The sequence below is a fragment of the Centrocercus urophasianus genome, unplaced genomic scaffold (assembly GCF_019232065.1).
Source record: "Centrocercus urophasianus isolate 14NV4802_14NV808 unplaced genomic scaffold, USGS_Curo_1.0 seq_12, whole genome shotgun sequence".
In the NCBI taxonomy this organism is placed as follows: domain Eukaryota; kingdom Metazoa; phylum Chordata; class Aves; order Galliformes; family Phasianidae; genus Centrocercus; species Centrocercus urophasianus.
In genome coordinates, this window is record NW_024884364.1 from 39,157,034 (window position 1) to 39,229,122 (window position 72,089).

A 72,089-nucleotide genomic window follows, 5' to 3' on the forward strand; every position below is an offset into this window, starting at 1 on the left:
AATGGGATCCATCTAGCCTGTGTTAGCAGCCTCCTGTAAAACAACACTTATTTCACCCCAAAAGCACCTCTTTCCCTTTGCAAACAGAAAAACAAGCCACCTTCTAACAAGATGAAGAATTCTACCTTATGACCAAATTTATATTCCAGCTATTGTAGGCTGCTTCTTCAAAGACTGTAGCAGTGAAACATTGTGATCAATTGCACTCAATGCAGGGCTGTGAATGAGGTGCAGTGTGAGATGGAAATACTGGGAGCATTTGGTTAATTTCTGGTGCTGAGTTTGTGTTTGTAGTCACCTGAATATTAAATTCAGGCACTTCTTATGGATGTGGCTTAGTTTACATCTAATGATGTTTAGTTTACCCCTGAACGTGTCAGAGCAAAGAAATAACAGCATAATACCAAACTCGTTTACTTGCCATTGCTCTGCTGTATGAACAATCACCTCAAGCAAGATATTTCTTTCTGTTCTCAATTCAAACATAGATTTACTGTGAAAAATGAGAGAAATAAGTTTAGAAACTGCTATCTTTCTGTTTTGTTATCTCTCCTAGAAAAATGAAAAGTAGTTATCTGCCTGCCTCTTATTTTTAAGCAATATTGAAGAAAGAGCACTCTTCACTGCCTCTTCTCTGTCACTCCAGACCTGCTGTATGCGGGAGACACAAAAAGGACCTGTCAGAAATACATCCTGCTTTGTTCTCCTTCAGAGGCACTGCATTCTGCAAGCTAATTATTCTACATGGTTAACTCAGGCTTTGTAAATGTTAAAAAATAAATAAATAAAAGAGGAGGGGCACAAAGATGATCAGAGGGCTGGAGCACCTCCCCTACAAGGACAAGCTGAGGGAAATGGGACTCTGAAGAAGAGTCTCTGGAGGACCTTATAGCAGCCTTCCAGTACCTGAGGGGGGACTACAGGAAAGCTGGGGAGGGACTTTTTATAAGGGTGCATAGTGACAGGATGAGAGAAAGCTTTTAAACTGGAAGATGTAGATTTAGACTAGATATTAGGAAGAAATTCTTTACTGTGAGAATGGCGAGACACCGGAACAGGCTGCTCATTGAGGGTGTAGATGCCCATTCTCTGGAATCATTCAAGCCCAGGCTGGGGCTTTGAGCAACCTGGTCTAGAGGGAAGTGTCCCTTCTATAGCAAGTGGTTGGAACTAGATGATCTTAAAGGTGCCTTCCAACCCAAACCATTCTATGATTCTACAAAATGGCAGGCAAGCTGATCTCTGTCTTGATCTAGTAGACTGTAGACTATGATCTTTAGCTTTCCACTAGCTGAAAAAATCAGAAATGGAAAGTCCATGTCAGATGAAGACACACTGTATGCTGTCCGAAGAGATATAGGCCATAAATTTCACAGCATTGCTGGAAACCTCATGAACCTCATTTTGGTGACCAAACGTGCAACGCTTATCACTGCCAACAGGTGTGCAAATTGCATTAGCCCTGCATGACTCAGTTTTGCCTCTCAGCCCTGAGTGGGCTAAAGTGCTGATGAAAGCCCAGATAATCGTTTGATATGTACCTCATGTTACATTTGTTCTCACAAATTACAGTAGTACAGAATTTCTAACAGGTTCATCACAAGGCCCTCTTCAAGGATTTCAACCATGTCCTACAAAGCAGATATATTATCACGTGTGGGAATGATGGCCCTCACCTTCCAGGAGCAGGAGAACAAGGAGAAGAAGCTGAGAGCACAATTCCTGCGGATATGGGAGCAATTATAACCTAATGTACATTCATCTTTATCGCCACAACAGCTTGTGTAAGCAACAACAGTAGAAATTAATCTGTAGTGAGGATGGTGCAGGGCACTTCTTGCAGCACATAATGTTTTGGTATTGTTTTTTGCCTTCCAATTTTCATAATTATTGTGTTTTTGTTAAACTGCAGTTAATTTAGTGAATTCAAAAAGAAAAGCTACCTATAAGGAAAAATTCCTGGTACAACCCACAAGATGGATAATCATAGCTGTTCAGTTTTCATCTGACAGCACCGTACGGATAAGCAGGCTGTTTGGCATGGCAGAGGGCTGTGTGTGTATGCACAGACACAACAGATAACTAACTTATGGCAAGCTTGTAGCTCATCCCTGGGGAGCTGCACACTTACGTACTTAAATGTGTTAAAATAATAAGAAATGCATTACGGTGGTGAACCGACCAACAGCCGTAGTCACATATTGTATTACAACCCCAATTAGTCTTGCTTTGTATGCTTGACCAAACATACTACAGTGTATATTTTCATCTACTTTTGCATGGAACAAAATTAAGGATTATTTATACTCGCTTTTTTAATGTTATCTTTATGTCAAATCTTATAGCTATGTAATTTGCTGCATTGTGGTGAAGCTCTTAAAAACTGCCAACTGGCCCTAAGTAATTGAGAAACAGTTAGAAGAAAGATCCCAGAACAGTAGGAAGGCTTTGAACACAAAATTAGAAGCAATTCCTGTGTTTCCTCTGTAACAGTCTCTTCTGTTCAGTAAAAAAGTGTCTGGCCTTCTGGATCTGAAGATAACCTCCTTTGTTTCCACCCATGTTTGAATGCTAAGAGCACCAAGGCAGTGGGTGCTCAGCTCCAGCTTAATGACAACATCCCTCAGGGAATGAATGAAGTTATCACCAGTTTGCGCATTACCATCTGCTCTAACTTTTCCAAGTGCCCAGATACATGCTAAAACATCCAGAAAACCACACTGGTCCAGAATACCAGGAAAGCTTTCCTTTCCCTTTCCCACAGCTCAGCCTTCCAGCAGTCCTGAGGTAGGAGAACAATAACTTTTTTAATAAAACAAAAGAAAAGCTTTTGAGAAGCTATAGAGCTGGCCTCCACCAGAGTGGCACAGAAGCCATCAGCCCTCTCAGCCAGCTGAGCACAACTGCTCTTTCCACGTAAGGGGCGCAACCACAGAAGCCCCTTTTGAGCAGTTTTGGTGGAACACCAGCCTAGGCACCATGGAGGGAAACATCATCATTGTTTTCTTAATTGGTCCTACAAAGAAAAACCAAACTGACAGTAAAATACAATCTTCACTATTAGTACTAATAATTAAAAAACTGGTGAAGGATGTAATTGTAAACAAGTCATAGTATTAATATTAGTAAATTACTACATCAGTTCGGAAAAGCTATTATGCTGAGAGCCAGCACAATGAGAATCAGATACTTTGCACTGTACATGTTAACTTACTAAATGAAGTGTTCACTGTAGGTAACAAAAGCCTTGGAAACTTGATTGAAAGTATAAAAAAGCTTTTTGAATGTTGTACCAAGGCAAAAAAAAAAAAAAAAAATCCTCCGCGTGGTCAGATAGAATACACTGGCTGGTCTTTGCCAGTCTGAAAGAAATTTAGATAGGTAAATGGAAAGTCCTAAACACTGCTGAAGAGCCATGTAAAGGTTGTTTGCCATCAGTAAATTTGAGCTGAGTTCATTGCAGCTCTGTGGCTGCAGCTTCAGCACCAAGCCCACATTGACGTTTTTCATGCTGGAAAATAACCTCCTGCACAAAACTTTCTTTTGCTTTCAGTAAAAGTTCTGTGAATGAGTTACAAGGACAGCCTTTCAAAGCCCAAATACAATGAAAAAGAGCTACCTTCTTCCAAAATATCTGCTGGACATACCCTCAGTGCTGCTGCCCCAAATTAGAGTGTCTGGGGAAACAAACAGTGATCTCTTTTCATGTTTATGAAACTGGGAGGTATAGATTATAACTTCATAGCTAACACGTACCTCAGAAACCTCAAATGTTATTATATCCCCTGATTTCTCTACACCCACTGTAAATGTAAACCATGTCTGCAATGAAATCTACATTGAAGAGAGTACCAACTCCAGATGTGAAACTAAGAACTCTGCATGATGTCCCATTGGAGAAGGCAGCTCTAGAGCATGGGGTTGTACCCAGGCCATTCCTCACTGTGAAGAGGCAGGAAGTTGCTCTCATAGCCTTGATTCAGCCAAGCACCTGAGCATCCACCTGTGCAGGCACGAGCACCCCACAAGAAGGCCAAGTTTGGGTAGACACACATGAGCTCAATGGCAGAGCCCACGGCCAGCCAGCGCACCAGCAGCTGTGTGCCAGCAGTTACAGATAGGCACTGCCATAAGGAACGGACCTGGAGCTGTTTGATATGTTGGAGAAGCTGGAGACAAACACTGGAAGGTCTCTGGTGCTGGAGACAAGCTCTCACTGGTTTATCAAGTCATCCGATGATACCTGAATTTGTCACTTTATTGTAACTGTGCAAAACAGTGCAAATCAACTTAATGAATTTAGAATACTTATCAGCTACTATTGCTGACCTATGACAGTCCTTAATATACTTTACAGGAATACTTATGAGAACCCACTAACTGCAGCACTCAGAGGGGGCCCAACATGGCTTCTTAAACCTGCAAATTATAGTGTTTGAAGAGGTTTCAGTGTACAGGAGAAAAAGATATTTGATTGGAAAACATAGCTTTAAGTTGAGAAGTTAGTTTGATTTTACAGCAAAGTATGGAATAAATCAGCTCCAATACTAGAGCAATTTCTTATTTCCAATTCTAAGTTACTTTTGAATAATAGAAAATCAGTGAAGAGTGCTAAAGGAATCATCTCTTAGGAGTTCATGTACACCCTTCAGATGCCTTTCAGTGAGAAAAAGCATTTCCATGTCTGCATCTTCCAGAGATACACACTTTTAAATCTATTTGTGATTTCTGGTGACTGTAAGCTTTGAGAAAAGTATTATATACACAAATCCTGACACAACAGAGTACAAGCAGCAAATTCTTGTGCTGAAATACAGAGGTGACTTTATCTAGTAAACGTAATGACAAAGCATTTAGAACAAGATTGAACATCACAAAAGCAAATAGACAATACTTAGTGATCCACCTATTTTCTTCTTCTTCCCATCCAAAATAATAACTGTTTAAACAATCCTAACTGAAGGCCTAGTATTTCTAGGAAAGATAAACAGAAATGATCACATCTTTCAAAAATCATCAGAAATCAACCTGTAAAGATAAACATATCTCCATGTTTTTGGGGGGAGAACGGGGGAGGGGGAAGACAGTCATATGAGACACCAAATAGTTGCCTGATTAAAGGAGAAGTGTAATTATTTTCCCAAGAAAGAAAGTACAAAGATCTTCATGACAGGTCCTATGTAAAATAAAGAAAATAGACAACAGAAGAACATAAAAGATGCTCTGGTTGCCTTCCAAGTTTGCTGTAACCCTTCCTCTTCTGCTGCTGTCCATGGAATTACTAAAGCAGATGCTCAGCATGGCCTCTTTTTATATTTTCCTATCTTCAGAGAATGTTCAAGTGCAATTAATTTATTTTTCTTCAAATGAAGCCTCCAAGCCACATTCCATTTCCATTAACTAGGACACCAAAAACTGAAATAAAAACAACAGAATAAATCATAGATCCAATACTATTTTAAAAATTCTCATCTTTTACCTGGTAAAAAGAAGGAAATTTGAGCAAACCAGCAGTGGCAGTTTTATTTTTTGTCTTAATCTCCATGAATCTCCAAAATAACAGAAAACTAATTCAGCTGATTTGGGCTTGCTCTAGTCCCAGGATGCAGCTGGAGCCACTCAATGGCACCTTCCCAGGCACAGCTGGGACTGGTGGGGGTTGGCACTCTACTATCCTCTCCTAGCACATTCCGATTAACTATATTCATGCACCCAGAATTTCTAGTAAATGTAATATAGAACATAAAGGCTTACACTTTAAATTCCCTTAAGAATGCTTTTTTAATCTTTTTTTTTCCCAGCACAGGCATTTAACCCACACTGGGGAAAAAAAGAGTTATCTGGAGAAGGTAATCCTAATGTTGGTAGGCTGCTAAAACTGAAAGGAAATGAAGTTGTAAAGTAGCACTACACAGAAGGATTAGTTTGGGGATTTCTTTATTCTTTAAGTTCTACTGTATATTTAATATTTAGAGAAGATACCCTCTTCTGTATGAAGCAACAGACAATGTAAGCGAAAAAAAGAAAAAATGAAGAAAAACTGAAGAAACTGAAGAAAAAAGATACAGAAAGGGCAATGAAGAACTGGCACCAACATGAATTTGAGCTGCTGAAGGAGAGATGAAAAATAACCTGTGTATTCTAACAAAAACTTAAAGTGTAAGGCTGGCAGGCAATATGATATAAGTGAGAAGTCAAATGAATATTGTACTGTGGTGCAGTAAGTGCTTTGGCTTAGCCAATTGGATAGATGGAATAAAAACAACGTCCCAAATTCAGCCTTCTTCCTCAACATCACACAAAATGAAGATGCATCTGAATTGCCATTGCCAGCAGGAATAAAGTAGTTATTCAGACTCTTGTCCACCCGGAGGCTGGCCTAACCACCTACCAAGTTATTTCCTTACTAAACACTACACTACTGCTTGTGTTTATTTATACCAGACTCCTACATGTATATGCCACGGCTTTAACATCAGATGGTAAAAATGATGCTCACAAGTCAGCTGACAGTAGGATGTTAGTTAATAATCAGCTGAAAAGCTAAAATAAGCTAAGACAGAAGATAATGAAGTATTATTTTATGGTAGAAATAAAATTCTTTAGAAGAGTTGTGTATAAACACTCACAGGCAGTAATAGAAACTTCAGATTTTTTTTGCTAGGCACTTGAAACTGTTCTTTCTTATGAACAATGTGGAACTAATGGCTTTCCAAAAATAAACAGTTGCAGTGACCGTGAGTAACAAATACCTCGCTTCTGAGGATGGCAACCCTGAGGATCTTCAGGGTTGCTCCATCTAATTCAGTAATGACCTGCAAGTGCCTTTCAAAGGCAGCATAAAAATCAATACTGAGTCACAGAAACTTTCTGGTACCTTTCCCATTATTGATGAAACTCTTTTTAGAATTTAAGGCAATTTATTACTTTTTCAAACTTTCTTTTTCCTGAAAAGTGCTTACTCCTTTTTTTTTTTTGCACTCCTATATTTACAGTTGCTAATTGCACTTTATTTCAAGGCATTCCATATTTCAAAGAGTCTGTGGTGTATACATAGGAAGATCTTCCCTACTAAATATTTTATTGAGGCTTCTAAAAAGCCCATCACTTAAAAGATTACCACACCAGCTCTGCATATTCATCATTCTCAGTCATCAGGGAACACAGACCTTCTGCTCTATTGGCAAGGATTAAGCATGCAAATTGATTGGAATTGTTTTCTTAGTCTGGAAACACACCACTACATCTTTCTCACTGAAGTCTCATTGAGCATTAGAATACAGTTAAACACCTTTTCTAAATGGAAACATTTTCTGATCAGAGCTATTGCGTTCAGCACTTTGTTCTGGGTATTATTTTTTTTACACTTGCCTGCCCTGAAAAGATGAAGAAGAAATGGACATCGTCAGTGGAAACTAAAATCTCATCTTTCAAGCTAAGACTCAGAGGTGGGAGAAGGACAAGAGAAAATAAACCTAATGACCAGAGAGAGTGTTATCCTCACAGACCAAGAAGACAGCTTTCAATGTATGGATATTTTGGTCAGACGCTGGAACGCGCTGCCCAGGAAGGTGGTGTAGTCACCGCCCCAGTTCAAGAAGTGTTTGATGTTGTACTGAGGGACATGGTTTAGTGGGGAAATACTGGTGGCAGGTGGATGTTTGGACTGGATGATCTTGAAGGTCTTTTCAACCTTGGTGATTCTTTGATTTATTAAGATTAAATTACAAATAAAGCAGTGATAAACAGTTCCTTTCATTGCATTTCTATGAAGCTTTTATGCTCAAAACCAACAACATAGAGTGATAGTTTTGTGGAGTTGCAAAGTTGACGTGTCCTATATTCACAATTAATGAAGACTTAAGATACCTGCCCCAATTTTTATAGTTCACCTTTCAAAAATTTATACAATTTTCAGCTGAAATAGACAAAAGTGCCTTCAGAGCACAGATTATGTTTTGTTCTCCATGCATCAATTTGTGCTACCATTAAAACTAGTACTGAAGCTAGTTCAAGCTCAAATGAGTTTTCCCATTCTCCCCACACCCAGCACAGTGAGCTATATGCTCTGGGCAGCTTCATGCCAGCTGACCACACAAACGTGCAGCCATCAATGCTGGATGGAAGGAACTTGTAAACAGTGTGGAAAATGTTGATGTATCTGTCCAAATTAAAAGGCAAAATCTTTCTCAGTGGCGTGTAGTGTTAGGATAAGGAGTAGTGGCCAAAAACTTGAACACAGAAAGTTCTGTACCAGCATACAGAAGAATTTCTTTACGGTAAGGATGATGAAGCACTGGAACAGGTTGCCCAGAGAGGTTGTGGACATTCCTCCTATGGAGATATTCAAGACCCAGCTAGACGGCTACCTGTGCAACCTGTCGTAGGGTTCCTGTGACCACTCTCTCCAACCCCCAACCTGCTGTCCATATCCTATCTAAATCACAGGAAAAAAAAAAAACAAAACAAAAAACAAAAAACTGTAGAGCAGCAGCTCTGCCCCTCTAGCTTCCCCTGAGCTACAAGAGACCCAATGGTCAGGCAACTCTTTTCTTCCCCAAATTATACACTTAATGGTCTGTTTTTAATTATTGCCAGAAAATATAGATGTGCTTGGGCACTGTCAAACTCCTACTCCTACTGAAGAGACCAAGGAGAAAGCATCATATTTTTAAATTTTTCCCAACTTTCAGTTTCTGTAAAGGCAAGAGTAAACCATCTCTTCAGATGTAGTGGCAGTTCAGTCAATGTTTGAATAAGTGCTCAGGTCCCTAAATCTTCTCCACTTGTTCCTGAATATTTAGAGATGCCATCAACAGCCCACTACATAATATTTATATTGAAGGAGCTATGTAAACAGCACTTTGCTGATTTTAACTGATTAATCATGGCTTGGAATAGCAATATTCTCATTAAAAAAAAATGCTTCTTCCCAGCAATTAGGTACTGTGTTATTAACTGCTTCTGGGATACTGTACATAAGCACTGCTCATTAGCTTCATCAGGGATCAGAATGAAGGCTATTTTAAAACTAAAATGAATGAGCAACGAATCAAACTCTGGGGCTGAACGCTTCAGCTGGAGCTGATGGGTCATCACAGTCAATACGTAGTATATCTCTGAAGATACAATATAAATAACCCAAGTACTTAGCCACCTACTCATAATTTGATTTCAGAGCATTCTGTGCATGTCTTGCATACTAATAACAAACCTCTTTATCCACTGGTTCTGCCCATCTACATTAGGAAAAACCAACAGATGATAACTGAGACTTTTTTTTTGGTCATGTTAAAAGCTGAAATTACCATTTTATTAAAACCCCAAACCTCTTCATCAGTGATCTCTTCATTAAAACCTGGAGCTCTCTCTTTTTTTTTTTTTTTTCCCCAGGATTAAAATCCCCAGGATCTCCTCACTGGTGGCCTTGCTGCTGGCATTTCTATCTCTAGTGTTGGAGGAACCTTACGTTGCAATTGCAGTGTAAGCATTCTACACTGAAGGACACTCAGAGGAGCAGAGCAGAGCACTGGGCTCCATATTGAGGTGTATCCCAGCAGCATCTCAGTACCACACGGCCACATGCTCACTTCCTGCAAGTGGGATGAGGGAGAAAACTGGGATTGAATTATAACTTGTGGGCTGAGATAAAGGCTATTTACCAAGACAGAAGGGAAAAATGGAAACAGAAATGCAAGTATAACAGCATAGATACCTGCAATGCAATGCAATTACACAGCACCAGCTGACAAATGCACAGCAATAAATAACAACTGTTGCTGACTGATTCCCACCAGCAATGCAAGGACAGCCTCAGGGGCTTTGTCCATTGCAGGTGGGCTCAGCAGAGTGCTCCAGGTGTGGACTGAAGGAAGGATTGGCATGGCAGTCTTAAAAATGTGTTATTTCAGTACCTATTCGCTGTGAGTTCAATTTAACCAAGAGAATTGTGCCTCTGCTGGTTCCTGAGCAATGTGCTGCATGCCAATGGTCAGCAGTGGGGCTGCTCTGAGCCTTCCTCCCTGTCTGTAAAATAAAGGCCATAAGCAAGCATTACACTGCTGCAAGATGCTTTGCAGAGATATTGCAAAAGTTTTTCAGGCTCATAGACAAAGAAGTCTATGGATTCTGTGGGACCTGTGGCTCTTTTCATTACCTTGAGTAAATAAACTGGACCACCATAGAATTATCAGTACTAAATCCTTAATGCTTTTTCTGTGGATGTTGGGAACTCACCGTGTAATAACCAAACTAATATATAGAAATAGAGAACCAGAAGTGGAGCATACATTTCCTCAAATACACTAAAATGCATTTCCCTTCCTATAATTATGTTTCTATAAAAATAATATGTATTTGATTACATGTTTAACCAACCCTCTCATTCTGAACTGTCTAGATGTAGGATGCATCTCCCTTGAAACATTATTTTGTTGTAATTAGTTTTAGTTCAACTGTATGATGTAAGAGCTCAGGTTAGTGCAGAATTAAGAGAAATTGCTTAAATCAGTGCAGTGATAGCCTGCAGATTCTCATGCAACTGCACCAATGCTTCTTAGTGTTTTCAATGCGGCTGTCCTGGAATTTTTCATACCCACAGCTGGAAACACAGGTCTAGAGTGTGTGCCAATAGAATTTCAATTCTGACCCAGCGTTCAGGTAGAAAAGTGATAAATACTGGTATTTAGAGAAATTTGCCTTTTTTCTAATCCTATCATTACATATAGCAATTTCATTTATGCTTATTTTTAGAAGCATCTAATATCCAGTTCATAAAAAATACATGTGAAAAGCAGTTCCCTTGCCTCTGCTAATTTGAAAGTCAAACTGACGAACAGGATGAGTTTATGTGAGTTCATCTTCCTGTCATTCATTTATGGAGCACAAAACAGATTAATTCATTTCGTAGAAAAGAAAAAGTTAAAAAAGGCAGCGGAACACAGTTTTTAAGGAAATTGGTAGAAAATGAACTCAATTTTAATGCATCTCTTCAACGCAGTGTCCACTATCCTTCAGGAGTAAATTCTGCAGTAAGTTGCCATAATTTATGTATGGAAGCTAGAAACTACAAAGATTTTATGTACTTACCCACCTTCAGAATTTGATTTTAGACTAGTCTGTGAATGTCTTGTGTTCTAATAATAAACCCCCTTATTCACATATTTCTACTGTAGGAAGCACTATGGCATAGGTTCCTATTTCAACAATTCACAAAGGAAAGCAGTGAGAAAGTAATTCCCTTTCAGTGGAATAATCCTGATGCATTCACATCACTCTACAGAGAGAAGAGCAGAAGGCATACAGAAATGAAGATAAGCTGTAGGAGACCCAACAGACTTTCTGAGAGCTGTTTTCCACAGCCCAGTTAGACGAGACAAATATGCTGCCAAGCCCAGCAACTCAAATATTCTTGATTTGAAAAATGTAATTATTTTTGTCTACTTCCTGTCTTCTCTTTGAGAGAGAGAAAAAAATCTAGAGTTTAAAAATATATAACTATACTTGCAAGCAATAATTTTAATCCAGAACTCTAAGTACTATAAGCTTGTATTAAAATCATTAGAGATGACAACAGTGGCAATGCCATTAGAACCGTAGGATCTTAGAATGGTTTGGGTTGGAACAGACCTTAAGGATTATCTAGTCTCAACCTCCATCCCTGGAGGCACTCAAGGCCAGGTTGGATGGGGCCTGGGGCAGCCTGAGCTGGTGGGGGTCAGCTCTGCTCATGGCAGGTGTTGAGATGGTGTGGACTTTCAGGTTCCTTCCCCCCAAACCATTCTGTGATTCTATGATTCTGTGAATCTTTGTCACACAATGTCAAAGGATGCACATGTTGACTAAAATTCTGCAGAGTAGTCTACTGAGATGTAGACTGAATCAAAATCTTGTGGAAAAACAAGCATTCTGCAAAATTTCAGTGCACTTGTCCACCACAGTCTTCTCCTACCCTGCCCCCAAAATTCAGATTGTTTTCCAGATTATACACCTTTGACAACCCAGAATCAAGCCAACTCAAGCCCTTCACACTGCCATAGCCTCAAGCAGTATCAGTGAGTAGGGGGGAGCTCCAGAGCTGCACACCAAGGTCTGAAACCTCAGAGCCAGGTTTTGTGTGTGGAAAAAGAAGAGAAAGCTTCTAACTCCTAACACAGCTAACTCCTGATGTAGAAGCCACAGCTTCACAGGGAGCTTCCTGGGGCTTCTCTCGCTCTTGTTTCTGTTCAGGGGCCTCACGCAAAGGGAGGGGACATAGTCCAGTGGAAAAGAAGAGCTCCTGAATGTTACACATCTGTGTTTTGCTTGACAAAATATTAAGAGAAAAAATTGCTTAGAAAATAAAGTTCCTTTTTGCAAGAAAGCTGTAATTCAGAGAATGTTAAGGCAGAACAAGGAAAAAGAAGCAATGGCTTTGAGCAGGATACAGAAGGCACTGGGGAGGGAAGGGAACGTATTCCTGGAAAGCGGTGCAATGAGAGCACCACCTCCCCTTTCCAGACGTAAATGATGCCCAGCTGTTGCTCACCACTGAGAATATTACTTTCCTCCCTCTGAAAGCCATGGTAACACATTTTATAAATCAGGGAGCAGTATGAAGTGGCTAATATCTACTTCTACACAGACATTTCAGCACTGTATTTTTATTTCTCTCATTCCCCCTCCATCAGGAAAGCAGCAGAGAAGGCTATGTTGACTAGCCTTAGGTGATTAATGCAATTTAAGCCCTAGCATTTTCCATTTAAATCCTTTCTGCCAAGGTTTAATTATCAAATCTGGTTGACTTATTTTATATATCAAAATAAATTTTAATTAAAACTTCTGTAGTGTTTTAAATCAATGCACTTTACAGAAATTACTTGATAAACTTGACAAATACATACAATTACAGCAGTCCGGATTTTTAAATTGCTTTCATTTTGTCAGGACCCCGTAATGGGTTTTCAAATGTCACCTGGGTGGAGGTGACATGATGTGAAAAGGGCTGGGTGGGAGTCGTCTGGCTGTTGTGCTGACTGAAGGCTCATTCTTTGTCTAAACTGCTTGTATCTACAAAACAGTCTGTGAATGAAGGAAAGAAGATGGTTGGGTGGGATCCAGAATGCCCGGTTATCAGACAGTTCAGCTGCAGGCTGCTGGTAGAAGACCCGCATCCTTGGAGGTTGGTTGTCCTCTGACTGGTGGTAAGGTTGGGAACTCTTTCAGTATCCAGAAAACAGGTAGCTACCAAAGCACAGAGAGTTGTCTCGGTGGGCACCCTGAGACCAAAATAAGTGGTGAAGATTCAAGTGGCATCAAGAAATGGCTTCTGTGCATAGGGGAAATAAAGACTTTTCTGCTCCTGTATAACTTACTCTGTGAATATATTAAGGGCTTCTATTTGTCATACTGTCAAGTAAGCACTTGTAATTATATATGAATTGAGCTTTCCTGAGAAATTAATGCAGTCAGCCTGTCTTGTTTATAATTTTAAACAGGTGCTACATGCTTCATTTCCGCAGTGGCAAAATGTTATTAAGAAAGCCAAAACAATTCTCTGCTCCTTTGTTCAGAAAATGCAGTTTATGCTTTAAATTTCTCGTCAGTCAAAAGTTTCAAATTCCATTTGAATTCATAACCAGGCAAACATTTTTCATCCAGCCACTGTTCATAAACTGCCCAATAATTCAGTATGTTCTCTCGTCACTTGTGGCTTTAATTGCTGTTCACGTAGGCAGTGCTGGCAAATGACGGAAATGTCAAGAAAGCAAAACAAATTTATGTTTGTTGAAAATGAGCGTAATAAATACCGCATTTGTGTAAATGGATCCTGAGTACAAAACATACCTTAAATAGATAGTAAGAGTAACACGCATGGCCATAACTCAGCAATGAACAGAGACACCTACAGCTACACCAGGTTACTCAGAGCCCCCTCCAGCCTGGCCTTGAACGTCTCCAGGGACGGGGCATCCACTGCCTCTCTGGGCAATCTGTTACTGTGTCTCACTACCCCCACTGTAAAAAAAAACCCAACAGCTTATTTCTTATATCCAGTCACAATCTCTCCTCTTTTTGTTTGAAACATTTCCCCTTGTCCTATCACAACAGATCCTGCTAAAAGAGTCCACCCCCTTCTTTCCTGTAGCTCCCATTTAGATACTGAAAGGCCATTCTCAGGTCACCTCGCAGCCTTCTCTTCTCCAGGCTGAACAGCCCCAGTTCTCTCAGCCTGTCCTCATAGTGTCCCTTCCCTTGGATCATTTTTGTGGCCCTCCTCTGGATGCATCCAACAGGTCCATGTCTCTCCTGTACTGAGGACTCCACATCAGGACACAGTACTCCAGGTGAGGTCTCAGCAGTGCAGAGCAGAGGGACAGGATCTCTTCTTACAGGTGCATGCATCCAAATAAAGTGATACAACCATTTGAAGGCTTTTTATTTAACCCTTGCCATTAATTCCTTTCTGATAATCTTTAAATGTTTGTCTTCACTGAGGAGGTATTACTTTAAATACTTTTTATTTATTCTACAGTGTTTAAATTAGAAGTACTCTCTGATCTGGCCTGAGCAAGAAGCTATTGAAAGTGTTCTGCTAACAGTCTGGTTTCAAGCCCAAGATGCCAAGGCTGTGTCTGTAAATGCGGAATTTCATAATGTGCAGAAATAAGATAGCAGTAAAGCAATTTTGCTGTGGTAATAGAGAGATTTCAGATCAGTGCCCATCTAAAATATCCATGTTGCCAATAAAAGCACAGCATTGCCACTAGCTGGTGTGTGGGACTGCTAGGATACCATCCAAGCAAAGCATCCTTACCTCTGTGGGTAGCAGAGCTGTGCTGCCAAAGGGCCGCAGCGTGGGCCTGCCTTCAGCACTAGAGTTGGAACAGAGAAGGAATGTATACAAACTCAACTATGCTGTGTATCATACATAAATATTTTTTTTCTCCTCCTGATGCTCATTTCCTGGCCAGGGACCAGAAGCAGTATTCTATTACTGTCATGGTGTAAACCAGACCCATAGAAAACCCTACAAGATGCTATCCTGAATCCCAACAGACATCCAGTAACATGGACTTCAGTGCAACTCTTCATCATATCACCCCTCTGCACAGAGCATCTTTGGACTGTAGCAATGGGCTATGGCTGCCTGTCAAGATGTAAGACGAGGAACACCTCTGCAAAGGCAGATAAGGAGTATAGGCGCTGCAGAATGACCCAACAACATTAGTAGCCTTCCGGGTGGATGTAAAATGCCTTCATTTTTGCCAGGGCTAGAGAATAGAGAAGGTAATAACGAAAGGCTGTGAAAAAAAAAAAAAGGTGTTTGCCACTGTTCCAGTGGGAGGTGCATGAGGGAAATCAAACAGAACCTGCAGGATCCAGAGATAGATGAAATTCAAGGAAAAGCAGGCAGCAGGGAAATCTGAAAAGTGAATCAAGGGCTTCTCTTCTAGCTTTTTATTTTTCATAGTACTTAGTTTTAAGTTTCTGGCATGTTTCAGTGTTTAAAAAGCTGTTTTCAGAATAAAAGACAGGAGACACAGAGAAGAAAGGGGGAGAGGTATCTCTGAGACTCCTGTGAAGAAGTTGTTGCTCAATGTAATTGCCAATGAGCCTTCAGAAAAGTGTTGTATGGAGAGAGAAAAACTAAGGGGAAGCATCATCATAAGGAGAATTTGTGCTTCACATACTGCAAACCTTTAACTTCCCTAAAAAAGTTAAAAAAAAGAGGCATGAGTCTCAGTTACATTCATTTTCCTCCCTAGGGAACATCAGTTCACTCCAAGGTCAAGGTGATGTCCGAGATAAGGATACAAGACATGGTTTAGTAGCTTAGTGGTTAGTAATGGTGATAGGAGAACGGTTGGACTAGATGATCTTGTAGGTTTGTTCCAACCTTGTGATTCTATGATTCTATACGAAGATGTCACAAAGAAAAAGAAATGACCTAGTTCTAACAGCTCTGCTGTGCAGTTGGACTGTTAGGTCCATGTAGTGCTGGAACTTTGTGACCTTGGTGTGAAAAATGCATAATGTTAATAGTCTCAGGGTGACTCCTGCACAGAAGAATTGCCACTCCTTATGTTTTTTTGTTTCTTTATTATGAAAGAGTTCACCGTCTTTCTTCATATGTGTTTAGTGCTACATACTTGCTGCAAGCTAGTTTGGTGTTACGATATGCAGCTTGTAAATGAGTTGCTCTTATGCTGATCTTACTGCTGTTTCTATTGTAAGGTAATATGGCTGTGACTCATGCCTTTGCATAAATATTTAAATGATGGTTTCAACATTTTCATTTTGAGGACGCTGTGCCAAATATTGCAGCGATAGCTTCAAAACATGCCACTTTGAAAGGCAAGGAAGAATAACTGTGTTTTTTTTCTTTTACATGAAGCTGTAACAGAATCCTTCAAGATTTTCAGATTACAAGGGCATTCTGTAGGGCAGCATCACCCCACTGTTACGACCTTCAGCCATCCTATTGCTTGCTGAAGTGATCACTGTTGCGTTAGAATGGGATCTGGCCTGCTGAAATTCTTGTGTTTCTTCTGCCTTTCGTAACAGCTTGTCACACACACCAAATAATAAGGCCATACTGGGTATTCCAATACAAAGAGTGCCTCATCTACGCATCAGTTGAGATGTTTCACAAACTCATTAATAAACAGATAAGACATTTCGGGATTAACAAACGAGATCTTTCAGCGCTACCATAATATGTTTCATCTAATGAATTGATGTATTTAATATGGAGATTCTTTTAATTAATGTAATTGAATATTTAGTAGCATGACACTTCTCATGCTGTGTACTTCCGTTTGTTGGTCAGTGTCAGCAGGAAAACAAAAAGAACAGCAACCATTGAAAAATGATCACACGAGCTGAAATCCAAACCAAACATGGAGCAGAGAGCAATGGAATAGTCATCATGTTGCATGTGCAGTGGTTTGAACCTCCTTGAAGATACCAGAACACAAACAAGAGTACAAGCCTATTTCCTGCGGGGAGTGTCCTACGGAGGCTTAATAATATGTCTTTAGTTTGACAGAGATACAATGATAGTTATTTAGAGGACAATATTAGAGCTATCATCTCATATTTTCCTTCATGAGAAGGAACAGGTTCTTGCACATTCCAGACATGTCACTAATCATCTCTTTTCCCTTTCTTCATTAAAGTAAAACCAAAAATATTGTAGAGCAACTGATGCTTCCAGTATTTGTGGTGTGAAAGCATTACAAGCTTTTCTTCTTGCTAAAGTTTTTTTTTTCTTCAGAATTGACAAAGGAAGAATCAATGATTCCCCTGAAGAATCAATGCTCTTACAAACCTGGCCGCAGTTTGGTCATTGACCTTCTTGGAATCTTCCACAGAGCGTGCCCTGTTCTGATTTTTCTGAAAATGCAGTCTGCTACTGAAATAGAGGACAGGCAGATGAAGAGGAATGTTGTAGATCAGTTTGGGATGCTGCTACATTTTTGTGGAGCAGTGAGATAAGTGCTGGTTACTGCTGAACAGCGTTGGAAGTATGACACAAAGCTAGGAGTAGGGAGGCCACTTCCAAGAGCTGCCATAAAGGCGGACAAGCAGTGCTGGCATGTCCATTTATAGAAACAGTCGTCCACTGAAGAGTTATTTTAGATTCCAGTTATAAGCAGATAGAAATTGAAGCCATATTTTTATAGTTTTTCAAGTGACCCTCCTTTAAGTGGGGCAGTATACTCAGCTTTAGTATTTATGGAAGAAAGTGAGATTAATACTGAAACATCATGCAGATTATGTGTGTGTGCCTTAATATTTGTGTCACACATCTTCTCAGTTTTAAGTGGATCCTACTGTTGGACATGCATTAATATACAGAAGGCATTTCTGTATCATTCTTGTATTCTGCCAATGGCAGTCTACAAGTCTTGAGCCCTTCTGTATCAAACAGCACGCTTTATGTCAGATTTTCAATAACCTCTCCACCTACAAGGCAACATATGCAAGAAAGATGGATAGGTCTGATGTAGTCAGAACATTTAGGAAAAAAAAAAAGGAGCTGAAGCAAAATCCTCAAAAGATCCTGAAGTTGTTTGTGAAGTAGTATAGGAAATGTGGGTGCTGTTGAGCACACTGACTCATCCATCCTGTTGCCAAAACAAGTAGATGACAACTCCTTTAGAGCAGGGAGGGAAAAGCACTAGACAGAGACAACCAATCACCAAAGTCATCCTCTCTGCAAGCTCTTTTCTAGTTGCACAAGGACCAAGAAGTTTATCAGGCAATCATCATGCTGCTTGCTCTTCAGTTCTCAGAGCACTTCATCCCCGCAGAACCCCACAGTAATGATGCAGCACATGCTCCTAACCAAATTGATTGGGCTTTCATGGACAGTCAGATAGGAAACTCCCAGCTCAGCAGTCTACAGATTTCAACTAAAACACAAAAATAAATGGCATCCAAATTGATGTCTAGCCATAATAAAAGTGTAAGGAACACATATTTTTAGCTTTTGACAACCACAATTTTCCTATTGTGTCTTTAGAAGTGAGTTATCCCATACTTGCCCTTTGGACTGCTTTGAACCATCTGTTGGTACTACTCCACGTGGAAAACTTAGTAATAGGATAGAGTGATTTGGAATGTGAGAAATATTCCCTCTACTTAAACTTTCACTAGTAACTGCTTAGAAACTTAGCTCTCAAAATTAAAACACAGAATAATAAGCCCAAGAAATAGGGCAGATTCTTCCAAAGCAAAATATAGATAGGTGCAGAGTAATAGTTTGCTGGTTGAATAATGCAATAGTTGGTTGAATAACACTGAAGTGCAACTGAGGGTGAATACCAATTCACACAAAACGATCTAGTTATGTACAAAATAGCATTTCTACTACCCTGATCTTTAATGTCAGCTGGCTCGAGTCATCAGCATACAGTGGAGACAAAATTGTGACCTAATCACAGACTCAAAAAGCAGCTGAGACTGAAAGCATCTCTGGAGCTCATCAGGTCCAACCCCTGCTCAGGGCTATGTCCAGTCAGTATTTGAAGATCTCTGACAATGGAGATTCTACAGCTTCTCCAGGCAACCTGCTTCACTGTGTGTCCAGTCAAAGTGTATCCTTACATTTAAACAGGATTTCCAGTGTAAGACTCAGTTTTCCTGATAGGAGTCCTAATGGCTTTGTTGCCACTGAGCATCACTGGGAAAGTCTGGCTCGGTTGTCTTTTCTCCCTGCATCAAGCATTTATGTCTAAGCCCTCTCCAAACTGAGCAGCCCCAGACCTTTCAGTTTCTCCCTGTATGACAGATGCTTCAATCCTTTAGTCATCTTTGTGGCATCTCAGAAGACCAGCTCCACCATGTCTATGTGTCTCTCACACAAAGGATCCAAACATTGGATTCAGCACACCACATTTAACCCAGGGCTGGGGAAAGGATCACCTCCCTCTACTGATGTGACAGTCTGCTTGATGCAGCTCCAACTGCTGTTGGCCGTCTTTGTTGAATTTGCTGCCTGATGCTCAACTTGGGTCCAGTGCCCACTCTGCTGCCAACAACTTGGTGTCTGCCAGGGCCCTTCTGGCAAACCTGCTTCCCAACTGGCTGGTCCTCAACAGCCTGAGCTGTTGCTTGGGATTATTTCTTCCAAGGTGCAAGACTTCAACACTTTACCTTGTTGAACTTTCTGGTTTTCCTGTCAGACAATTATTTCTCCAGCCTGTCAGGGAAAACCATTTCAGCTATGTTCCTGTGTCATTTCTGAGCTCTGAAGGGTCACAACCTATTTGCCTGCCCTTATCTCTAGCACTGATACACATTACTTCCATAAATGGCAGTCAAGTAATAATAACTAGAAAAAAAAAAAAACCAACACACTGTATTAGTTTTTATTGAAAAGATGCACATTAAAAGTATCATCACTAACTACACTAATGATGTTCTCATATCTTAATACCAGTGAATGAATCACAAAATTTGATTATGCTCTTGCTGAGTGCAGCTGATAGCAAAACTGCAATTTTGCCATGTGAAAGAAAGACCAGAACCTCATGAGCAGATATGGTCTGATAATGAATAACACATTGCCCAAGGCTTCTGTGCTGATATGGTAGTTAAAGGATTCTTGTGTTTGTTTCTGACTCATACAACTGATGTTGACACATGGACACTATGTAAAGACTATGGATGAAGGGCATATCCTTGGCATAATTAAGTACCAGCAGATGTGTAGGATACAACTGGGAGCTACAGAGACAGAAACAAGAATCTGGCAGGCATGCTCCATAAATGCTCCCTTCACATACACGCATTCCTTCACACTTCTTTCTTAAGAGAAATGCTGCATGATTTGAGATAGCGTAGCCAGCAGTGGTTTCTAAATCATGAACACCCTTCCACTCTGGCTAATAGTGGATTTATTTGTAGCAGTCACCAGAGAAAACTATTAGATGATGGGCCATTTGGCCTAGTGGTCATTGATGTTGTTTGAGACCACTGGTGCCTACCTGTGTCAGGTCTGTGCTCCTTTTTGCTGTTCTCCTTGCATCCTCTTGCTTCTCCCTGAACTGCGAGTCAGTCCTAATCCAGTCCTTGACACTGAATAGACTTCTGAAAGCAGAATGCACTAAAAGATGTATCCTAACTGTATATTTGAGCAAACTAAGGCATGTGCCTGTGATACTTACAGAGGGGCTTTCTTTAATATGCCTCAGCATATAGTAGTGTCTTACGCAATAAACATTAGTGAAAATGTTTCTTAAAGATAATGTGCAAGAATAAACTGACAGTTCAGAACAATTTATTTACGGTATTTTAATACCAAGTAAATGCATTTCTCAAGTAAGAATTTATAAATCTGGCAATTTATAGAAAAAAATAAATCACAGCTTCACAAAAAGCTAACTTTCAACAGTTTGCTCCCCAAACCCCCAACACACAATTTACAATATAATTCAACTGTAGGTAGAAAGTTAACAGCGGTGTGAAATTCTTAAAAAATATTTGCAACAGCAATTGAAAATAAAATTATGATATTTACTCAGTGAAAAAGTAATAGGAATTATGTTTCCCGGTAAAGGATACATCAGAAAAGCAGCAAAAAATCCTCCTTCTACTTATTATGTGCCATCTTTCTCCCTGCCAGAGTCATCACTGGCAAAGGCAATACTTCAGTATAAATCACTGCCACGTTCAGTGTTTTTGGCAAGAAGTCATACTCAGAAGTCCAGTGTTTGAAACGTGTTCTGTCCTCACCCTGTGTGCTCCAAAGGTTGCTTTTATTCCTGTTCTTTGGTGCAAGACCGAATCAGTGACAGCTCAGAGAAAGTAAGTATAACAACTTTCCTATGGATTCATGTCCACTCTCCACTCTTTCTTCATCTCCCCAGCACAAACTGGAAAGCCCAGAAATTTCAGTTTCTACACCTCACATTTGAGTACTTACAAAAGATGAGGGATTTGAATGTTGGTGTTGTATTTTCACCTGTGCACAACAACCCAATGCAACCAGAGGAGGAAAAATGTTCCTACTCTAACTGAATTAAAAATCACATTTTCAAAGGTCATTGCACTTGATAACAAAAAGGCAATTAATATGCATTTGATATTAAATATATTGTACAGACCTAAAATTCTGTGCAATCCATTGCTTCAGACACACACATACTTAACATTTTTTTTAAAGCTAAGCTCCTAGTTGTCATTTACTGAAGAAAAACTTTTTGAAGAGTATTTTTTCAAAGACAAAAATTCCTCAGAACACATACACACACATTTATACACTCCCTTTAACTCCTAGTGCATTGAAACAGATCTCTGTTTTGAAATTCTCCACGTTGTTCCCACATTGAACTTTGCTCTCATTCTAAACCAATCCAGTTGACACTACACAAGAACGCTTTTCCTCTGGCCTATCCAATAAGGCTGGCATTTATCATGCTGTTGGTACAGACACGAAAGCTGAAGATTATTGCCTCACTCCTTTACCTGAGGAGGATTTAAAGTTTTCCAAGTGGACGCAACTCATTTTTCGCTCCTGCTGCCTGCAAACTCCAAAGGCCAGTTTCAGGTGCCAAGTGTTTTCTATCCCAAAGCCAGGGTTTTGGGTTGTCTCTGCAAATTTTGTGACAATTTGCTGTTAAAACCACAGACATGGAATATGAGAGGGAGATATTGGTCCCTGAGATATACTAAATGAGAACAACAACTAATCACTGATATTTAATTTGGAGTGGACCCTCTTTAAGGAAAACTACGTTAGCTTCAACTTTCAAAAGTTTAACAAATAATCACTAAAAATACCCTTAAATTGGACAACAGGATATATACAGTATTGGTCAAGAAAACCATATTGTACAGAGTAGTTTTAAGAGTTATCAGTTACTGAGAACTAAAGATCTGTCCTGTGTATAGTGTGCTGTATTTCAGATTTGTCTTTCAGGCAAATGTTTGTCTTTCAGATCAAATACAAAAGGGTGAGAACAAGAAGCATGGCCTTAACCAACACATCTACTTACTCCTACCTCTTTAAATGTACAGTTGCAGGACTTAGTGTCTTAAACACTTACAATAGGCAACTTGACTACAATTCCCAGAAGCCAAACCAAACTTTCAAACTTTCCGATTGATCAATTCAATAGTGCTCTGTTTGTCGTATCAGTAAGCTTTTCATTGCCAAACCAGTGGCAATGTTTCCTGTTGTCAATACATTTTGAGCTAGTGTTCGAAGAACTTCTAGCGTTGAGGGTGTTTCAGAACAGAGGCAACTAAAACAAAACATCTTTGGCAACCACAGATAGATGATAGATAATTCACAGCAGCTGGAAGAACAGTAAGACCTTTACAAAGTCCCATAGTGCACCATTCACTTTTTGCAGTTGGTTGTATAAAGTACCAAAACTCTGAAAATTTTAGCTAAACATTTGAAATATTACCTATGAAGTTGCAGGGTTTTTTATACCAACTTTCTCAAACAGTGCTAGGGCTTGAGAAATTTGAAAGGGTGGTGTGAGATAGTCCACACAAAGGCCTCCAGTGCAGTTGGAGTTGATTGGGAAGGGAGCAGAGAAGTGACGGGCTAAAGACTTAAGTTTCAATGTACCACTTAGAGGTTGCTCAAGGACTGACAACGGGTATATTCATGAATGAATTTAGTCACACAAGTAGTATCATCACACTGGTAGTGGAATCTCTTCAGACAAGGAAACAAAATGAAACAAACAAATAAACAATTCAGCTGCATCCAGAGAGTCCATTAAGCAGTCTCATTTATCTGTACCTTAAATAAGAAAGAATATCCATTAGTAACATAGAAATTAGTAATATTCCAATACTCTGAATTGTTTTTAACACACTATAACACAGCTGAGCTATAGGAAGAACTCAGTATAGCCATCTTTTGTTCTCAATTAAGTCAATTATAAATTGAATTCTGCAAATATAAGCTAGTTCTTTGTGTGTATGAGAGGAAAAAACACTAATAAAGACGGGTAAACTTTTAACAAGTAGAAGAATCAAAATATACTACGTTTATTTTCTTCTGAAAATGAGTTTAACTTTCAGAAATGTAGGAAATATTGCAACTAACTTGTATAACTTCATTGTGATGCCTGTATGTAAATTAGTACACAATGCAGCAGTAGCTATCACAACTCAAGAAAAATAATTCTTAAAAAAACAAATCAACAACAAAGGAATGTTTAAGCAGCAAAAATATGGTAGTACTATCAGCATTCTGTGAGAATAAGAACTTTATAATCCAGATGTAGCATAAGATGCCACTCACAGCCAATCTTTTGGTTTTAGACCTCACTTGAGATATGCCCACTTAAAAGCATACAAATGCTTTTCTTTAAATTTGAGTCTAACAAAAATTGTCACTTTCAGGTAACCTTCACCTCTTACAAAACAAATCAAATCAAAACAAAACAGAACAAATACAACAACAAAAAACCAGCTATAGCATATGCTGAAATCTCTCAGGTGTCCAGATCCAACACACTTAAGAGAATCTTAAGGACCCCAGGTGCTGCATACAACTTGCTTTAGTAGTTAAATGAAGCAATATATTGTCCCCTTCTGTACTGGGGGAAAAGAATGAAGGTTATAGAATAAAGCACAATAATTGACCCAATTTTGATGAAATTATGAAATGCAGTATTGATCTTCGTATTCAGCCATCAAGTGCTGCGTGAAAAAGCAGTTAGTTTAGGAGATCTCTAAACAGTTTTTTGCCACGTTAGTGTTCTCTATTCTGCCACAGCAGAGTTCTGCTTCACATTTCAGCAGCTGTGAAAGCATGGCTCTGACCTACAGAGGCATGTTCAACAACAGCACTATTGCCATGCAAGACTTACTGCTGTTTCAGCACATGAAGGATGAATTCAATCCTCAGTAGATTCAATCCTCAAACTTATTATACTGATGACTGTGTTGCAGTTCTATTGTTTTGTTAAGAGATAAAATGTAACAAGTTAATTAATGGAGTCACAGTACTGAAGTTAGAAGGAAATTCTGGTCAGCTAGTTCTGGCATTTAAAAGCAAAAAGGTATTTACCATAGAAAATGTCTCAGGGGGACGCAGCCTTGCTTCAGTCAGCAACACAAACGTAAGGTACCATGTTCTACCCTAACTACAACGCTGAGCAAAACTACTACCTGTAGGTATCATCACTAATGCTGTTCCTATTTAGATAGTGCCATTTTTTGGAAAAAAAACCACAAGAGCTGGAAATTTCTTGCAACTTCTCCTGTCTCAAGCTTACCATGTGAAAATAAAACAAAATACTCAGTAGATACTGTTTGAAAACAAGGGTAAAAAAGGTTATGAAGGCCACTGTTCGTTGTTTTCCACTTGTGGGTCTGAAAGGCACAGACAAGCTTAGGGAGAAAAAAAAAATCTGCTTCTTTGAGATCCCACAGTGTAAGTTTAGATACATATGCAGATTACTGATTAGTTGATTTTAAAAAGCAGTAAATCCAGAATTTCAGTTGCCTATTTGCCCATTTAATATTGATCTTCATATTAATTCAAGCATCCCCATGTCAATTCTAGGATCCTCACCTAGAATTAATGCTCAAGTTGCTTAGTTCAGCTTGTTAAAAATTTACCCACTTATCACAGTTGGTTTTATGTTATATTTCATAATCAAGACTGTTCTCATTCACAAGATACATTCCACATTAGTAAATCAATGTCAAACCATTTATTCAGTTTGAGTTTTACTTAGCATTTGTTTAGTTTTATTTTAGTTCTCCTATGAGCTCAGACAGTCTCTTCCATGCAAGGTAAATTACAACTGAGTGACTAATTCAGGCTGAGTTGAGTAGAAACGGAGACAAACACGTCATAACATCAGCATGCTAGAGTCCTCAACAGCCTGTTTAATAAATATCCCATCTCCCCAGAAAACAAAATAAAGAAAACTAAATAACCACCCCCTAAACAACCACCTGGAAGCAGTGGTTGCCCTGTAAAATATTTTCCTTGAAAAGACATTCTGAAACAGAACAACAAAGAACAAATGACATCACCATATAAACTTCTTTCTCTTACCAAATGAGTATCTTAATGCAGTGTTTCATTTCTGGCATAAGTACCATCATCCATATTAAGAACTTTCTTTTAAGTAAGTATATTAATAGGTTGAAGATGCATCTTCATTGCATATGCACACACAGTCCCTCTACACAGTTTTTGTAGGTTTCAACCCCACTTTACTGGGGTTTCTTCACTTCATACCTAATCAATTCATTTATCCACCAGAGTAAAGCACTAAAAGAACATTCTAAAGATTAAGTAGATGAAGGTTTCTAACCATGCAATAATTCCAAGGACAGCAGAAAAACAAAGGGTTACATGAAGATAGGTTCCAAGAATAGAAGTCTTCCCTTTACTTGGACCAGAGCCTCAGAATAATTAAAAAGGTTATGAAAAGAAATGCAAGACCAAGGATGGAACCTACTTCTAACTGCAGTGCATGCTGCAATGCAGATAATGCAAAATTCTGCTAGGTTGCTCCAACCTATATCCTTTTTATAAACTGTATACAGTCTGCATAGCTAAACAAAGGGAAGTGATAGCATTAGGATTAAAATGCATCCAACAACTATGAATTCCATGGCACATAAAGACGAATTCAAGATGGCATTCACTTTGTTCCCTTAGGCACTATATGACTAATTAACACCCTTAAACATTTGTGTGCATGAACAACAAAAAAGCATCAGTCATTTTTGCTGAAAATAAACAGTGGGGAAAAAAAAAAGCCCAAAAAAACCAAAACCCAACACTTAAACTAGTGTAGATAGCTTTTTAAGTGATCTAGTTCAAATAGTAACTAACCTGAGACGAACTTTGCTCCGATTAACATTATCATGCTACTCATAATAAAAAAACCCAAAGGCAGACTACAGAAGATACTAGTGTCACCTGATGTCATCCAGAGGAAGGTGTTTCCAGTCAAGCAAATCAAAAGAGAAATATATATATAAATTGCAATATATGTGTTAAAAAATCATATGAACAGCAAAAAGTAACAATAGCAGTGACATTTGTAGAAAAATTTAAAAAGTTCATGCATAACCCCCCACAATAATTCAAAACAGGCTCTCAACAGGAGGTAAAATCCAAATTCCACCAACAGAACTATCTAGGTTGAGCCCATTTCCAGTATTATTCAATCTTACATGCTAGCAGGCAGAAAACAAAGATCTAAGAAAAATGACTCTTTTTGCCCCAGTGTTGACACAAATAATGACTGAGGTTACGTGCTGATAAACATAATCCTTTTCTAATTAGCTGAAGAACTAATTTAATTTTCTGCTAGGCAGATTTTCTAAACTTCAAAAGAAAATAAAGATATATAGGTAAGATACATATCGAGCACTTGAGACTTTGGGAAATGTAACAGAGAATCTAGATATATGGTGACTAAATCATACTACACAGTACTGAAGTGAATCTTCTTAGTCATGCTGTTACCTATTTCCCTTCCAAACAGCCTACAGGGAATTGTTTCTATAACCCTGATGTCAAACAAAATACCTAAAGTTATGCACAAAATTTTAAAAGGAAATATTTAGCTTTAGCCTTCAACAATAATGTAAAAAACTTAGGCTGCAAGTGTGGGTTTTGGTGGCTGGGTTACATTTTGTAGATTCTTTACTTAAATCTCTTAATTTGAGTAGTAACTCCAAAAAAAGTGAAATGAAATGAAATGAAATGAAGTGCAAGTCAAAGCCCACAAATTCTGTGCAGTAGGCTGATTCAGGCCTGAAAACTTAACCTGAATTAGAGCTTAAATATAAATTCAAATCAGTGATCATAGAAGACTGCGAGTTTTATTTAATTGCAATCTAACAGACGGAAAATCTCTCTACTTCAAAAGAAAGATCTTTTTATTCTTTCAAAAGCATTTGTAATGTCCTATGTGTGTGAGCAATAAGTCTTTGCAATTCTTCACTTTATGATAACTTCCTACTCTTAGTTCCTGTGGGTCAAGCAGGTTGTGGTGTTGTTATCAGTACCTCCTTTATATGCAGCAAATGATAAAGGAAAGATACAGCAAGAAAAATTACTGGATGAAACTTTTCTCTTTTGCAACATGAGTAGAAGAAAGTTCACAAGATTCCTGCATTCTCTCTTCTTTTACATAAGAATTTTTTTTCTCTTGTAAACCATCACTATTCTGAAACCTACAGTTAGTCTGATTTAATGCCCTCTGATTCTAGAAGCCTGCAAAATTTTGCTTGTATCATCACTTCAAGAGGAAGACCTATATTCCTGATTTGTTTCCAAAGTGTTTTTAAGTGATAATTTTCAAATAACTGGAATAATTGATGGATGGTAGGAATGGAAAAGGTCACCAAACTCAAGATTAATTAACTAGGCTAGCTGACTAATTAATAATATTTGATCTGCAATAATGTTTATTTTACCATTTGAAGGAGCTTCAGATGTTTCCCAGTCCATAGATTTCATCACAGCTTTCTTCCATCTGGCATAGCGATATTCACTTTCTGAAATTCAGAAATAAACAGAAAAATCTGTTAGTGCCTATGAATTCAAATTTAGGTATTTAAGCTTCAAGGATTACACTACTAGCTTTTCATCCTTTTCCATAATACACTTTTTTTGCCTCAAACAAGTATTATAAAATATTATTTTGAATGCATTACATTAAAAAAAAAAATAATAAGCCTTACAACAACCAGAAAAAGAAAAATCATAGTAATGTACAGTAAGGAGAAATAAATTTCAAAAACACTTTTCTGAATGTTCAACAATTAGAAGATGTTCAAGTAAGACAAAATGAAGCAAATGTTATCCATGCAGAAGCCCTTCAGCATTGAGAATACTGTCTTGAAGTAGGAATCCTAGAAGTAATTATAGTCAAAATGGTAGGATAAAATTCTGCACAAGAAGTTAAAAAATAATTGGAAAGACAAAATGTGTTTATCTTGCACATGGATTAATTATGTCAAGTATGCTCTTTTTGCTTCTATAAGCACTTACAAATGATGAAAAAGTTAGCTAAAATAATGATCAGTGTAGGCTTTTTAAAGACAAAATAGGAGTCTCCCACAAATACTCTGTCCTTTCCGAATCTGTGAAAACACTTAAATTCACAAGAGCTTTAGGAGACATTCTTCTCCATAAAAAAAAACCTTCAAGATTTGTTTGATTTCCTTCCTGAAAGTCAAAAGCCACTAACTAACTAAGTGCCAGGTACTGAACTTCTTTAAAAAACTAAAAAGAAAAAACCAAAACAGCTCAACCCTGTGGAGATGTATTGTTTTAACCTTTTCCCAGTCCTACTAGTCGAATGCTCTACTAGTCAACCCTAAATAATCGAACCAGCACGTGGAACGCACTTCCGTAAACTGAACGCTACAAAGCCGATCGTTAACATTTGTAAGGATATTTACAAATAGCTTTTTATATGGGTATGTCAGAATGCAACAAAGAATAACCTGATCTGTTGAACATAAAACAGTTTACAGATTCTTAGAGTATATTCAAAGCTTTTACCCTCTGGGTTGATCTGTGGTTCAAATCGTTCACATGTCACTGCTGTCAAATCTCCAGGATTCAGACTCCAAATTCCAACTCCTTCTGCAGCTCCTGCTGCCATAGCAGCTCCTAGAGCTGTTGTTTCAGGCATTGATGGCTTCACTAAAGTGAATCAGAGAGAAGGCCATGATGTTTTTTAATGAAAGTCAGATGACATCAGAACTAAAGACTTACATATGCATCTATATTTTCTGTAACTGCTATATTAGCTTCCCTTACGTTTACCAACTGTAAACATCATTTTATTGCCATTGACATGATTATTAAGTTAGTTTCAACTATGAATCTTCCAACTTGTTGAAATACCTCGTATCACAACTTCCCTCAACACTGAATCATGCAATTGCTCACTTTCATATCATGTGTAAGGCTTCTGACCTCTACCACCAGTTTCTTCAGCATACTTCTGTTAACACTAGGATTATTTTGTTGTTCTTTTCCTCCCTAAAGCAATGACCAGTGGCAAAGTTATCCATTTTGTTCTCACGGTCTAGATGTTTTGGTATTTTTACCAATTTTTACCAGGTGTTTTTATTCAGAACAGGCATCTTAAAAGATGTTACATGCCAGTACTTAATATCCTGTTAGCTTTCCACTGTCACTCTAGAAGAACATTCAACCCCCAGGCTGTAAATCTGTGCCATTCACTGTTTCATGTAGGGAACTTCTTAAAAGCTGATCTTACTGATCATGCCCTTTCAACTGCTAAATTTAGGCACTAATAGTATGGACCCTGTGCATTATATATTACTAAAGGCAAGCTATAACATCTCTATTTAAAAACTTTCTAATACCTTGCTATCACTGAAGTGTCTCACATGCTCATGCATAGAAGCAGAGAAGGTGCAAAGCTCTGACTGATCTCTGTCCAAGATTCTCAAGGTCAGCAGTCAGAGCTAACGATTTCATCAATTTAAAATTTGTCAGATGGTTAGAATTTGGTATGACAACTTCAGAGTTCAATACTATCATAGTGCTATAACATTACAACATGAGATACGAGAGTCTGAGGTGTTCTAGAAGAATGAATCTTAACACTTGATATAAGATCTAAAAATATTTCTGAAAAGAAAAAAAAATAAGAAGTCCATCACTCACCACACTGAGAAGAGCAATCTGAATGACCCTCATCAGCCATTATGAATGAATGCTGCTTTCAGCTTTAGAAAGAAAATAGGACTTGTAACTTTATCTTACCTACTGGAATACAGAGGATGTCTGACTGGAGTTGCATGAGAACTTTGTTATTGGTCATTCCTCCATCTACTTGCAACTGACTTAATGGTATCCCACAGTCCTTGTTCATTGCATCTAAAATCTTAAGAGTAATATATGTTAAGATTTAATTGCAGAAAAATCCATGAAATTCTCAGAATGTAAAATACTGATAAGTCAACATTTGCTGCAGTGTTAAGCAGATAATTCTCCTTCCCATATACATCAAGATGGCAAAACAATAGTAATAATGCAGTTTTGTTTCATGTACAGCAAGTGCATTCAATTTATCACTGAAATCCTAATGTAGGATTTGCTTATTTGCTTATTTATTAGCCTTTTGCTTACATGGTCTGAAAAGAACTTTGAAAAAGAGCTGATGATCACCATGAACTTTGTTAAAACTAACAAGGAAGGAAGCCCGCAGCATTATCCTACAACCATCTACATGCAGAATATTGAGTTTTATATGGTCTTGTAATAGTATTCAATCAAATGGCTGCCTTACATTTTTACTGTTAGAATATCATTCTTGAGAAATGAACTCTGCATTAACTACTGCAGAATGACTTTCTCTTTGTAATTTTTAATTTATTTGATTAAAAAAAAAAAAAAGCATGCTTTTCTCAGCTTTAAATGACAAAGCAAAATACATAAACCACAAAAAAAAAGAAACTTCCATGCATGTTACTACTATTCTGTAGTTCACAAGGCACTCAGTTATACAGTCTTTACTGTGAAAGGTCAATCTATTTATATGGAAAAACAAGTGGGTTTGTAAAGCATGAAAAACTATACAGAAGTCAGTTATCTAGTAGATTTTTATCTAGTCCTAGAAAGTAAGTCAGGAAGGAACCAGAAGTATTGACATAAGATATCTAATAGTTAAAAAAGAGGTAAAAGGTCAGTTTTCATTGTGGCAGGAACTATATATAGGCCTGCACTTTACATGTACATTACAAATAACTTGGAAAATAGGATAAACAACAGGTTATGACAGCATGACAGCTGACAGCACTAAGTAATAATGCTCCTCACCATTTATTTCCTTCACGTGTACCATTGTACATTCGGCTATACTGAATTTCACCTGCTTTTCTCTACTATTCAGAACTTCAGCAGTGCCTCATAATCTCAGATTTATGTATACTGTTGGAGGCTCCAACTTTATCAACTAGTGAGACCACGTCGAATAATGTGATACACTCAGTAGAGATTAAAAAATGAAAAGAATGCTAGCAATGAGGATGTGATGAAGGAACAAAACAAATCATGATCATGCTGTTACTATCTCTACTGTAGTGAGATTAGATTAAGAGCAAGGCATCCAGGTAAACTGTGTCTAATGACAGCCGTGTGCAGCTCTTAGAAGGAAAAATTTACTTTTTTTTCTATAATGCTTTCTGAGAGAAAAAAACATAACAAGGATCATCTGATTGCACAAAGGGTCACCTGATTGCACTTTTTGGATAAAAAAGGAAAAGAAACTGGATGGTACAGTAAAAACAAAACAAAAAACCCCAACCAAATGAATGCAAATTTTGAGTCTATTTTATCTCTATCATCATGACATAATTTACTAACATAAGCATTTCCAGAACCTAATAAGGAACTCCTATATCTGTGAAGTGTTAGGTGTTAATATGTCCAAAGAGTTAACTTCACCTTCAGCCAGAAAGCTTTATTCCCCTCCCTTCTACTACCAGCCACATGCTGTCTCTTGTTGTGACATTTGCTACAGTCCTCTGCGAGGCAGCTGAGGTCATTAATCCAGTAAAAAAACAGCTCAGCAAAAGAGGGATAATTTTTTGCTGGAAAGTTCATTGAGCTGTCACGTGAGATGGAATGGATAGGAGGAGGGATAAGGAAAGAGAGGAGCAGACAACGAACTAGGCTATCACTTCAGTTGGCTGTAATTTTACTTTGACTTCTACTATCAGAATTAAGTGATATAAACTAAGTTCCTTTCATGACTTTCTGAGGACTCAAAGGGTGTTAGCATAGCTTCAAAAACATCTGCCCTGCTGAAGTTTCTGGCTTTCTTTTTCCACAGGACTATGTCTTACTTTACTCATTGTTACGACAGAAATAAGAAGGCTGTTTTCTTCCTCTTACACAGTGTTAGCTGGATATTGTTTTAAAACAAATTATGTTTACATAACACCATCTTAAAAGCATGAAATCATATTAAGGTTTGACTCCTACCCCTTAGAGTCCATGATTTTCATTTTGTCATATACTTTTACAGAACACAAGGAGCATAAATTGATAGTAGATGGTGATAAAAATATATTAATGCTTAGAACATTCTGATATCATGCTTTTTAAGTAGGTTCCAGGATTAACTTTGAGTGTGAGATTTAGTTTCGTTTTTGCAGAACGTTGGCAAAGACAATTAGATATGTAGTGAACAGGAAGTGAATATGGATTTCCCTTGATATGTCTGCTGCTCTTGTGTACTGAAAGTAACATCAATCATATCTGTCAGAGCACAGGCTATAGAATGTAGTCTTCTATGATGTAGAACTAATGCTACATTTCAGTTTTGGCACTGCCTTGCCATTTTAAAGTTTGTCTGTTCTGCATCTCATGATATTCACAAAATGTGTTCACCTTATTTTAAGTGTTGAGAAAAACCATAAAAATCATGTACCACCCAACCAGATCATTGTTGCTAAGTTCACAGGAACAATTCTTCAACACAAGTATCATGTAAACTAGCATACAAGTGTGGTATGAAGCACCAGACTTTCAGTAAACCTTTTTAATCCTCTTTCTGAAGATTTACAGTTAATATTATCATACTAGTTTACAATGAATTTAACAACTAATTTGCTTTTACCTCTCGTGTTTGGAAGCAGACTGCTTCTAGTGCAGCAAAGGCAATGTGGTTTTTGTTTGTAAACTGGGTAAGGCCACAGATAATGCTGTTGAACAGAGGAAAAAGAAAACCAGCAGTTAGAACATCTTTTCCAGAAAATACTTCAGACTTAGGCCTTTTAATTCACAGCTCATTCAGTTCTGTCATATAAGGACTGCTTTTTAATGTTAAAAAGCTTGTTTCTTTTTAATCTGAGTTCTCTTATCTCTGTAATAAGCTGTTTTCAGTGTTCAGTCAATACAATTCATTGCCATAATTTACAAAATTATTGTCAATGTGCATGCATAAAGGGTGCATATTCATACACACACATACAAATTCAAGTGTTCTTCCCTTAAGGAATGTATGATCTAGGACAACTTCTATTTAAAAAAAAAAAGTATCAGTGGTCACTGAAATCTTAATAATTCTCTCATGCTTTCAGTTCTAAAGGAAAAGCCTGGCTGGGTCAATGCTGTGTATTTGGTGCTGGATACATGCAAGAACTGAGATATTAAAGGACATTTTTAGTTACTGCCATTTCAAAAATCAGCTTATAATAGTTAAGAAGCTAAGGACTGTGATCTGAAAAATTGTTAGAATACCTATGTCAGAACTTTTTTGTTCCTTATGTACTAAAAGCACCTAATTTCTAAGAACAGGACTTCCAGGTGCAGGGAACTGGATATTCTTAAAGATCTCTTTTTTCAATTTAGGAAAGTTATTGTATATGTGTTATGCTTCTGTGACTTTCATGGCATGCTCTGATTTCAGCAATAGCACACAAGCTCACAATAGTAGAAAACAACAAACAGAAGGCTACTACTTCAGCTAGTAGATCTAACTAGTACCAGACTGTGAAGTCTTAACAAAAGAAAGGGATTGGGAGGCATTATACTGAAGAGTGTTTAATAGACATAAATCAAAGAGGAAAGGGAGGTGAAATAGGGAACAATTTAGAAGGTTGAATCATTTGATATAGTGAATGCAGCAGCTGTGGGAAAGCTGTTGCTCAGAAAAATAAATCACCACTAATTTCTTAATTTTCTTCTTTTATTGCCTGACAGTTCGCAGGTATACAGAACCAGAAATGTGTGAAGTAAAAAAAGCTGGCTCTTTCCATGTCATGAATCATAGAATCATAGAATGGTTGGGTTGAAAAGTACCACAATGATCTTCTAGTTTCAACCCCCTGCTATGTGGAGGGTCCCCAACCAGCAGACCAGGCTGCCCAGAGCCATATCTCTGGCCTTGAATGCCTCCAGGGATGGGGCATCCACAACCTCCTTGGGCAACCTGTTCCAGTGCATCACCATCCTCTGAATGAAAACTTCCTCCTAATATCTAATCTAAACTTCCTCTGTCTTAGTTTATGAATGATAAAACTACCCTTGTTGGTCCCTTCCAACTCAGGATATTCTATTACTCTGTGATTCTGTGAACTGTCCTCCAAAAAGCACAACCTCATCAAAGTGTTTTCCACCCTCCACCCCCCGCTTCTTTTTTAAAATTTTTAGAGGTGGGTGGAAGGATGATTGGCTGAGTCAGCAAGTCCTTGTTCTTCTTACAGTAGCAGTTGCTGTTTTGAACAGATTAAATACGAAGGAAAAACTGTGGTTGCTTGAAGATGCTATGGAGAATCAAGAAAAAAAACCAAAACCAAACCACAACAATTTCTCATACCTGAAAGGACTAGTGTTAGTATTTGTAAAATAATTAAATTTTCCTGCAAATGTGATGCTTATTCAGATCCTTACCCCCTTGCACTGGGTTCCCAGTAAGGTGCATACAGTCCTGAAAATGCTGGCACAAAGTAGCAGCCATAAGAAGTTCCCGCTTCTGCAGCCAGTTTTTCTAATGCACACACAAATAGTCTTTACTTAGCTTTTCACAACGACACCAGCATTTAAAAATGACACTCAAAGATATCATTATTTAAAGAGAGAATATTTATAATATGTTAGGTAGCTACAAAAGCAATCAAGCTGTTACGATTAGAAAATACAACTAACTGGCCATCTCTTCATCTGTAACATGATGTCCACTTGCAACAATATGAACGGAAGATGGGGCATAGGAGGCTCTGGTAAATGTAAAATCAAAAACAAAAATGATTTACTTGACATTCTGACCTAGATTCTTTGCGGTTTTCAAAGGGTATGCTGCAAATAATTCTACCTTCAAAGGTCACACTTGCATTTAAGGCAAGCATGTAAAACTGGATCAAGACCAAAGAGAGTTAAGAACTAAATTCCCATTAATTTCAAATGGATTTAGAGTCCTAAATTCTCATCTTAAGTATATAATCACCCAACCAACTACAAGGAAATGTGAAGTTTATTAACATCTGAGTAGTAATATCAGATACCTAAACTCCCCAATATTAAAATATGTAATTTTAGAAATTGTATTAAAACACTCAGCATGACAAATGAAGTATTGTTAGTGCACAGCTCCTTCCTATAACAAGTAAAGAAAGTATATTTTTTCAGCTTTTGAAAATTTCTTTTGTTTGCATTGATCAAACCATAGCAACAGAGAGGAAAGGTAGGGAAATACAGTCAGAAATTCTTCTTCGAATGACACTTTCATACAGAATCCACTTAAAGGAGTGAAGGGAGGAGGAGAACATTTTCAAGGAAACAGGGAATGATGACAGAGTCCCACAAGATTCTAACAACAATGACAAGATCAAAGTTCTTGAATCCCTGACCTTTCAGTGGTCTAATGAAACTTACAAAGCCAACAGGTACCACTGTGTTTCAACAGGTGGCTAATTCTAGTGACAGTAGCTTGTATTCTTCTGTATACAAATACAGGTCAGAGTGAGTGTTTCTCATAGAAAAGCAGATTGTTTTACTTTTCTGCTTAGTTTTAAGTCCAATCTGAATTTTGTTTTTTTCCCACTTTTCAAAAATATATCAAATTATTAAAAAATTTAATGAATTGCTTTTCAATCCTAAATGTCATTGTATCAGTCACTTTGAAACTCATAATGCATATTTTTGATGTTTTCTCCTTTTTCAAAGCTTGGTGGGTTCGTAGTTTCTGTGTTACACACCAGTTTATTTCAGTTCAGCTCAAGCAGAAAAAATCAGCAACACAAATTCTGAAGGAATTATAGCCAAAACAGGCAGCCATTATGGATATCTGCTCTAGGATTGATTGGGGCTTTCAGTAAATTGGTCTAATGGGAACTGTCCCTGCCCATGGCAGGAGGGCTGGAACTAAATGATCTTAAAAGTTCCTTGATTCTATGATTATGCACAATTCCTTAGAGTCAGCTTTGCAAACTAAGATTTCTACTTCAATGGACATGAATACTTCTGCATTAATTGTTGCAAATTTAGGGCTTCAGATTGTCATGTTTATTACAGCAAAAAATATGTTTATTGGTTCAGGATCTTACTTTGGATTTTGTAACAGGGACTTATATACTCTTGGCTCTGTAAAACTGAAAACTGTACTAATATTGCAAGTTCAGCATCTTACTGAGAATCTGCTTGCTAGGGAAAGTCGACAAAGGTTTTCAATGATGTCAGTGATATGCTGCATGAAATATCAGTGAAAAATATCAATAAACGGGCTGCGCAACATAATGTATGTATGCATCTTCCAGCTATTCTTTACTTGAATATTTTGAGCTTTCATTCCATAGTAACACAGCCATCAGAACTCAACAACTCATCAAGCAAGTTAAAAAGAACACTTGAAATTAACAGCTTCAAATTGCAAACACTCACCAATTTCTTGTGAAGTTTTAACAATACCTAGATTGTCCCTCAGCCAACGAACAACGGCACCAGCTATTGCAACAGATCCCTGAAAAAAAACAAGATCACTACAATTACATGCAATTTATCCATGGAGAGGAGTTGCCTAACTTCCTAAGCAATCTTCTGGGCTCCTCTAATTTAGGGACAAAACTAATTAAATAGAAACAGCCAGAGAGACAGAAAATTTAGTCACTTTCATTTGACAGCAAAATTCCTCTGTTGGCTCAATAAATGTCCCTGAATAGTTCCATCTTATCACAGATAAAATTGCATGCCCCCCATTTCACAGTAAAAACTCATTTGGGCTTCTATACAAGACAGTCCCAAGTCTACTAAACTAAGCTTCAAGTGAAATGGGAACAGCATTATATTCTCACTGTAAGCCATTGCTAAAAGAGAACAGGTGTTTTCTAAACAGCTAGCTCTTACAATTAAAACATATGGGTTTGATTAAAACAAGAGCTTGAATCCCTATTTTCCACTCTAGAAAGTGTCTTAACCATAAGATTATTCTCGTACAAATATAGGAGTAGAAAGAACACAGTATCTTCTGTTGAAGACTTTTTTTCAGACAATATCATTAAAGATGATGATGAAGAAAAATGCGCATAAGCAAATGTGAGTGTGTGGAAATAAAAGTCACTCTCAAACAAGATCTAAAACAAACCAGACCTCTCACATATATGTACAAAATGAAAATCCCAAAGTTGCCAGAACGTGGCAAATACAACTTCCCACATCCTGGTAACTGTAAGCCACAAATTATTTTCCCAGAGAAGAAAATCCTGTGTGTTGTCTTGGTCTCTTCAACACAGAAAACATAGGCTCTCTTCAAAAGATCAGTGGTAGCAGACAATTCAGGATGCATTTTTAAAAATAACTATTAAATCAAGCCCACAAATCAACAGAGATGGAAGAATAAGTCTGTTGAACCCAATGAAGCACTGGTGTCAAACAGATGTTGAGCTGTTCTGTGCTTCAGAGGCAGAGTTTTAGAACTATGAAACTTTAAGTTATAGGTAAAGTCCAATTTTCTACAGATTTTGGATATCCTCAGAGTTGTGTGGAGAACTGAGGAACTAAAGGAACTGGGAATAGGCACCCATGTTTTAGTAGGTAAAAAGAGCTTAACTGTTAGATGTATCTTGTCTCAGAAATTTGGCTCCGATTTTTAAGTTTGAAGTAAAAACCATTAGAATGAAATTAAAAATAGAAGACATCTAGTTATGCTTTTTTTTTGTCAGAACTGCTAAAACACTCAGTATATCTTCCTTTTTAAAATCCATCTTGGTTTGTTTGTTTACTTAGAACATTTAAGAAAGACTGTGAAACTGAAAAAATGTTTCAGACATTATACCCAGAAATTCAATGTAGAATTATTTTTTTTTAGATTAAGTGATCTGGGTTGGAGATAGGATAACCAAAACCACACACAAGCCTTGAGGCGCAAAGCTATAACAGAAAGCCATTTTAATTTCTGTGCAACTGAATGGTTTCACTGGAGATAACAGAAAGATACTAAAAAGCAAAAGTAATCATAATTACGTATTGCTATAGAAAGGAAGAAATTATTTTACTTACTTCTAATGCATAACAAACAGGTTTGTCTCTGCCCAGTTTGTAAGCTATCGTGGTTAGAAGACCATGGTCAGAAAACACGGACTAAATAGGGTAAGAAGAAAGAAAAAACACAGGCAGAAAATATTTACTTAAGTACATGCAAATGATAAAAAAAAAAAAGATAAAATTAAAAAAAAAAAAAAAAAAAAAAGATATATAGAAAGTTTAAACCAAATAAATTATAGAAACAACTGAGATAAAATCCTTGAAATGCTGTGTTTTAATTTTTCATTTTCATTAGCTGCCCTGGATCTTTCCAGACTTTCTATACCAAATAACTAATAACTAGTACTACAGAGAAACAAGTGTGAAAGAATAAAGAAGAAAAGGCTAAGAGACAAAGAATAGAGCATGTAAGTTACACAACACTCAGCATTTTTTGAGTGAGTTTAAGAATTATACACAAGGGAAGTGCAAGACACTTACTATGAGAAGTTCACTAGGCAGCTAGGAAATAAGAAACACCTTGAACAAACTATTACTTCCTTTTCTTTTCAATTTCAATATGCAATTCAATATTTTCCCTTACCTCCAGCAATACAATTATTGCTAATAAGATTATGATTTATTTATAGTTATACTCAACTATTTAACTGAAGTTTGCTAAAAACAAGTGAAAAATGAAAAAAACACAACTGACCTTCTGACCTGTATTGCACAGCAAGAAACATCCTGTCCCATACCTAGCATGAGAGCAAAGAAAAGTTAAAGCTAGGACATTTAAGAGATAAGCAGTTACTGCAGCTCTTGAATTCATTACTCCCCTAGGGAGACACCACATTTTTTCCTCTCGAAATGTATGTTACCATTAATAGATGATGAAACCATTCCAACACAGTTTATTTAAATGCAGCTTGAGGCTGAAAAATCTAGTTCCAAACTTCTTTCTCTGATTATTTCTTGGACAGTAATTATCATGGAGCAGACAGAGCTGAAAGCTGAGTCTGAATTCTTCTTTGCTGGTTGTGTTTACTTACTTCAGTTTAAGCTGATTATGAAAGCCACTTTATAAACTAAATATTTCACAACATTGAGTTCAAACTTTTAAAGGTAAAAATACAACAAACTTTCCTCCTATCACAAAGATTGCTTTTTTTAAAAAAACACGTTCAACGTCTAAAAATTGCATGTATCTCATTTGAAGCACTACATGTATATGTGCTCACAGACATACAAAAACATAGTTTAGTAGCCTCATACTCTGTGTTCATTTATTCTAACTAATTAAGAATTCATTTTTATTTAATAGTCTGAAAATCCAAGGCTTATAAATATTAACGAAAAGTCTTCAGTTATATTTGTAGAATAAAAAGGATAAAGTAGTATCACAAATTGGCTAGAAATCTCACCTGATACTTAGCTTTAGGAAGGTATTTTTCCAAACATCTCTTATTTTATCAAAATATTTTTTATAAAAATACTTTGTGACAAAATTGCTCAGAAGCATGTTTGTTTTAACAAAATACAAAGCTACTAACTTTGATTTGTGCATAAGTGTAAAAGATAACTTGAAGGTTAATTAGCAACAAGTATAAATTAATGTGTAATTAAATCTGTGAAAGTCCAATGCTGTGTATACACCTAGATGTTAATTTAAGCAAGAAATAGCAAATGAAACAGTAAATCACTTAAGCAGAGCTTTTCCTCAAATCAATATCTGATTACATCACTTGCCTGATTTAACTGATCAGGTATTTTAAACAAGGGAAAATAAGATGCTGAGAACTAGGAAAAAAATCAGTTTTAAAATTCTCCATGACCAATACACAGAACCAAAGCTAAGCACTGTAACTTAGATGAACATATCCTACCTAGCAGTAGTGTGTGGTTTTTGTCATTGAAATCTATGCACATTGTCTGTATTTGTTTAACTGTAGATCACACTATTTAAATAGCAACTACTTAGCTCTGTGTTTTGGTGTATTTTAAAATTAAAAACCTTCGTTCACACAGAGATGTTTCCTCACAGTGACTTTGTTCCAAACTGCACATCACAAACTATTTTACTATAATATCTTCAATGTTTTATTCAAAAGTCAGGACACCGTTTAATTTCTGGATCAACACAGTTGAAAGGTAGAGCTGTAGTTATGTGGTAACTACAAAAGTATTTGGCAGTTAGCTCAGAAGAGAACATAATACTAAATTTAAAACAGAGCAGCGACCTACTGTTTATCTCACAACATTCATCATAACCTACGTGTTTTTTGCCTGCCCATCTTGGAAGCACATTTGCCCAACAAGAGCAGCAGACTGGTCACCCAAGCACTGAAAAAAAGAATTTTTTTTTTTAGCAAATGTCTTCATATGAATCACATTCACCAACAAGTAACATGAACAGATATACTTAACCATAGCTCAAACCTATTAGGAACACACAGCTAATTGAAAGTGAGGAAAAACCTGTAGAGATAATCCTCTTTCCTCTGTAAGAACTGCAAATAAAATGTGTCATGATGCTTATGGTAAATATCAAAACTAAAAATTATTTTGTGCATGTTGTGGAAAAAAAGATGAGAATCTGCCTCAAATTTTTGGATTATGTATATACTGAATCCCTTTTACATATAAAGCAGAGCTTGGTTCTGTTTTGTAATGCTATTCACTTCCTTAGAGAGTCTCAGTTTGGAACGTAACTACACATACGTGTTAGAGTTGACAGCTGTATTTCCACAGCCAGATCTTCTTCAGTATAAATTCCACTTCAAAATGTATTTCATGTTAAACATGAAGCTAAAAAACTTGGAAACCAACAACATTTTTGTAGCAAGATTCATTCTTCTTAAAAATTTTTGCAGTGAAGTTATGTCTCGCAACAAAATTGTTTTAAAGTTGACTTACCCCAGAAATTGGTACACCTGTCAAAGCTCCAGATTTCTGAGTCATAAAAAGAGAAAGAAAAGCTCCAGATCAGCTTTCCATTAATACAGTTTCAGGCAATCAAAAAGAAGCTAAACTTGTATTTGACTCGGGAGATAAAAATTTGCATGCATAAGGAAATAGATGAAGTCATACAAAAATGGATAGCCACTAATGCTGTAGAAGTTGGCTTCAAAGTATGTATTTTTTACTATTGCAACTCTATTAAAAATCTCTACTAAGAGACAGAAAATGGATGTAATATATTGATAAGGGAGACAACATCCTGGAGAAAAATACTTCTTCTAGGAGAAACTTTTTTTTCTAGGAATTTGTTGAATATAGCATGAAGTGAAGAACTACAGCTACAACACATAAAGACAGATTTCTGGGAGGAAACAGAACAAAATAACACGTGAGAGAAGTAAGAAGGGAAAAAAATTGAGTAAATTCTGTTAAGTTATATATATAAAAAGCGGAGATTCGTAGCATAGTCTCTACTACTTACTGCTTAAAATTAACTACATCTTAGTTAATACAAAGAATATAGAGGTAAATGAAACCCAGAGCTTTCTTCTTTTTATATCACTATAAATAGAAATGCATTGTGCTTGGTTTAAAGTCAGTGAAAGAAAAAAAGTAAGGAGGCTTTAATGCCTAAAGGGTTAAATAAACAATATGATTGAGCAGAGTTGCACATTGGACTTATGCAGCTCATTAGGGTAGGAAATAGGGCAGGAAAGAGTCACATGAACTATATGGCTGAGTTGCACACTGGACTTCAGCTTCATGCAGCTCATTCCTAAAATAGAGTAGGAATTTTACAGGTACACTTGATGTCATCTCAACAGTTCTTAATACATATGTTTTTTGAAAAGACAGTGTACAGAAGACAAGGTGCAGTGTAACATGCAGTCTGTGTCAAATTTAAAATGCAGAAGTGTAACAGTAAAGTGAATAGAAAAAAAGTAGTTGTTATGCAAAGACAGATGCCTGATTTTAAGATACAGCATTTCAAGTGGATTAGAACCTCTTCCAAGCACTACCACATAGCTTTTCAGTTGCATTCTTGCAGTAGATATCATAATAAATATATATCTTGACAACATTTATCTCTATCTTTAACTTTTTTTCTTTATAGAACTGTAAAAATGAATTTTCAGTGAAGCCATGCAAGTGCATTTCCAATCTGATTTTTTTTATTCACACTTAATTTAACTGGATTGAAGGTAATTCAGTTTAAAAATGCACTAAAAACCCCAGTGTAATTCAGTATAACTCTTATTAGACAATAGATCTATTTTTTACTTCAATATGAAAATAAATATTCAGCAGCTCGCAAACTAAAGCACACACATACATAAACAGTATACTTTAGATTTTTATATATTTTATATTTAATATTTGTATATTTAATATTTTGTATTTTAGAAACAATTTTGGTGTGAACACTCATTGCCATATCTCAAATCTGGAAATACTTGCAAGTTTATTGGACTAGGAAGTGTGCTTTTACTAATCCTAAAATCAATGGAAATGCATAGCATATAAACAGAGTGGATAACATACAGGTGGTGAGCCTAATAGAAGCCTTTACTCACCAGGCTAGGACAGATTTTCTAGTCAGCAAAAGGAAGAAAAGAAAAAAAAAAAGTGGGAAGAAAGGGGAAAAGAAGCACAAGTACAAATTTAAACTGACCAGCTATTCTGCTTCAGGTGCCACAATGTAGTATCTCATCTCTTATTACCTTACTGCCTAGAAGTATTTTGTTTGCTCCACTCATTCATCTTAATTACAACTCACACTTATCTGATGTTTCAAATTAGTGAAAGTCAGTAATAATTTCTAGCAGCATCTTTAATGACATATTAGTAAAATTATTTACGTTTCAGGCAAGTGGGATTTACATTTTAAATAAAAATATTTTAGTTTGTCCTAATTACAAAATGCTTGGATGTCCTTAGAAAACAACGGTGTGAAATGCCAGGAAAAAATAAAGAAATCACAACATCCAGTTTATCCTATTTTAAGGATATTCTTATTTTAGGAATAAATTATCTGTCACTTTAACAGAAGAGTAACTGCTACATCATATTAAATCTGAAATCTCAGGCCCATGACAAAAATCCATATTTAACTCCTAAATAAACTTCACATTAAAAAAAGCTCATTACTTTTGATCTACTAATTATACTTTGCATTCTGAAAGGTAGTTTCCACAGTACTTGTCAACAAAAATCAAATTTTGCTGCTTATCAAAAACCTCTCCCACTTGTTTTGTCTATTTGACACTTAACGTCTGGCAGATATTTACCTTCATATAATATCTTACAGCAGGACATATTGACATACTAGTCATAAATCAAACAATATAAGTCCAGAGAAAGCCACTAGTTTGAATGAAAATTCTCTCAATTGTTATTGACATATTTTTACAAGATAAACTTACACACATGCACAAACATACCATCAGGCCATAAATCTCAGATGAGCTTCGTACTTTTGGAAGTATTTCCATAGGAATATCAAAGAATCTGAGCACAATACAAAATAAGTTATAGATATGGTCAGTGCTAAATCAGGAAGGATTTTGTATTTATTTTCTTAAATATAAGTTTAAGGTATAAGGAAATAAAATATAAAGGGAACTTAAATATCTAGGATTTCATGCATATGTTTCTCTGTTTCTCGTAAATGTAACACTGAACTAGAAAGTAAAACAGAACATATTTGGGTATTTTGAAGACACATCTAACTCTTCCATATGAGAAGTCATTCCTCTTCCAACACTACATTTATAATATAGTGATTAAATTTAAACTCAAAATAGAAACACTATCATTGCAACTGAAATTAATGAAAAAACAAACTATTAAATTGAATTGTTTTCATGAAATAGTCTTCTACCCACAGAAAAATTCAAGGCTCTGCTGTTTAAAATTGCTTGTAATTTGGACATTTGGTTAACAACGAATCTTACATATTAACAGTAAATACATCAGTAATTGCTGATTATTATCTAGATAAGAAATTCTTACTATTGAGTGTTTTTTAACACATCACTTACAGAATCCACTTAAATAACATTATTACTATAAAATGAGCTTACTGGCAGAGCTCAGGATCCCAGTCCAAGGAATGAATGTTGAATAACATCGTTCTACTGGCATTAGTTACATCTGTACAGTGAATACCTCCATTCTTCCCACCTGTCAAACACTGAATTAAAAAAAAAATAATAAAATCAACAGTATTTACCATGAGAAGGTACAAGTTTACTTCAACAAATTACAAACAAAATCTAAATTCACACAGCTTTCAGCTTGGGAGTGGGAACACCGATGTTTCTGCAACAACTAAAACCAGATACAGTAGAATAAAGGCATGGGAAAGATAGTAAGGGTACAGAAATATCTCCTGGATTCTTATTTTACAAAAGTGGCTAATACATCTTTCTAAAGTTCAAGTTTGTAAGTATCAGTAAGCATCAGTGCTCCTGCTGGGATCTCAAACCCCTGCCTATAAGTTCTGCTACAAACTACACAGGCTTTGATCAGCAAGTGAACTTGCAGAACTTCTGTAGGATGCAAAAAATTCTTTTTTTCTATATAAAGAAGACTATGCAGTTGATCAGAAGATGACTGTATATTGTTACAAGCAGTCAGTAAATATTAAAAATTTTGTTTTGTTTACAACTCCAGGAGAAAATGTTTTAGTAGGAACTTGCATACAGGAAACTGAAATCCATTTTTAGAAGAGTGATAATAAACTCACAAATACATACCCATATAAGCCACGAATCAATAGTTCCAAACATTGCTTTTCCATCGTCAACTGCTTGCCTAATCTCTTCCACATTATCCAAAAGCCACCGAAGTTTCACTGCACTGAAGTAGGTGCTAAGTGGAAGACCAGTCCTAAACTGCAAAATAAAAAACATAAATTGAAAAAAAAAAAATAACATAACATAATGCAGAGATATTTTCCACAACTACTGTTACTAAATATAAAAAGAACCTTCATAAATGAAATACTCAACACCCAAAACTCAGAGAAAATACAAACTTTTTGTTAAAATAAATAGTAAGCTTTCAATAAGCAAGTCTGAAAATATCAAACCCAAAGAACTACTGCATAATGGACAAAGATCAAAGCTGCGCAAAATCCGGGCCAAAAATCCTTTATGTGGAAACAGTTGCTAGCAGAAATCCAGAGTTATCTAGGATATCTCAATATGACCAGACAGAAAGTGAATTTGACAAAGACGAGCAGCACGCTACACAAAAGACAGAATTTGTATTCTACTTGAACTTAGAAGCAAGTAAATTTATATACTCCCCACATTTGTTTGCTGGCTGTAAGAAGACATATAAAATATTTATATAATCAGTCAAGGAAAATGTAAATAAAAGAATTATGATACTATTCTGCAAGCATTTATTTTCAAACTTTGATATATACTCCTACTAGAAAAAATATTGCTTCTTATAAAATATCTTTGCAGTTCTCAGATTGGTTGCAAATGAGTTCAATACTACAACATATGATGAGAAATGATAATGAAATATTTAATATCAATAAATGATTTTTGAACTTTTTTTTTTCCTACTTGCTCTTACTTTTTGGAGGAATATTTAGTTATTAGACAGGAAGCACGTAATGAAGTCTCACAATTGCCCATCTAACTTCTCTACTGAAATATTTAAGGCGTATTACCAATTTACTTGAGGAAAATAAATATTTTCCAGTCTCAGACTGGTGTATAGTAAATGTATTATGTACATTTTTTATTATTTGAAAAGCTGGAAGCTAGGACTGACTGACTTTGTTTTAGGGAATTTTTCAAGAAATACCTCATGACACTATATAATATCTACTATAACAGTAAGAGTTGAGCTACTATTTAATATTCTGTAATCTCTCTTACCTTAAAAAAGGATTTGTTATTTCCAGGAATTCTCTTAAGAAGCCTTTCAACTGTTGACTGAGTTCTTAGGTCAAGCCACACTAGAAACATGAATAAAATAAATTAATCAAATGATCTATTACAACAACAGTGACATGAGTAAGATGTTTTCACAAAACTCGAGTATTTGCCAGTAAATTCCTATCTTTACTCCTTTTTTTTTTTTTAAATACAGAATTAATATTACATTGCCATTGTATTTTTAAAGTACAGTTGTAAAAAAAAAAAAAAAAAAGAAAAAAAAAAGGATTGGATAAACTCATTCAGTTTAGAAGAACTCATGATTTGCAATATCAGACATGATTTTCCACATAATAGAACACATATTTTTCTTTGCTAGAGCACAAGTGAATGACTAATACTACTTTGCTTATAGCAGATGAATACTATCAAATTAGAGGATTAAAACAAACAGTAGGTTGATTATTTACTGTAATTATGAAACTTTGAACTAAAGTGCTTTGCCAGAGTTATCATGGTAGAGCTTACAATAAAGCTGTAAACAACATGCATTTAAACACATCAAAGTCCTAGTCTTTCAGTAGTACAATGCTAAATTGCCTAGCATTTGACATAGGCTGAGTGAACAAATCTAGATAATCACAATTTCTCAGCAGGCATAAGCAGAAAAGCCAAGAAAAGTAAAAAATACAACTCCAAATCATTAAGTACTCTTTTAAACTCAAAAAATATTTACTTTAAGGTTAAATCCCATGAATCCTGACCATTTAGTAAGCTCCTTCATTTCAAATGAAGTGGCTTTGCATACGTCAGGGCTTCAAGGCATGCTAAGATGTCCAAAACCCTTCAGGAACTTTGCTTTTTGTTAAAAGCTTACTAGGTGTTTTATTAAGTTATTAGGTAATAGTTGTAACAGAATGTGGCACTTGTGTACACAAACACACAGCTAATGATGAATCTCAAACACTCAAAAGAAGTTAGTAGGCCAGGCCACAACGAGATGCGCACAGAACTAGGAAAGCATTTTTTCTACAACACACTCGCTTTACATTATTACAAGTTCAAAAAGTGTAGTAGTTACCAATAGCGTTATAAAGAGGTTCTCCAGTCGTCTTGTCCCAAACCACTGTTGTTTCCCTCTGGTTGCTTACTCCAATGGCTTCAGGACAAAATAGAAAGAAGTATCCTTTTCAGAGGGTTTATTTTCCACTTTTTGGGGGTGTGGGAGGGAAAGGAGAGGTGGAGATGAGGGTGGAACATGTAAGGAGAAGAGGCAAGTAAATGGGAAATAAAATGCTTCCAACTTTTTCACATTACAATCTAGAAAGATTACTTCTAAAAATTGAGCATTCATCTTTTACAGTGCTCTAAATCCTTTTTATTTTTCCACAAATTGGGACAACATGAACACTGACAGTAAACTAGTTTTCACCAATAATACTTGAACAGTTTATCTTTCAGAATTTCCTCATTCATTGCTCGTGTCTGTGATTTTGCAAGATTACGTAAGTCTATTCTTGTAGCTTTTGCCTTGCTAACATACATGAACAGTATCTTTTCTTATCATTCCTCCCAAACAAACTACTCTCAACATTTTCTTTGAGTCTAGGGCAAGCCGCCACCTTTCTCTTTATTGACTTAAAAACTAGAGAATCTGACTTGCTCAACTATGAGCATGTTAAAGCCACCAGTTTCCTCTTGGAATACCTTTTATGTTAGTGATGTCTATGTTCAGTTGCTGCAGTTTCTCACAGGTTCTTTCCATACATTCATGGACTGAGTTTAGGATTTCCTTTGGATCTTGTTCCACCCATCTATAACAAACAGAAAATATCAGTTAATAAAACAAAAAATGCAAGTCAAAAAGTTACATTTAGAGAGAGAAAAGAAAAATCAATTCTGAACTAAAATCAGCTGAGCATTTTGTCACAACCACAGCTATGGATATGTTTTACATATCCATAAAATGTTTAATAAATTTCAAAGCCTTTTTAAAGAGTAAATGGTATTTCATAGCAAAATTGTCTGCAGAAAACAATAATTCTCTTCTATCTCAGGCAGAGGCCTTAGGGGCAAATGATAGACATGTCAAGAGCAAACAAACAAAAATCATCTCAGAGAACAATCTAAACAATCTCTATGAACTAAGCAGAAGAATATGATTAAATTGTAAAAATAGGTAGCTTAACCTCTTTAAACAAGACTGCAAGAGAATGATTGGCCAGAATGAAAAACTGTCTCTTTACTTTTCACAACTCATAACTCATATTGATGCCCCATGTATTTATTTTACGCCACGTTTCCTACCACGAAGACATTTATAGCAGGTACTCTTTTCTCAGTATTCATCAACTTAAGTTTTGGTCATGCCAACATGGCAGTATATACAGTCTATCAAAATGTACACAAATGAATAAAAAGCTACAGAAAATTCATACCCTTCCTTAGGGAATTTCTGCTGTATCTCAACTTGATGGTGACTCAGAAGCTCTGCTGTTTTTGCATTAAATACCTGCAAATAAATTACACAATTGGATTTTCTATGAACACAGAGGTTTAAACAACAATAAATGAACATGCATTATTTGGAATAAATATAGTTAAATCATAATTGATAGTTATTATCTCATCTATCATTCACAAAACCAACCAAACAAACAAACAAAAAACCCAGAGAAACAACCAAATATCCATAAATTGAGTTCAGATGTGTGAATTCGAGCAATTAAGGAGCAAAGAATATTTTGGTAAGCTCTGCTGTCAATTATGGGAAATAATCATATTCTTTTCTTGAAGAGGTTTTAGAAGTTCAACTAATGACATATATTAGAATACACTTCTCAGTCAGTATAGTACCAAACGCTAGTGATAACAACTTTTCTTTGGCTCCTGCTCTGTTACTCTGATGCCACAGATATGGCAAAAGGAGAGATTGCTATCATCATGTCACTTTCAGGAAAAGTGACAACTTTTAAGAGACAGGTAATCACATCCAGTTTAGAGCCAGTAGAAGGGACCCAATTGTGAAAAATGAATAAGCACCTCGACAGAAACCTACTTGTTTCAGTGCAAATTGCATATACAGAGCTCACAAACAATCTGAGAAGAAAAAAAAATGACTGCAGCAACACAATGCATTAAAAAGGAGAAGATTATGCAGAAGGGTGACTTAGATTTGGATACATTGCAATAGATGAAAGAGAGAAGAGAATCCTGATTGCTATACTAATAGCCATTCTTTAGGAAACATGAAATGGAGTTTCTGCCTTGCAGTAGAAACTGAAACAAAAGACACGTTAACTTTCATTAACAGTGGCCTGATTCTGAAAGTAATCCACTGTGCCAAGCCAAAATGACACCAAGTAAAACATTCAACTTGATTGTATAATGAATAACTGACAGGTCCACAACAGTGTTCCTAGGAAAATAGTTCTTTCTCACTAACACCATTCAGAACCTTTTGTCTAAAGAACATTCAGAAACCTGGGAATAAAATCTAACCAGAGAATCAGGTCATTTGGAGAACATGGCAGCAGGACACCACCCTATCTTTTCCCAGTAAGCAAACAGAGCAGGATTAGATTTAGACAATTCCTCTCATACTCAAGGTATAAAATTCAGTTATACCTGCCCATGCCCTAAGATACGACTGAATCTTTTCTAGACTTGCTTGGAAATCTTCTCATCCCACAAATTTTAGTAACTTCTCTTAAAGCTTTTAATCTATAAACTCTTGATTTCATTTAGATAGTACAGTCTACTTTGACACTACTGGACCAACTACTGCAAAGAACAGATGATTTTCTGATTCTCCAGTTTCTCTAAGACCTAAAAGTGTATCTTTAGAGAGAAACTGGAGTTTAGAAACATTTTAGTTACAAATTTAAATCACAGAATAGTGTGGGCCTTAGAGATCGGCAGCTACCTCTGGTACGGCCACCTGCTCAAAGCAGGGTCACCTATCAGATTAGACCAGGTTGCTCATGGATTTTTTTCCAAGCAGATTTTGAAAACCTCCAAGGATGTAAACAACACCACATCTCTGGAAAATGCTAATACTCCCACTCAGCTCCACAGAAAAGAATTCTTAAAGAGGTACAAGTTCTTTATTTTCTGTTACCACCTAGAGACATTACAGAAAAAAGCATCACTGTATTTTTTTTCACTGTATTTACTTAGCTTATTTCACCTGCAAGCTCTGCTTTGGCATGAAGCTTTCCTAAGAGGTAAGCTCTATAAGTACTACATGCTTGGAAGGAAGTAGTATAATTGGATAAGGGTCTTAAAATGCCGAGCAATAGAGTTAATAGGAGAGATTGTCTTGCATCCATGTAGATAGACAATTTTACTTGACGTTCCCTTTATACCAAAAGTGTAGTAACATTTACTAAGGTTTTATAAAGATTGAAGATAGATATTATATTGAACACAGGTTCAATACATATTTATCTAACCAATGTTAAATATTTACTTATATCTATGTATCTATATCTGTATCTATATATCAATGTTAAATATTTATTTATATTTATCTACCGATGTTAAATATTACTGAGTAATCATTCACCATTAATCATTTCAGTATTCCTTGAAACAGAAAGCAGTACATAATGATTCCTACTGTTAGCAGGAAATAAATACAGACTCAATGAGACAAGGTCATTCATTAAATCTAGAGTGTATGGCCTGCAGATAATTAAGGGTGAAGCCCTAGCAGAGAAAGGCTTTTTGTCCCCTTTTGTTCTAAGAGGAGTAATTTCTCAGCAAAGCCAGTGTCACTACAAGTGCATAGATGTTTCCAGTGCCCATACAGAAGAACTAGGTAAACACGCTCTCCTAATCTATCACAAAGAAAACCACAAACTTCTGACATCCTCAACAAAAGCAGCGGACGCTCCCTGTACCTTAGGGCAAGGATTAAAAAGTTTCACTGAGAACAACATTATGTTATACTGTGGTAATTCTGATACACAGAAGGAAGCCAAACATGAATGAAACATTACATTTAAACCTAGAGGAAAATGGTAAACGATGCAGGGAAAAAGCTGAAGAAAACAGAGCTCCTGCTCCCCACGAGCTGTAGCCAAAAAGGAAAAACTGTGTCTTTGTTTTTCACCGACAGTGGTGAGAGAAAGAAAGAGGTGACAGTGACTAATTCAGATAAGGCCAATCACATTCCTGTTGAGACAGGTTTGAGGTGTATTTCCACCACTGCTTTCCTTCCTGTCATTTTCATTAATGACTGATTTCAATATACGATAGAGATCTCTCAATTCTTGCAGATTCAAAAATGTCAGTCAATTTTGCCCTCATTGTATGAACAGAAACGTGAGGCAAAAAAATATGAGGCTCATACACAGGTAATTTATAACTACTCATAAGCTTTGCTACTTATGACAGCTGTGTAACTGCCTGCAGAAAGCTACGTTAGCCTATGCTGTATTTTCATCAGTTTCCATTAAGCTGAAACAGCTATAGATTTGCTGGCAAAAGCTTAGAGCTGCAATTTGAAATTGCATTGAAATCAACCCAAGTGGGGAAAAGATGACAGACAAACAGTAATTCCACCCCCAGCATTTGACTGGAATTAGTGGGTCGATTTCATGAATGAGCACAGTTTAACTTGTCTCCTAGAAATTATCTTGTTTGGAAAGCTCCTGTTGAATAGCTCCTCTCCCCCTCCACCCCCAGAAGCACTTAAGATTATGGGAATAAAAACCAAACTATAATGTATTTTAAAAAGCTAAGAGTGAGGGAAAAATTAAAGCATTTGCAATATTTTTAACCCTTCTCGTTAGCTATACAATCAAATTTTGCTCTTTCCCGAAATGCTGGGCTACTTCCATAGAGAAGCAGAACAGTTTCCCCTCCACAGAGTAAGCTCAATGGATGCTAATTGTTATCATAAGTAAAGGCAGTTTCTGTTTACTGAGGAGTAGTTACAGTGTGATATATTTTTATTTGCAGCCTTTCTTCTGGAAGTGAAATAAAGGTAAAAAGAAATAGCCCAAGGAGGTGGAAAAAAAAAAATCTGTGGTTGACTGACACACTGTACGTGTACTTCACTGTGTAGGCCCTCCAATGAATATTTTCAATTCTTGCTGCTTTTGGATAAAATGCCAGAAAAACTCTATCTAGCAAAAACCTTTCAAGAGATCAAGCATGGGTTCAAATGGTCGCTAACTCAAAACTCCAAAATTTTTAGCAAGAGTAGCAGAAGTCACGAAGAGTTTCATGATATAATTATTGAATAAAATAAAGTGAAATGAGAGATGCAAATATTTGATGAATGTGTTTGGCAAAACATCTAGATCAGAACTTAATCATTCAAGTACATGTGTTTAGATTATCCATTTTGTTTTCCAGCTTGGCTATCTTAAGAAAATGAGCCAAAGCCATTGCAATGCCATTCAAAGTATTGAGCTCTGAAGTTAGTAACTAACTCTGAACTTGTTACCCATATTCATCTCAACTGAACAGAAGAAAAAAAGAAAAAAAAAGAGAACTCACATGAGTAACTACAGTCGCTCTTGCAGAAGAAAGTAGCTTAGAAAAAATCCAAGTGAAGGTCCTCTGATGGCAAGACCACACATGAGCTAAAACTGTTTATGTGTATTATGTGTGTAAGAAATACAAGGATAAACAAGGAGTGATGGCAACAGAAATGTACTTTTCTCAGTTCTGCTGTTTCATACAGCCTCATTCACACGAGTGGAATTTCACAAATCTTAATTTCTATTCATATATAGAATCTCAGAATAAGCAATGCTGGAAGGAATCTCCAGAGTTGTCTATCCTGACCCACTGGTCAAGTAAGATTATATTCAAAGTTAGACCAGGCTACACTAGGCCTTCTCCAGCCAGGTGTTAAGCACCTGCAAGGATGGAAATTCCAGTCTTCCCAGGTGCCTGACCTAGTGTTTGAGTCCCTTACAGGGAAACATTTGTTCTTTACATCTATTGGAAATTTCTCTTGCTGTACCCAGTCATCACTGCCTGTTGTCTTTTCTTGTGCACTTCCAAGATTCTGTCTTCTCTACAAACTGTGTTTAGATAACTGAACCTATTACAGGGCCCCTATAGACTTCCCATGGACAAATAACCCTGGGTCTTCCAACCTCGCCTTGCATGCTGCATGCTGCAGCCTACAAACCATGTCAGTGACCCTCTGCTGGACTAAATGGAGTTTTTCAGATGCTCTGTTCCTCTGTGGGGACTGAAACCAGACACTCCACTTTCAGTGCTGTCTCATCAGAGGCACACAGACAGGAATAATTAGTTCCTTTGATTTGCTGGCTGCACTCTTCCTAATGTGGTTAATCTTCACCAGCATAAGGACAATCTGCTCTCTCACGTTCATCTTGCTATTCAGCAGTACCCCAGATCTGCTTCCATTAAGCCTTCTTAGCCTTCTGTCCCAAGCATTAGACTTTGTTGAACTTCATGATACTTCTGCCAGGCCAGTTCTCCAATCAACTGATCCTCACAATCCATGACTACCTCAAAACTTGACAGTACATCCCAAACCATCATCCAGGCTGTTGACAAAAACTTGCTACCATCCTCTGAGGAACATAATTTGTAAATTAGCCTCCTTTTAGACTCTGACCTATTGATAGTACCTTAGGCAATTTTTCACCCAGATATCTTTAAACTGATGAAAAGTCATATGTTCACTGCCTTAAAAAAAGTAGGAAACAGCTACACAGTCCTGATGAATACACAAAGTAACAAACAATTTGATTTTTACTGGTGACTTAATGACAATGGTGGGAAACGTACAAAGATCACTGAGGAAGGCATGCGGAACTATCACAGTGAAAAGATCAAAAGGTAACAAGAGAGCCAAGGAAATATTTCAGACAGAAAGAACACCATATTACATTTTGGCATAAAGTGCTTGAAAGAAAGATCTCTCTTCTAAATCTGGTAATCTCTCTCAAATACAAGATTCTCCAGGTACATGCGTTATTATCTGACTGACTGACATAGCCTGTAGCAGATCCCTGCTTGCTTGGCCCTCTTCTTCCTCCCTACCCCACACTTTTCTTTTAACGCAGTGATAAAAAAAATTCTCAAATTCGTGTAACTTTATTATCATAACACTTTGATCACACTGCCAAGTGTAAGAGAATGCTGTATTTTAAAAATAATTTAGAGAAACTGAGATGAATACATGAAGAATTGAAAGAAATGACAAATACTATACACTTAAATTAAAAAAAAAAAAGTGAAAAAGTATGGTTTCTTATTTGTTTGTGAAAGCATCCTAATGCCTGAACAGAAACATTCTCATGCAAGACAAAAAAGCCAAAACTGACAGTGTACAAACTACTGATGAATGTATCTAGCATGAGAAATTTCTTGTTACAGCCTATAAACAGTACCTGTAAAAAGACACTGAGTACAAATTTAAGGCTGGAAGTGTGTCTTAATTGTGCTGGTGTTTTATTTTTACACTAAGACTTAACTCAGCAGCATGCATAAAGCAGACAGAATTTATTTTCAGGCATTACAGGGAACTTTTCCAATGTTTTTTTTTTTTTTTTTTTTTTTTTTTTGAAAAGGGCTCCTGACAGGCATTCCAGATAGCCCACTGGTGTCATTTGTCAGTTTGGAGTTTCTCTCCACCCCCGGATCTGTGCTTTGTCATTTGACAGTCCCATGAAGGTCGTGATATTGAGAAATAATTGTAACACAGGTCAGGAAGATACTCAGTCCCCTGCTTCAGGGAAGAAAATTCCACGCTAGGGATTTCACATTCATCTTTCCAGCTCAATTTGGCATTTTATATCTAGTGACTATTTCACTTGCACAGCGGAAGTTATCATCGGCGTCAATATCAAGTTGCTATGACTTACTCTCTGGGAGGCAGGACAGCATTTGCAGACATCTGCAAGCAGGAAGCTTATATACTAAGTTACATATATGGGAATAACATTACCGTCTATTGCATAACAGGGAGATAGATCCTTAAGCTCAAGGGCTGTTATCAGCCACCCCATCCTTACACAAACCGTGCCCTCCCGCAGGCTCGGAGCCCCTGGCTCTGACGCGGGTTGAGGAGGGGGCTGCAGTTCAGCCACGGCTGCGCACGGGATGCGCTGACACGCTCCTCCCGCAGGCCCAAGCTTTCAGCTTGGAACTCGGCACGGTCACCGCGTGCTTGAACGCTACAGCTCATCGCGGTCACCCAAAGGACAGCTCGCGGGGTTCCGAGCAGTCCGATTCAGAGCCAGCCGCCCGCAGCGCCGGCTCTCCGCAGCCCCTCGCTCGTTCCCCACGGGCGGAGCGAAACACCCCGCGAGGCTGCCGAAAAGCCGCCGCCGCCTGCCCGCCCGCAGCCCGAGCTCCGCGATGCTCTCACCAGGAAGCGGCTGGAACTGGTGCCCTGATCGATGGAGCCCACCAGCGGCCCCAGCACCATGCGGTCCGACGCGGCCATGGACCCCTTCCGACGCCGCCGCCGCCGCCCCCTCAGCACCTCGGGGCGGGTAACGGCCGCGCTCGCTCTCCACCACCGCCTCGCTGCCACCGGCGCGTGGCTGCCGGAGTGAAGCCGGCGGGGCGGGGTGGGGGGCGCTGCCGCGCGCAATGCCAGGGGCAGCCAATCAGCGTCCGGGGCGCGGCGGGGGCGGAGAGAAGAGGGCGGGGCTAAGAGGCCAGGAAATGGGCCACAGGCAGGAGGGGCGGGTGCGGGGGTGGTTGGGGGGTGTGTGTCACGTGATGTGCGGCGCGCGGCTCCTCCCTACGGCCGCGGTCGGTTGGGCTGGGGGTGCTGAGGCGGTTCGTGAGGGGGGCGCGCAGGGGTGCGCGGGAGCCGGCCGTGCGTCTGAGCGTGTCCCGGTTTCTCTGGCAACCCGGGAGAGCCGCTCTGAGGAGGAGTCTGGCGGCAAGCGCTCTGGAGGCGACGGGGCGAGGCTTCTCCGCCCTGGGGGAAGATGTCCGCCGAAACTCGGCTGCTCGGATCGCCCGTGGCCGAGGAAGGACGAGGGGTCTGTGTCGCTGTGTGCGAGCTGGCCCGGCGTCCCCGCAGAAATAGCGAAGGTGTACGATCTCGATCGTCCTTTCTCAGTGCTTGATGCTAACCAGTGCTTCAGGAAAAGCTGCCCGTGTCGCAAGGCCCGTGGTGGAGTTGCAAAAGCTGAAAATGCTGACTAAATCGTACAAGAAGTCACAAAGCCTTGCAGTAACTGGGCTTCCGCAGGCTCCAGAAAATAGATTATGCTTGTCTGCCGTAGTTCTCTAGAGTTTTCGTATTTTGTCGTTGCCGTGGTCTGATTAGTGCTGCCAATTGGTGATGCTTGCTGTGCCATCTGCAGCGCTTCCCACATTGCACTGCTGTGTCGGAGCATCATGGTTTTGGTGTGGGTGCTGTCATCTGTGTATTAAAAGCAAATTACTGTGTTACAGCCCCAGCTACAAAGTCTGAAATGACTTTTTTTTTTTTTTTTTTTTTTTTTTTTAAGGAGTTTTTGGCTTGATTAAAAAATGACTTTTTTAAGAGTTAAGAAAGCACCTAAATGTTAGACTGTTAGGAAGGATTCTCTGAAATTACCCTAAAATGTAATATTCAGGATTCTCATTACTGTAAACTCCAGAGGCTGTGTTGCTGAGGGACCTTCTGCAACCCATACTCAGTGGGGTCCCTCATCTGCCGCACCACGCTCTGAAGGGCACTTCTGCCCCAAGGCCATGGGCAGTGATGGCTGTTGACTTTAAAATTAGTTTCCTTGGGGCTACAGCATCTCTGTACAGGCTGAAGCTCAAGGAATTAATCTCAAGGGATCTTAGCCAAATCTCTGCTCATCAGTATAGTTACTAGAAAAGGTATGTTTTCTGTGGTTTTGGTTTTGTTTTTTTTTTAAACTTGCCATGGGTGTTCCTGATCTTAATACTAGGTAAGACACAACTATTTAGACTATATAAAGATTGAAGTCTGTCAAGATCCAAAAAAATGAAGAAATAACATCATGACTAATACTTATGCAAAAGTAAATACCTATGGTTGCATGTTTTCACATTTACCTGAGTAGAATTTACACAGGTTACAGAAAATCACTTGGTTTCAGAAAATTCCTCAGGGGAGCAAATTATCAGTTTTCACATTATCACAGAATGGCCTGGGTTAGAAGAGACCTTAAGGATCATGAATCTCCACTGCCAACCACAGGCAGGGCCTCTAACCTCCCAGTTTAATACTAGACCAGGCTGCCCAGGGCCCCGTCCAACCTGGCCTTGAACACCTCCACGGATGGGGCATCCACAGCCTCAGCCTGTTCCAGCACTTCACCACTCTCATAATAAAGAACTTGTTTTTGTACAGATGCTCTAACAGTATTCTCTCCGTTTTCATACACCTGGGAAAGGAGTGCTGGCAGTGATAACCAAAGCCATTTTTGTAACCCTTGAGCAAGACAGGCAGAATCAAAGAGCTCTGGCAGACACCAGAAAACAGAGTCAGTGGGAACAACTTATTCTTCCTATTCCATGCAACAGTGCACTCTATCATTCAGCCTTTATTTAGGTGTTAATTTAGTGTTTGAACACTTTAATTTTATTTTATTTTTCCATAGTTTTAAATTTCTATTTGCAGACCTGTTAGTGGGTCCTGTGCCAAGAAGGCTGTTTGCAGAGGAGGAAGGGTGGAGCTGTGACCTTACCTTTATGGTAAGGTGATGTGAGGCTGTACTGCTGAGATGCTGTTAGAGGAGTTAGCTTGGAAATGGAAGCAGTGTATCTGAAGGAGCATGGGTATCTGCATGGACTCATTTGCTCTGCTTCTGGCTTGGTTCTTGCTTCTGGCTTGGCTCAGGCAAGTCTACGAATGCTGCTTAAATGATCAGTTCCCCCATTGAACAACATACAAGCTGAAGAAAAAAATCTTACTTGTAAAGAATTAGTATTCATGGTTTTGAATGTTAAATATACTCCTCTAAAGTCTGGCAGAAATAATGGAGAATCCCATTACTTACGGAGAACTTAATTACAACAAAGTTTAATTTGATTCCCAAACCCAAGACACCTCTGAAGATGATGCTTGTTTTCAAACTCCCATATGGAGTAATGGGGATATTAATAGGGATATGAATTGGTGCAGATTTGCTTGTATTCCAAGTACAACTTTTTGACCTCTTGTTCAGCAGACTAAATTTAATAGAAAGTTTTCTCCATTTCTGAATATATATAGTTTCAGTGGTTGTTTGTTTGGTTTTTTTTTATTTAATATTTTTAGGTAACAAATACGTTTGATATACGTTGATTATAAACACAATTGTAAGCACCTCTATATTTAGAATACATTTTTCAGAGGCAAGGAACTTTGCTTGTAAAGAACTATTCTCAGTGGCAGATAACTCCTCTCAGTCTCTTTTATTTATTTATTTTATATTTACTATCAGCAGTATGGAGGGATATTGGTAACTAAATTCTGCTCTTTCTGGCTGATTCTTTTGTATTGACCTCAAACTGGGGACAAAATGTGACTCTGTCAGGCTACTCCAAGCATGTGATAACGTGTGATATAAAGTGTGCATGCCAGATGTCCATGTCTTTCCGTTCCGCCCGTAAGTGACAGAGATAACTCGGCAGGCTGAATCCTGCTGTACCTTACTGATGACCCCCCATCTTTGTGTTCCTGTAGGAAGAGCTGAAGTGAAATATTTGGAGTTAGCCCAGAGCAGGTGTACATACGTATGGTGTGCCAGGACCTCAAGTCAGGCTGTCACATACACCCTTTTGCCTACTGGGAACATGAATGGTATGTGTGAGTATGCAGATGCTTGCATGTTTGAGTAAATCTTGTCTCTCATACCAGCCCCGGGAGTAAACGCAAATAGATTGTGACCTTGGGAGCCAGTGCCCTCCCATCTGAATCCAGGGTTTGTATTACCCCTATGCAGGGAGCCCTTCCACAGATATAAAGGAAGCAGATCAGAAGGAGCAGCTCTGTGTTCTCTATGCTAGGTTTATTTTGGAAGGTGTCCACAGTGCTTTGTCACCATTTGGCAAGAACGGTTTTATTGTGAAGCCATGGGCTGCGGTGATGCAATAGATGTCTTGTAGCATGTGTTCTACTTCTGACCTGATATTAAACAATAGTTTCCCCTGAATTACATTTTATATTTAGAATCACTCTCACACTGTTCAAAGCCTGAGCAATCATTGCAGTTACTGTTTCTCATGTGGACAGAAGGAAAACTTGGATTAAGTAAACTCACCTTTTAAAGACAACAAATACTGACAACTGTGAAAAGTAGTTTATAAAGCAGTAAATCTTTACACATATCATATTACTAAAAATGGAAAAATGAGAAAAAAATCCTCAAGATTTTTATATAGCATTCTTGAGAAATAAAATGGTAATTCAAGAACTAGAAATACTCATTAGCATTATAGTTGATAATCCATGCCTCAAAATCCTTAACTCTGAGACGCCTGGTTTTCCATTTCTGTATGGAAATTTATGTTTCCGTATAGAAATTATGGCAACTCACTGCAAAATTTACTCCTGAAGGAATATAGACACTCCATTGAAGAGGAGCATTAAAATTGAGTTTGTTTTCCACTGATTTCCTTATGAACTTTGTTTTGCTGGCTTTCTTTTTATCTTTTTATTTATTTATTTCTCTCAAATGAATTGATCTGCTCTGTTCTCCATAAATGGCAACAGCTTTTCATGTGTATCTTTCTTGTACTGGATATTAGGTATTTCTAAAAATAAGCACAAGTGAAATTACTATGTATAATGAAAGGATTGGGTGAATTTCTCTAAATACCAGTATTTATCACTTTTCTACCTGAACGCTGGGTCAGAATTGAAATGCTATTGGCACACACTCTAGACCTGTGTTTCCAGCTGTGGGTATGAAAAATTCCAGGACAGCCGCATTGAAAACACTAAGAAGCATTGGTGCAGTTGCATGAGAATCTGGAGGCTATCACTGCACTGATTTAAGCAATTTCACTTAATTCTGCACTAACCTGAGCTCTTACATCATACAGTAGAACTAAAACTAATTACAACAAAATAATGTTTCAAGGGAGATGCATCCTACATCTAGAGAGTTCAGAATGAGAGGGTTAATTAAAACATACAATCAAGTATATGTTTTTGTTTTGTTTTGTTTTGGTAGAAAAAATTATAGGAAGGGAAATGCATTTTAGTGTGTTTGAGGAATTGTATCCTCCACTTCTGGTTCTCTGTTTCAGTTTGGTTATTACACGGTGAGTTCCCAACATCCACAGAAAAAGCATTAAGGATTTAGTACTGATAATTCTATGGTGGTCCAGTTTATTTACTGAAGGTAATGAAAAGAGCCACAGGTCCCACAGAATCCATAGACTTCTTTGTCTATGAGCCTGAAAAACTTTTGATATATCTCTGCAAAGCATCTTGCAGCAGTGTAATGCTTGCTTATGGCATTTATTTTACAGATAGAGAGGAAGGCTCAGAGCAGCCCCACTGTTCACCATTGGCATGCAGCAAATGCTCGCCAGAGCAAACGTGAAGAACAGTACCATGAAACACTGCTCTCCTTATCCACCACATTGCTCAGGAACCAGTACCTGCATTCCTGTTGGCCTCACAGAGAACAGGGCTGAATTATCAAATAATAACCAGCAGAGGCACAAATTAAGTTGAACTCACAGCAGACAGTACTAACAGAAGGTGCTTTTAATACTGCCATCCCATTCCTGCCTGTGCACGGTTTCTGCCTCTTGTGAAATGGGTCTGGTTTTTCTTGGATCACTTTTTGAGTTGTCTGAGCTCATTAATATGGCAGAAAACAAACCTAGAGAAAATAAAAGGGCATAGTTTTCTGCCAAGAAGCTGAATTGGCTTACTTACAGTGATGATTGCCAGAGCTGGTGCAAGAGCAGAAATTTTCACAGCTAAAAGAACGGGAAAGGTTAAGAATAAGTAGGAGATGGTGTGGAGAAGACTAAGGACAGGAGGAAGTATCAGCAACTGCAAGCTTAGATTGCTGCTGCAAGGACCTTCAACCTCCATATCATCAAATCAAATGTTAGCTGCCTGCCAGGAAATTCTGGAGTTATGAACAGATGCACTATTGTCAAGAAAAACTGAACTATATTGCCTGTTTTTTACTACACTGCTATTTTCAACTTTATGTGTGTTTACATCATATATCTCAGTACTTGTGTATCTCTGTCATAAAACCAATGGGAGAGCTTAGTTATGTCTAGATTTCTTCTGGAAATTCTTTATGACCTAGTTATACCTTAAGGCAAAACAAGGGTTGCTATCAGTAGTTAGAACTCTTGGGGACTGGTAGGTAATGAATGAGGAGAGGCTGAGACTTGTGTTTGCTCAGCTGTGAATCAAGAAGGCTTGGAGACATCTTACTGCTGACTGTACTGAGTAATGGGAGATTTGGAGGGGATGGGTCCACTCTTTTCTCAGATATGGTATGGTAGTAGGACAAAGGAGAACGGACACCAATCAGAACACATGAAATTCTGATTTGATGTGAGACAATGAATAAGCAACATTCTTCTTTCCTCTGAATGAGAGCTGTCAAACACAGGAGCAGAGAGGCTATAAAATATCCATCCTTCAAGATACTAAAAATGTAACTGGACAGGTCCTGAGCAACCTACTCTGACTGCTGCTGCTTTTGCACAGGAGGTTGGACCAGCTGGCTTCCACAGTTTACCTCCAGCCTGCATAGTTCAGAGTTGTTTTTCAAGGATAAATGCTCCCAGTGAGTACTTCTGGCCATTCTCTAGTTCTGCTCCCTGTAACTTCATGACAAGTCTGTAGATAACAGTTAGCCACATGCTTTCTGTTCCTCTCTCTTTGTAATTTGAACAGAGAAACAAGTTAGAATGGGATGTAGAGAGAGAAGACATAAAGAGTGTACAAGTGGATTACTTCAGAAGTACTGCAAGTCAATTTTCATGTGACATTTCTCCAAGCAGCATGCAAACAGTAAAAATACTTAAAGCAAACAGTGACCTCATAGTTGCTGCTACTATCCGAACCATGTCCAGAGGCTTTAGCAATTATTTAGTGCTTCACAGAGTGGTTTAATAAAGAAGTCTGAGGGGGGTGTCCTGTAGATTTTGAAGATAAAGACAGTCATGAGATCATTTTAAGACGATCTGTTACTGATTGGCACCATTGTCTTAAATACCCAACTGAACAATATCTCTGTATGAGAGTGGGTGTTAGTTAATAGGGACAAATGATACTGGAGAGCATCAAAAAGTTTTAAAATACAAAATGGCAAAGCCCCACAGAAGGCCAGTGATTCTTCCATTGTAGAGACTGGGAAGCTGGGAAAGCATACAATTTAAGCTTATCTGCTAGTAAATATGACTGCATTCTTGTGGTGAAGCATGGTATGTGTCAGAGGGGATATCCCATCTGAAGAACAGACATGTTGGACTGATCTTCTTTGTGCCTAAATGTTGGCTACTTTGGAAGAACAACTGCTGATAACTGAGCTGGTTACTTCTACACACAAGTCACCAAGGACTCAGAAGTGATGCAAATACCAGCCTCAGATTTCATGATATGAAGAAATTTCTCACCAGAAGTGGAGTGTAGAATGTGCCTTTGCTTCAGTTTCTAACAACTGAGGGATATGTAGAAATTGCTAGAAGATTAGCAGTAACTGATGCATAACTTCTATTCCTCAACCTAAGCAGATCAAAATAAAGTAATGGGGAGCAAATCTTGATATGGTACTCAGATAGCATGGGCTTAAGAGGAGCTGCCATTTTATTTTTTTCCTGCTTTTACGGCTCTAATCTCTTTACGCATTTTTGAGTTTTCTAGCAATTTCCCCAAATGAAAGAAGAGAGTGGGTGTTTAAACAAAACAGCGAGGACTTGATATTTACAGTCCACTGCTTTTGCAGAAGGTCGCCAAGTAGGTAAAAAGAGTCCAGTAGAGCCTGATTTATAGGTAAAGGGATTCTAGAGAAATGGAATGATTGTCCTCTAAATCATGTTCAGTATTGCTGATCCTCTCCAGCAGTATCAAAATATTTGGGAATATCCTCAGTGAGACAATGAAACAACCCTGAATTTATTCTGTGACTAGATATTCTGTATGTAGGGTGAGAAATCCTTTCTGATTGATAGAAGAGATAAAAGGGCCATTTTCCTGAAAAACAAAACAAAACAAAAAAACAAAACAAAACCAACAACAACAGAAAAAAAACATTGGTTAGAGATGCAGGAAAAGAGTGAGCTTCATAGAGTTCTGGACTAACCATCACCACAGTCAGGACTGAAGGGGTTTAACAGCTTGTGTGAGAAGAATCTGTGCAGTGGTGGAGTCTGAGTTCCTGATGTCCCTGACTTCCACTGCTCAGAAAGGAACAGTGACAGCATTTTTCTTTTAAAGTGTGGACTGAAAGATGTGAAGTGTCAAATATGATTCTGAAGAATTCCTAGAGACTGAATCCTGCAGAAAGCCTGAGAATGCATACGTAAGTCCAGGAAAGGTCCTATAACCCCCTGTGCAGCAGTACTAGCTGATAGGGCAGGAATTTGCTATCAGTGATGCTGGTGGATCTGTAAATGGTTCTAGGAGCTGAACCAAGTCAAGCACTTGGACCTTCTTTGCTTCTCCTTCAGGCCTTCACTGTTAATGGCAGAGGACTCTGAAGCCTATCCTAGGACCTCCTGAATGAATTACCAAAAGAAAACATTTTCAGGCAAGATCCAGGAGTTCTAGAATGAGAGATTGGATAAGATCTTAGTTTGACTGATGATTCCAGGAGCCAGAGCAGAAAGATATTGATTCAGAGTATGGATCTTGTCTAGTTCTGAGGTCTGACATTGACATGAAGGCACACATCAGTAGATATTCGTGAAGCTTGTGCTCTCTGTTTTGAAGTGCCCTATGTTCAAAGCAATGCTGACAAACAAATAAAATGCACAGGTTTCTTCCTGAGATAGAAAAAACTCGCTTGTCTTCTAAGCTGTCAAAACCACCTCACTGGGGACACTAAAATGAACATCAGTCTTATAGAACTTCACAAAAAGTGTCTTGCTGTGTTTAACTGGGAATTGAATTGGATGTTAATAGAATTGGGAAGATATTGCATAGATTTCTTTCTTACATTGCTAATGCAGAATTCTAAAGCTATGTTTATTGAAAAAGCTCAACAACAAAACAAACTTGAAAGACAAGAAACTGTCAAAATTGGAATTTTTGAGAAGAGGTAGGAAGGGAGTTGACCAAGCTCTCAATGAAGCTGCCTAACAGAAAGGTGCTCTTCAGCAGTGGAAGTTGTGAGGTAAAAAACAGAAGTAGAATAACCTGAGGAGAGTTTGAGAGAGTTGAAACTTAACTATTACAAATTAACACAGCAAAAAGCCCAGTCACCCAAAGAGAAACTGGATATGCAAACTGTTCTTCAAGGACTGAGTTTGACAGTTTGATAATTTGATAATCTGCACAGACTACATATTTTAAACATTACTTAGGATAGCTAATTAAACTATGCACTTCCCTAGTGTAATGGTGGAGAAGGACAATACACAAAACTTAGGGAAATCATTTGTCCCCCAGACCAATCAGTTCAGCTTGTTCCTCTCCTGCAAGCCAAGGATGACCTGCACCAGACTAGACTGAGCAGAGGAAATGGCTGGCTGCAGTCAAGGAAAGCTAGGATAGTGCTAGTGGAAACATCCCATTCTGCAGGATCCAGCTGGATTACAACCAAGCATGGAGGCAAGAGGCAAACTGAAGAGGTTTTATTTTCCTTCATTAATGATAACAAAATACTTACCTATGAAGCATCATAGGGGACTAGAGTGATCACATTTAAGTACTGGATTCTGAAGCACTACAATCTTCTTCATCAAGACTTGTTTGTTACAGATACACAAACACAACATAAAGATGGCTCTAACTGTGCCATCAGATATGGGCTATTTCAAAAGGTTATTAAGTGGTTAGATACAAGGTCAGATTACATGACTTGTATAAACTGTTTAGAATCATAGAATCATTGAATCATAGAATGGCCTGGGTTGAAAAAGTGGTTTTCCAACAGCAAGTCCCTGATTTTCTTTTCTTTCTGATGACAGTTTTCTGCTCAATTTTTCCAGAGTAACTTCTTGAAAACTACAGCCCACTGTAGTCACATGTGGTATTCCCTCATGTTTTGAGGCTTTTGCAACTTCAGTCTACCCAGCAGTGGTGCACTAATAGAATATATATTCGTGTTGCAGCTACTTGCTATTGACTTCTGTCTACTTCCAATAATGCTCATGGTACATTTCAGAACAGTTTATTTATGTGCATTTGATTCTCTTCAGATCGTGACATTCTTCTGCATGAGCAGAAGCTCCTTAGTGGCGGAGTTTAGAGCTAGGATGGAAGCCGCTCCATCCATCTAGCTTAACTGGCCCATATTTGTAAGTAATTGCTGTAAGTACATTAACTTGTAGAAGTTGAGTTGATCATTCTGCAAAATTTAATAAAATTCTTGTAAGTATGAAAGAGTAGTTTGTCTATACGTACTTTTTATTGAGAGTATTAGCCCTCAAAAGATATTAGGTGCATAGATAAAATTGTAAGGCATTCAGATGATGAACATCATTGTAGCAGTGGTAAAATTCATATACTTACTGCAGAAATAGAAAAATCACCTTTCTAATGACATTAGAATGTTCCTATTATTGTAAGATAAATTCATAGCTAACTTCATTCCATATGAAATTATATTTTTGGTATAATAATACAAAGAAATTTAATTGCTCTTTTGTACATTCATTTCTACTATATTATTTGAGATAGGAATTCAGTCTGATGCAATGCAGTGGAATTTCTTATGCTGTGTATTTAAAGTTTTTCTATCCCTTCTATGCAAAAAAAAAATTGCTGTCTAGTTAATGACCAGGGCACCACACAGCATCACACAGCATGTGTGTGTGCATCATTGCTGAATGTTTCAAAAATACTTCTAAGAAAATTCTTGCTCTCTATGCAGTCAGATGGAGACTTTGCAGTGAATTTAAGAGGAAAATAAGATGGATGTTTCTCCCATGGATGCCCTTAAACATGCTTGGTGTTTGTGTACGTGCATGTTTGTTTTATATGTGTTGTTTTGTCACTGCTTACTGAACAAACTAGATTAAAGTTTTAACATCAAACTACATTTTTCTTGGATGTCTTTGCCTACTATCTTTGTTATATTTTTGTAAACAAGATAAGAAATGAGTAAATGGGGAATTCTACTTCCATGATGCATTTTGTAGCAGGTTCTTCAGTGATTAATGGTGCAGCCTGTAAGTGTGCTAGAACAGGAATGAACAGAGTATCAGAAATCTCAGGGGCATCTGAAATCTAGGAAAGTTCATTTCCGGTTGATTCCCAACTATTTTAAAAAAGACTTGAACTTTGAAAATAAATGGAAATAAGTGAAATTGCTGGATGTTGTGTTGAGGGACGTGGTTTAGTGGGAGCTATTGGGAATAGGTGAACGGTTGGACTGGATGATCTTTTAGGTCTTTTCCAACCTTGGTGATTCAATGATTCTATGATTCTATGAAATTGTACTAATTCTGAATGATTCCAATCACAATGAATGCTAATGATAAATGTATATGGATATGATACTAAGCAATTATAATTATTTAGTATGTATAATGTACATATTTTAGCAGGTAACATTACATGAATATAAAATATATATGGACGCATATAAGATTTAGCATAATAATATACCATTTCCAGACACTGTATTTAAATAATACAGTATACATCAAATAACATAAAGTAGTGAGTGTTGTTGATGTTGTTGTTGTTTTTAAGAGCTTAACACCATTGATCTTAAGAGAAGAGTATTAATTTAGTCTAGGAGGGAACTCAGAAGGTCAGCTCATTACCCTCTCCATACTAGAGTTTTACATGAATGGACCAGGCCCTAAATCTATAGTGTGCTTCTCTGAAAACATTAAGCACTTTCAACTCCAAAAAAAAAAAATCAATGTAAGATTAGAAAATGCTTTTTCTTGTTTCAACATCATAGTCCGTATGTATCTTAAGTTAAATGGTTTGGAAGTTTGATGAAGGAAGGTTCTGAATAAACTGAGGAAATTGGGATTTGACCCTTCTTCTTTAAAAGTACTATTCAGTCTGTGATCTACAGGAAAAATAAAACTCACATAGTTGTGTAAAAAAAAGCTTTCCATTCCAAATAGTGGTAGAAATAAAATAAATTGAAAGAATGAAAAGATTCCTGATTATTTGAATGAAACAGTATTTGAGGATACCAGATGACAATTATGTGAGCAAATGGGGCATGTCTGCAGCTCTCACTCATGGCTAATAGAGGTGCTTGAATCGATGAAAAAGAGTGATGGAGAACTCTTTGGAGACCTTGGACAGAATTGCTCAGGAAGTATATGAGATTGGTCAGGTATTAGAAAGCCAGAACTTACAGCAAAACATTTTTGAAAACAGTATAATTAAAGCACTATAACACTTATTCAAAGCAAAATAGCAGTGTTATTTAAACTTTCGAAATCTCTTCTGATTTTAATACTTTGGAAACATCTTTTTCTGTTGTATTCTTTGTGATTATCCCTTGCTAGCCACATGCAATAGATGAAAAAAAGATATACCTGGTCAGCAACAGTACTTTTTGTAAGATTAAAGAAACCAAATACATACACCCCCCCCCCCCCCCCCAAAAAAAAAAACCAACAAACTTTTTTTTTTTTCTCTAGAGTTTCAGTTATGCTGTGGTTTAAGTGCATAGAGTACACAGCATCTAAATGAGGGCTTTTTTTTTGAAACCTTCTGGAAAGGCTGATTCTGTTTTGCTTTTTGCTTCTTCCTTTTTAAAATGTTGCAGTAATTAGAAGGCTGACATAAATCTAAGAGCTCTTCCCTGCCTGAACTGCTATGTTTTCTTTATACACCTCAGCAGGAGGATTTACTTTTTGTCATTTTGACAACTGAGACAACGTATGTGAAACAGGTGATCCCAGCTAACAAAGCACATCTCTCATGACAGCTTACAGGGCAGGAGAGGAAGGATTTAGGAACTGCATAACAGAAATAACCACTGAACATTTCAGATGCTTTAAAATCAGTTCAGAGCTATATAGTTTGTCAAATAATGGAGAGATTTTTTTCTTCCAAATGGATTAACTCAAGGAAGTTATTTTTAGCATGGAACCTTAGACTCTGTTTTTTAACAGCATGTTTCTAATGCTGCCATCCCAATCCTACCTTCAGCCCACACCTGGAGAGCTCTGCTGGGCACAGCTGTGATGTAGAAGGGCAGAGCTGCCACCATGATATGCAGCAGCAGGGCATGGGCATGGCCACAGCTGTTCTAAACTACATAACATTATACAGATGTAAAGCTATTGCAGTTGGACGTGGGTTGGATGATTTTCAAGGAAGTCTCAAATATTTCTCCCTATCTCTCCCCCTTTCATAGGTGTAACCACTGCTCTTCACCAGATTTTGCTTCCCTGAAAGGGCTGTATCAGTATATGTTTTATAGCACTAGACAAGTCACCAAGGCTGCATTTCAGGCAAAGAAAGAACCTTCACTTCCTTTGCTTCTGCTTTCATTTCTGTCCAATGTCTATGGAAACCAAAACACTGGGAAGGCTCATCTAGAGGATGTGGTTCTTTGAGGGGCAGCTGCACTGAGATCTCCTCTCTTGGAGTAATACTAGCCACTACATGACAGTAGTGACACTGCAGTGACACCATTGCTACTGTGAAGGAGCGTTTGTGAAGAAGCATGGAAGTTGGCTGGAGGACAAATGCTGCTTGGTGGGTTGTGAGCCGCTGATTGGCAGGGGTGAATTCTTGAGTCACTGGTGGGCAGCAGTAGGCAGATAGTTGTATTGCCACCTGCTGCCTGTGAGGGGGCATCTGTAAGGCTATCTTCCTGAAAATGGTTAGAAATGCAAAAAATATGGGGCTTCAAAGAGTTCTGGACTGATCACCACCACTGTCAGGGCTGACAGGACTGTGCAGTGATGGAGTTTTGGTCCTAGAAAACAGAGAACCCTGGACAGTCCTATCCTTGGTGTCAGAGGTCTCTTATATCCCCACCCTTCACTGCTGTGAAGTATTTTAGAATTATATAACAGAATTAAGCACTGAACATTTCAGATGCTTTAAAGTCATTTTAGAGCTATGTACTTTGGCAAATAAAGGAGTGATACGTTTTCTTTGAAATAAGATATTTATAGCTTACAGCCTTTTTTTTTTTTTCTTTCCCAAGGTAGTCTCATAAAATTTGAAGATAAGATTTATGGCATTCTACAGAAAATCTCTCCTGAAAGAAACAACCTCTGTGCTATTGTTGAACTATGCAAATACTTCTCACCAGGTACACTCTAACAACCAGCCTTAGGAAGAAATCTGATATGCAGTTACTCACTGTGATGATGTTTTTTTCCTGAATGTGTTGTGTTCTTCTGCAGGTAGAGAGGCTATTCACAGTATGTATACTGTGCCTGTTAGTCTGCATCTGTTTGGTTGACTAAGGTTCAGAGACTATATAACCAATCTCCCTGATCATGGGAAAGTTCATTTTACAATTTTATGAGCAGTACTCGGTTTACTTACTGCAGAAGGCAAAGAATGAGTAACTGGAATGTACGCTGCTGAAAAAGCAGTTCAAGGGTGGAGTGTCTGTTTCTCAGGCAGTCTTACAAAATATGCCTTACCTCCTCTCTGCAAATTTTATGAGGCCTGAACTGCCCTTCTCTCCTTAGTGCCTTCACACACATTCATGCAGCAGGTGATTCCGAGCACCTTTTGGGTTTGTGGGCTGGGGAAATGAAAATGTAAAAGAATGATTTCTACCAGTCTGAGGTAAAAGGAGCTTCTCAATTATGAAGTGCCTTCATAGCAGTCATTTTTTTAGGAGACAGAGCAAAGTTTCCTCTCCCCTCACTACTGATACACCTGCTGTTCCTCATTTCAGCTGATCACGTTAACAGACATCTCACTGCTTGCAAGGTATGTCCAAACTCTTTATCCTCATGACTTTAGCTGGCCAATTTATGTATCAAAGGAGATAAAATAGATATATGATTATCTGCTCCCCTCCTTTCCTGCTGACCACGGTTTACCAGTACAGATTGGATCAATCTATCCCTTTCAGTGCTATGAATCAGGGTGCTGTTAATTTTTTCTCTTTCCTGGGCTGCTATAAGAGCTGCATATTGGATGGGTAGTGCCTTTCTGTTGTCAGGAAGAGCTGGTAAAACCTGCTCAGCTCATCCCAGAGGTCATCATACTTGACAGGAAAGCAACAGAACAGTTGAAGTTATTTCTTTACAGCCCTCTTCTTACTTAGAGCTGAAAGGTAGCAAGAGAGTGACCAGGCATATTCTGCTTTTTAGAAGAGCTCGTGCTTGATGCTTGATGCTTTACCTGGGATCATGGAGAGGCTGTGAGGCATAACTGTGGAGATGTGGAGATATGCTTCTCAGCTTGCCAGTCTTTTCTTCAGGGTGATGTACCCGACTTAAACACAAGCAAACAGCATGTCCAACTGGGCAGTCATCAGGGACCTGTCATCTCAGTTGACCTCAGCAGTCTTGCTATAGAACCTGCAGACCTACAGGACAATAGCACGTACAACATATCTACCTTTCTCACACTCCAGACTCTGTAAGTAATAAGCACACAATTTGCTTTATGGGCAGAAAGCAGCTATAATCCAGAAGAGGAGTGAGTTTTGCTTTGGCATAACAGTATTGAGTCCAAAGTGCAGAATTCTGGTACACAGCTACATGTAAATTACTGTGATCGCTGCATCGCATATCACGCCTGGGTGAGTCTGGATTGTTATGAAATATTTCCTACTTATTTGTAATAGTAGTGAATTCATAGCAGAATGTCAATTACACTCCGCTATCAAATGCTCCTCAGCCTGGTATCTGGGTGTATATAATTATTTTATTGTCTTTTCTTTTCCTTGACTGACTTTGCATGAAAGGCTGCTCAGTTTTTAAGATGATGCTGAAGCATATCCAATTTCTGATGACTTATCTACTTCTTTCCTTATGAAAATATCTGCTAAGTTACTAAGATGTCAACTACCAATCAAACAAAACTTGAACAGCAAATTAAGGGGAAAAAAAAAAAAAAAAAGGAAATAATCAACTTTACCTGATACACATGGCCCCTACATTTTTTCAGTATTTCTAGAATACCCAGAGCAATACAAACATTACTTAATACTGACTTTAAATTAAACTTCTCAGTTTATTAGGTACTACTCCTACTTTTCCTTTTGGTTCCTTGAGGCCAGCAGTCAGACTTATTCCATTAATGTCTTTTTCTATGGAAATATGGCCTTTGGCTTCTCCTTTGGTTTGCTTTCTGTTAGTTTCCAGTTTTGCTTGCAGATTTCATTGATAACTGAAATCACTTTAATTTGTTTCCTTTTTGAGTAACCAAACTCACAAGACTGTCTTTTTTTCCTGAAAGTTTCATATGAGCGAATAGTTGCTATTAATTGATTTTAATAAACATGTGTCTTGCTCATAGATGTGTAGAAACATAAAGTAGGCAGAATAGCCTGACTTGTGAAATATCAAAAGTTGCTTTCATCGTAAAAATCTTCCTTTGACTTTAGTCTCCATATTTCTTCTTTGTAATTGTTCTATTACTTCTTTATGTTATTATGTACTCAGCTTTTATTTACTGCATTGTTGTGCTTACAGTCCCATGTTTTCATGTACTGTGTTGGTGTGATTTCAAACATCACTGTTATTTTATGTTACAGTAACAACAAATACTTACAAAGAAGTAT

The 72,089-nt window shown here is 37.7% G+C and overlaps 1 protein-coding gene and 1 long non-coding RNA gene across 4 annotated transcripts in view; one reads left to right on the forward strand and one right to left on the reverse strand.

Moving 5' to 3' along the window:
- Positions 1-4,798: 4,798 nt before the first annotated feature.
- GK (glycerol kinase) lies at positions 4,799-55,772 on the reverse strand. Of its 3 annotated transcripts, XM_042809790.1 has the most exons (20): positions 55,667-55,772; positions 48,738-48,811; positions 48,007-48,113; positions 47,381-47,458; positions 46,300-46,379; positions 45,157-45,294; positions 44,482-44,591; positions 43,840-43,906; positions 41,354-41,389; positions 40,713-40,780; positions 39,153-39,195; positions 38,474-38,554; positions 36,860-36,938; positions 34,874-34,970; positions 33,099-33,183; positions 30,239-30,359; positions 29,000-29,143; positions 27,907-27,987; positions 26,312-26,398; positions 20,751-23,245 (listed from the first exon to the last, which is right to left on the reverse strand). In XM_042809790.1, the coding sequence occupies exons 1-20, from the start codon at positions 55,742-55,744 to the stop codon at positions 23,232-23,234; spliced, it is 1,668 nt and encodes a 555-aa protein (XP_042665724.1). In that variant the 5' UTR covers positions 55,745-55,772; the 3' UTR covers positions 20,751-23,231. The 3 variants fall into 3 exon arrangements, with proteins under 3 accessions (XP_042665725.1, XP_042665724.1, XP_042665726.1); XM_042809791.1 differs by lacking the exons at positions 20,751-23,245; positions 26,312-26,398 and adding an exon at positions 4,799-5,415; XM_042809792.1 differs by lacking the exon at positions 26,312-26,398.
- A 14,226-nt stretch (positions 55,773-69,998) lies between these two features.
- Positions 69,999-72,089, forward strand: part of LOC122155712 — a 3,191-nt gene continuing 1,100 nt past the window's right edge. Inside the window, exons 1-2 of the long non-coding RNA XR_006167299.1 lie at positions 69,999-70,285; positions 70,978-71,105. This is a non-coding gene — a long non-coding RNA (uncharacterized LOC122155712). The remainder of the gene's footprint in view (positions 70,286-70,977; positions 71,106-72,089) is intronic.

Coding starts and splice junctions, on each gene's coding strand:
- GK (XM_042809790.1), bottom strand. CDS start 55,744: ATGGCCGCGTCGGACCGCATGGTGCTGGGGCCGCTGGTGGGCTCCATC. Junction 40,781..41,353: donor CAGGTGTACCAATTTCTGGG/GTAAGTCAACTT, acceptor TCTTTTTTTCAG/TGCTTGGGTGACCAGTCTGC. Junction 33,184..34,873: donor TGGGAACCCAGTGCAAGGGG/GTAAGGATCTGA, acceptor TCTGTTCAACAG/CATTATCTGTGGCCTTACCC.